Source organism: Bidens hawaiensis, unplaced genomic scaffold (assembly GCF_021521415.1).
Source record: "Bidens hawaiensis isolate Kalapana, Puna unplaced genomic scaffold, B.hawaiensis_p1.1 tig00005944_1, whole genome shotgun sequence".
Lineage (NCBI taxonomy): Eukaryota > Viridiplantae > Streptophyta > Magnoliopsida > Asterales > Asteraceae > Bidens > Bidens hawaiensis.
This window is the reverse complement of record NW_027491393.1, coordinates 676,618-748,706: the sequence shown is the minus strand read 5'-3', so window position 1 is coordinate 748,706 and position 72,089 is coordinate 676,618. Positions and strand designations below refer to the sequence as shown.

At 34.6% G+C, this 72,089-nt stretch overlaps 2 protein-coding genes and 1 pseudogene across 3 annotated transcripts; 2 read left to right on the top strand and 1 right to left on the bottom strand.

Moving 5' to 3' along the window:
- The first annotated feature begins 45,803 nt into the window (after positions 1–45,803).
- LOC143631144 (beta-amyrin 28-monooxygenase-like) lies at positions 45,804–49,132 on the top strand. The gene is made up of 4 exons (XM_077099991.1): positions 45,804–46,350; positions 48,012–48,467; positions 48,547–48,734; positions 48,823–49,132. The coding sequence occupies exons 1-4, from the start codon at positions 45,861–45,863 to the stop codon at positions 49,120–49,122; spliced, it is 1,434 nt and encodes a 477-aa protein (XP_076956106.1). The 5' UTR covers positions 45,804–45,860; the 3' UTR covers positions 49,123–49,132.
- Positions 49,133–55,249: 6,117 nt separating this feature from the next.
- LOC143631126 (beta-amyrin 28-monooxygenase-like) lies at positions 55,250–57,766 on the top strand (annotated as a pseudogene). Its single transcript, XR_013153296.1, has 5 exons — positions 55,250–55,772; positions 56,428–56,881; positions 56,954–57,141; positions 57,361–57,670; positions 57,752–57,766. The product of XR_013153296.1 is annotated as a beta-amyrin 28-monooxygenase-like (transcript).
- A 768-nt stretch (positions 57,767–58,534) lies between these two features.
- On the bottom strand, positions 58,535–62,631 carry LOC143631164 (ruBisCO large subunit-binding protein subunit beta, chloroplastic-like). The gene is made up of 12 exons (XM_077100009.1): positions 62,428–62,631; positions 62,224–62,349; positions 61,996–62,133; positions 61,799–61,894; positions 60,823–61,065; positions 60,522–60,756; positions 59,712–59,881; positions 59,450–59,599; positions 59,255–59,359; positions 58,989–59,174; positions 58,795–58,918; positions 58,535–58,714 (listed from the first exon to the last, which is right to left on the bottom strand). The coding sequence occupies exons 1-12, from the start codon at positions 62,629–62,631 to the stop codon at positions 58,701–58,703; spliced, it is 1,791 nt and encodes a 596-aa protein (XP_076956124.1). The 3' UTR covers positions 58,535–58,700.
- Positions 62,632–72,089: the final 9,458 nt, after the last annotated feature.

Here is a 72,089-nt window from a genome sequence, read left to right as displayed (position 1 = left end):
TAGGCGCGGTTTGTTAAGGTTTTTAAAAACGAATCAATAGCTGTTAATTAGTTATTGTTTTCCAATATTTAGGTGTCGGTTGACGCGTTTATGGGTCAAGGAATGATTTTGTGATGCCAATTACCTTGATTACGGCCGGATTTGACGGATTAAAGATGACAATGGTAGAGAAGGTTGATGGTGACGGTGGGGAAAGAGAGGGAAAACAAAAGTTGGATAATCATTGCAGTTTAGTCCCAGGTCATTAGTTGTGGTGCAAAAGTACGAAAATTGTTAATTAAGGATTGTTTTTGCACATGGTTCATAGTTATTATAGCAACTAAATAAAAAAATGAATAAATAAAATAAAATACTAAACAAATGCGGGATTTTATTTAATAACAACGTTGAAATAATAAATGAAACAAAAGAAAAAAAAAATAAACAGGTCGGGTTTCGAAAATTTGCGATTGTTACTTAACACACGGGATGATCCAAATTATAAAATTACAAGTAAAGCAAATAATTACATAATATATATGGAAAAATGTATTACATCTATACTTGTATCTATACTATGTGTACATAAATTGATTTTAACTTTTAAAAATACCCAGATTTCTCATTTTTGACCCGTGACAAATTTTGACCCAAATGTAGTTAACTTGTACCAAACAATCTATTTATCAACTTTTGACTCATAAAATTCAAATTTAAGTTCCACAAAAACCCGACACAGTTCTTGATAATAAAACCAAGAAATTAAATATGATAAACTTTTTTATATATGAAAGTGATATATATATATGTGTGTGTGTGTGTGTGTGTGTGTGTGCATGTATATATATATATATATATATATATATATAGGATTAGGTTCATTTGAGAAGTGATTCTTATGGCGAGAAGTATGAGAAGTGATTTCAACCATTTGATTGTTAATCAATGGTTGAAACATTATTGCATTTATTGTAATTAATAAAATTTGAAAGACGTTAAACTAAAGTACGAAAATGATTGTTGTGACGTTCGTCAATTTTTTGATTCTATTTGTATTTGTAAACCCGACCCGATGGGTCGTTTCGATGTATTATTGATCATTTAATAAAGTATTCCCAACATTTATGTTCAAACGTCGTTCATTTATTACTACGTTCCATTACTCGAGGCTTATCGATAACCCGCTTAAACGCGTAAATAATCCAAAAACCGAAAACCATATAATTTGATTTTATAGTTTAGAGTTAAAAATGTAAACTTTGAAAACTATAATAAACTTAAAAGATATTTAATTTTCCATTTAAAATATTTATGAAACTTTAGGGTCCAAAGTGTAAATAGTGTTTAAATTATATTATTATATTAAAAATATATAAACCCAACCCTAACCCCCCCCCCCCCCCGTCCACGCTTTTCCGGTGGGCCTCCGGCCGCCGGAATTCGGCGCCGAAGGTGGCCGCCGGCCTCCTTAACACCCCGTTTGATATATAAAAATTATATAAACTCGTTTAATTTTCGATATACAATCCTAACTAAAAAAGAGGGATTCGCATTTGACCTGGGTATCAAAAATTCGTTCTTTAAAAAGAGGGATTCGCATTTGATTACGTTTAGCAGTGGGGGAAGCAATACGCAGATAGACTATCTTTTGATGAGGCAAGGGGATTGATGTCGGTGGAAGGACTGCAAAGTTATACCATGGGAGATAGTAGTAACACAGCATCGATTGCTAGTGGCAGATATAGAGATGAGAAACAGGCTGCCCGAAAGGGAGAAGAAATATACGCCCAGGATTTATTGAGGAAATTTAAAGGATGACAAGGTTCCTCTTTTCAAGAGTAGAGTGCTCTTGCCGACAGTAGTTGGACTAAATGGGGATGCAAGCCGGATGTGGGAGTCTATGGCGGCAAAGATTACCCAATTAGCTAAGGAGACTCTCGGGGTCACAACAGGAATGATATGCGGGCATTAGGAGTCATGGTGGTGGAATAAGGATGTGCAACACAAGATAAAGGATAAACAAGAGAGTTTTAGAGAGCTTATGAGGTGCACATACGAAGCGAAGAGAGTGGGTTTGAGGGATGCTTATAAAAAGGCAAAGAAAGAAGCAAAAAAGGTGGTGGCGGAAGCAAAGAACACCGCCTATAAACGAATGTATGAACGACTAGAAACAAATGAGGGGGAGCATCATATGTTCAAAATTGCTAAAGCTAGGGAGCGTAAGAGGCAAGATTTAGAGGCTGTGAAGTTCATAAAGGGGGAGGATGGACGAGTGTTAGTCAAAGAGCAAGACATCAAGTTGAGATGGAAGACCTACTTCCACAGTCTTTTCAACAATGGGAGGGCCTACCATGGCGAAAACGAGAACACAACGACACAAAGACAACAAGGAAATATTTGCTACTGTTGGCGCATCACACAGGAGGAGGTGAGAACTGCAATAAGGAAGATGGGAAGGGCAAAGGTGGTTGGCCCTGACAACATACCCATAGAAGCATGGAGATGTTTGGGAGAGGAAGGAGTCTTATGGTTAACTAATTTGTTCAATATTATCTTAAAATCTGGTAAGATGCCAGATCAATGTAGGAGAAGTGTCGTAGTCCCCATTTATAAGAACAAAGGAGATGCTCAATGTTGTGGAAATTACAGAGGAATTAAGTTGCTAAGCCATACTATGAAACTACGGGAAAGAGTTATTGAGGCTAGAATTAGACGGGAAACTCAGGTTACGGTAAACCAGTTTGGATTCATGCCCGGGCGATCTACTACGGAGGCGATACATATACTAAGAAGATTGATGGAAAAGTATAGAGAGAAAAAACGATCTGCATATGGTTTTCATTGACCTAGAAAAGGTGTATGATAGTGTGTCACGTCAACTGCTTTGGGATAGCCTTGAGGGTAGAGGTGTACATAGGAAGTATGTAGACATAGTTCGGGATATGTATGCTAGGACTGAAACAATCGTCCGTTCGCCTATGGGGGATACTGCCTCCTCCCCGGTGGAGATAGGCCTTCATCAAGGTTCAGCGTTGAGCCCCTTTCTTTTTGCAGTAGTCCTAGACGAGCTGTCAAAGTCTATCCAAGAGATAATCCCGTGGTGCATGATCTTCGCAGACGATATTATGCTAGTTGCTGAGAGTAAACAAGATCTAAACAGGAGGCTAGAAGAATGGCAAGTGGCTTTAGAGAGAAAAGGCCTAAGAATTAGTCGTTCCAAGGCCGAGTATCTCCACTGCAACTTTAGTAAGGTAAATGGTAATGAGGAAATCCAAATCGCCATCAAAGGCCATGTGGTTTCGCAGACAACAAAGTTCAAGTATTTAGGGTCGTTTGTACAGAGTGACGGGGACATAGATAGTGACGTGACCCATCGCGTCCAGGTAGGGTGGTGTGGATGGAGAGCATCTACAGGAGTTTTGTGCGACAGGAGGTTCCCAACTAAACTAAAGGGGAAATTTTATAGGGTTGCCATTCGACCGGCGATGTTGTATGGAACAGATTGTTGGGCCATTAAGAAGGCACATGCACGTAAGCTAGAGGTAACAGAGATGAGAATGTTGAGGTGGATGTGTGGGAATACAATATCTGACCGAATAAGAAACGATGTCTTTCAGGAAAGATTAGGGGTAGCCAATATATCAGATAAGATAAGGGAAGGGAGATTGAGGTGGTTTGGACACGTTATGAGAAGACAATCGACGGATCCTGTTAGATCAGTAGAAAACATTGCTATAGAGGGTATGAGGGGTAGAGGTAGACCCAAATTGACTTGGGATGAGACGATTAGGCATGATTTGATAAACCTGCATCTCTCCGAGGATATGGTCGATGATAGGACTTCTTGGAGACGTAGGATTAAGGTTAAGGACTTCTAGGGAGATGATATAGTTTGTTTTTGAAAATATGTCTTAGAGTCATAACCTTACCTCCTTAGTATAATTTGTTTTTGTTACTATTATTGTTTATCTTACTACTAATACTGCTATTTATTATAATTATTCTATCTACTTTTTTTTTTCTCGTTAGTACTAATATTACACTTTCCCAATAGTCTATTTTATACGTTATTACTATTCTACTATTATTTTGTTTGTTTTTGGAGCCGAGGGTCCCTTGGAAGCAGCCTCTATATTCCCCAGGGACAGAGGTAATGTTTGCCTACATCCCACCCTCCCCAGACCTTACTAATAGTTTAGCTATGTGTGGGATTTACTGGGTATGATTGTTGTTGTTGTTTTAATCCTAACTAACTATTTAATTGCGTTTAACATCCGTAAATCACCCCGTAATTGTCGCCGGAAATCACGGAATCACCATTAGCGAATTAAACGCGTAGACGCTCCAATTGACAGTATAAATAGGACCCTAAGCTTCATTACAACTTGTTCATTCCTCTTAACCCCCCTCTAATACACGAATTTGTCTGTAATTGGGAGTCCTTCTTAGTTTTTCCGGCGAAGCTCTTGTTTTCTATTGAACAAACACGTTTTAAGGTAATTAAAAGGTGCATATTAACGAGTATGATGCGATGAACAAAACCCCTGATCTAATTTCACCAAACAATGAACAGAATCTTCAAGGGGAAGAAGATGAGCTATAAGTTTTATATATATATATATATATATATATATATATATATATATATATATATATATATATATATAATGATTCTTAAACCTTAAACAAATATCTACCTGTTTCAAATGGTTAACTTGTGATAATAATACACGACAGATCGGGGTTCGAAACCCGGGTCACGCACCTCCTTTTTCTTTTTTTTTATAAGCTGTTATATATTATTATTAATAATAATATGATAAATAAAACTATTAATATATATATATATATATATATATATTAGAAAACCAAACCATAATGGATGTCCTTCCCTAGAGCAACTGGTAACACATGGAACTTATAACACGAAGACCTGGGGTCACAACCGATTTTTGTAATTAATTTTTGAACCATTTCTTAACCATTTTTAATCATTTAAAATCAAAATAAAATTATAGAAACCTTTTTAAATTAAATAAAAATTATGTAAATTAACTATAAAATATATATTACCATTTTACATGTAAAAATCAAGTTTCTCGTGTTCGTAAGTTGTTATTAAAAATCGCTTATTAACGTAACATACACTTTAATTTTCTAAACATTGCCTCGTTAAAACAATAACTTTATTTTCGACTTATAAACAATGGTTCAAGTATTTCGGAAGTATAAACTTCGTTTTCTCACCATTAAAATGCTTAAAACCATATTAAAAACCGATTTCCGTTAAACATAAATAATAATTTAATAGTCAAGGAGCCATAAAATTTGTAATTAATTAATAATTAACTTCTAAAATTATTCATGCTATTAATCAACCCTAGACTCTCGATAGAATAGTCATTAAAAGTCGTGTTTATTCTTATTTATAGTTCGTACGGATTGACCGCTTCGGTTTCCTTTGACGCCTTCGAGTTACTCTTATTTCCTTTTACTTCAATTACTAAGGTGAGTTTTCACAACCCCTTTTTAAATGTTTAATGTTTTGGGGTGGCATATGTATCCATTATAAAATTCAAGTATTATTACTTCGATTACTTACAAATTACAATTCAATCACGGACTTGTGTGCTTATTTGTTTAATTGTTATATACGTGGAATTCAAGTGGTTACCTCATTAAGTATGATCATACGCCCCCCTTTGCACTCAGGTCCATTTATATCGATTGGAAAAGAAACCTCATTATCCAAGTACGTTGGTAGCCCCAACTGGAAAGGACCTTCGTTTGTTCTTTACATCTGGTCCATTGCATCGAATGTAAAGAACCCTTATGTGCTTTTCACAAGTTTTCATAGAATTGTATGGATTTTACGTAGTATTTAAACTGTGGAAATCTCACCAGCTATATTTATAGCTGACCGTATTTTATACATATGTTACAGGTACCGTGATTAGAGGATGAAGGACTAGAAGACGCTTAGAATACCTAGGTTATTTAATAAACGAGACATTTGTTTTGATTATTGTTTATCTTTGATTTAAACTTGTACTGTTTACTTGATTGAACTTGTATACTTGGCTATTTAAAGAATTAATGTTATTATGGTCACTTAATAGTGCCACGTGTGTTTGAGCAATCTGTATGTCACACTCGGGCGTTTCCGCTTTAGCCTGGGTGTTACAATAGTTTTGGTAGAATAAAATAATTTATTATTTAATTAATCTCATCTATCCCTAAATAAAAGCCCAACGCATAAATATATAGAATTTATGATTTGTATGTTATAATTTATTTATTTCATTATATGTTAGTTTAAGATTTAATTTTGTTCTTTTTTCACCAATAAAAAGTTTTTAATTTATAGCATTTAAGCAAAATAGTATCTTCATCATCGATTACTCTTTGAAAAAAAAATAAAAATTATTTGAAGATGCGTAAGATGGAAAAAAATGTGTACGAAGAAATTGAAAATGTGTAGAAAAAGATAAGATGCATATGAGAAAATTAAAGACATGTAGGAAAAAAAAATAAGATATATATGAGAAAATTAAAGATATACAGGAAAAAAAATCAAGATGTGTATGAGAAAATTTAAGACGTGTAGGAAAAATTTGAAGATGTGTAGAAAGGAATTAAATATGTGTAGAACCAAAAAAAAGTATACGGCGAAATTGTAGATGCGTAGGAAAAAATATGTTGTGTATAAGAAAATTAAAGATGTGTAGGAAAAATATTAAGATTTGTATGAGAACATTAAAGATGTATAGGAAGAAATTGAATATGCATAGGAAACAATTGAAAATGTGTAGGAAGAAAAATTAAGACGTGTATAAAAAAATTAAAGATATGTAGGAAAAATGTGAAGAGGCGCAGGAAAAAAATTATAGAGATAAGGTAAAAATTATAAAGATAAATTTATTGTTTTATGGATTTATTGATATTTTAAATCTTTTAGTTATTGTGATTAGATTAATTATATTAGTTAGAGATGCAACTTGTATGGTTTAATTATATATATTAGTTGGAGAGATAATACATTTATATTACTTTAATACAATTTTCATATATTTTTAGTGATGCAAGATTAAAAATTAAATGAGTGGTCCAGATTGACTTCTCGTAATTCTCGCTTTAGCTTAAATTCTTGCATTAACCATCTTGTCTCTCTCTCTCTCTCTCTCTCTCTCTATATATATATATATATATATATATATATATATATATGGGAGATTTCGAATGAGAACCACTTTGAGTTTTAAGAACTCGAAAGAACTCAGTGTAACAATTTTTTTTATTTTTTTATACATGCGTAATATATGTAGGTTACATATACGTAAAAAAATTACAGAATTTTTCACACACCGAGTCGACTTTTTACACATGTGTAGCGGACGTAAAAGTTAGTGTAATCACTTACATCTTTATTATCTCTCATACTTTGACTTTTTAGTCATATTTAATCTCAACTACATAATTCAATCCATTTAATTAAATGTGTGGCTAAGAATTGAGTTCTTAAATTTTTAAAACTCAACGTGATTCTCAAAAGATCCCTCCCCTATATATATATATATATATATATATATATATATATATATAGGGGATGGATCTTACGAGAAGTAGTATTATAATGAGAAGTGCGAGAAGTCGATCTCAACCATCGATTAAACATAATCAATGGTGCATAATGATAATGGCAAACTTGTAATTAAGAGAAAAATAATATCATATATATTTATGATAAAAGGGTAATTTGGTCTCCCTCCTATTTGTTTCAAAGCATTAATTTACTAATCACTCATAAATTACTCTCCACATTAATTATATTAGAAAGTTACAAATTTTAGAAAAAAATAAATTGACTTTTAAATAAGCACATCTTCTAAGAAAAAACTTAATGAAATATCTTCATGATCAAGTTTTTTGCATTCACAATTTCATAAGATTCATTTAAATTATTTTTTATATACATATGAACAAGAATGTATATGTAAGTAAATGGCAATGACTTCATCTACACAAATAACATAATAATATATACATAACTCATATTTACATACACATTTATAACTCGTATTTGCCAACACATAAAAAGATTAGTTAAAAAATAATTAAAATTAAAAAACATGATTTTTTTCCTACATTGAGAGTATTTAAAAATTTAATTTAATACTATCAATTGTATGTACAACTTTTGTTTGTGTAGGTTAATATTGTGATATGTGTAGTTAAATATAAACTGGTAGGTTATAACATGAACTAGTTTTATATATGTAGGCTAACATTGTGTCTTGTGTAGGTTCATATATGTACTGTGCATGCGGTATTTCAAATTGTGTATGTTTAAATTTTATTATGTGTAGGTTTATATATGTACTGTGTAGGCGGTATTGCAAATTTCGTATGTGTAAATTTTATCTTGTGTAGTTTTATATATGTACAATGTAGGTGGTATTTCGAATTGTGTACATGTAAATTTTATCTTGTGTTATGCAGTATTTCGAATTGCGTATGTGAAAATTTTATCGTGTGTAGGATTTATTGTGTACTGTGTAGGTGGTTTTACGAATTCGGTATAAAATTGAAAATCTTCCTAGATTTGCTTAAGTTAGAAAAATTATAAAGAACGAATTCATCATAAATTAAAAATACAAAAAAACAAACAATTTATAAAAGTAATTAGATTAAAAAATATATGTAACTTATCCAAAATATTTGTTACTTCCATACATGGAAAAAACTTTATACTAAAATGCCCTCTTATATTAAAATAAAATATGAATAAAAGAAAAATTATGATTGGTTGTAATGACTTCTCGCACTTTTCACTTTAAAAATACTTCTGAAATGAACCTAATCCTATATATATATATATACATCTTAACATATATATAGTATGATTGGTTGTAATGACTTCTCGCACTTTTCACTTTAAAAATACTTCTGAAATGAACCTAATCCTATATATATATATATACACACACATCTTAACATATATATAGTTTGGAAAGACTTTTAAGCATATATTTATAATTTAATGATTAAAAAAATTGTTTTGTAAAATGAAAACATATTCGAGTTTTGTTTTTCTTTAAAATCTTCAATAATATATATAGTACAATATGTTAATGATTACATTTGAAATTATGTTATTTTCAGTCTTTAACAAACATGGTTTGTTGTTGATTTTTGGATTTCACCAGATATTTTGGAATGTATAGTAAAATAATATGTTAATATTTATTTTTATAAAAATGTATAGATATAATATAAATAAAGTGTAAAGGAAAGTAAATAATTATTGATCTATTACATATATTAAGAAAGTCAATTAATATCTTAGTTTTAAAAGGAAAAAATTTACGAGGTTTAACATTAAAGCGACACGTGTTATAAATAATTTCTTTTATTAGAATATAGATAGATAATAATTGTACCCAAAAGAATTCATTCCTAGTGAACCAACTCACATGGGGTGTAAAGTCATCTTTGGTGCCACCACCACTCTTCAATGTTTCCTAATATCAAAATTAAAACATGGTTGCCCATACCCTATACATTAGACACAAAGAAAAAGTGATTAAAGAAACTGTTTTAATGTATTAAAACTTAAGATTTACTGTTTAAGTAAGAGCTTTGTGTTCGTGTATTTTACTATAGTTAGGAGTTGAAATTGAATTATATATTTATTTATTATTACTATTTTTAAATAAATGATTAATAACTTATTTCAAAACTCAATCATGACAAGTTGAACATGGCCATGATCGTTGAAATTAAATCAGTTGGAAACCAATCTCTTGATGTAAAGGAGTTGATTGTGGGTTATTGTCCAACACACCTACAACTTTTTGATGGCCAAATAATTCCATAGTGAAAAGAATGAGTAGGAACCTTTTTGATGTATGCATCAACAATGTAGGCCCCCACCCATATTTACAAAAGTATGAATTATGTCAAATTGTTAATTATATTATTGGTGACATCATTTTAAATGTTTTATTATTATATATGCAGTTATGCACAATCATAGACCAAAGCTTTATACTTCTGAATACAATACATCATATTGTATCATCCCGTAGGAGGTGTTTTAAGTTTCTTTTAGAATAAAGAGAATAATTTCAGTTTCCAAAATTCATAACCAATCATCCTTCACAAATTTCTTGACTGGGATAATATAATTATTGTGTTGACGGGCTTTCAAAGTTTTAACATCCTGCTAATGTTCTGATGATCACGTGTAAGGTAAAACAAGCAGGTCGGACAGGTTTGATAACAAAAGAAGTTATTTTAAAACAAGATGGCCTGACATTAAATAACTTTTTTTAACCCGAACGTAGGTAACATGTTATCCAACTCTATGCAACCTGTCTGTTCTATGTACCTGCTCTAGTTCAGATCACACCGATGTGAGATTAACCAAAGATGAAACTTATATCTTCCCATATATAATGCAAAAAAAAAAAAAGAAAAAAGAAAAAAAAAAGATGTATATAATCATGGTGTTTATTAAGACGCACGCTATGAGAAACACCAGTTGCGATAAAATCTTGATAACAATATACCTGCCAAGATTTCATAGAAGTAAATCAACACATGGAATCCAATATCCATAGAGTTGTAAAGCGAAGGAAGTTGAGGATCATCCTGTATTCCTGCCAATGTCCCCCATGTTGTTCTGAAGCATATGCATTAGTGGCCTTTTTGACTCTAGTAACATGCTGCTCCTGCTACTAGACACATTAGCCACTACTTGTATAATATTCAAATCGCACTTTGTAGATGCAAGAAATCATAATCTGCATCTAGTGATTAAGGTTTTTGATTCTAGATGCAAGAAATATAAGGTAATTCAAATGGCACCTTGTATATGCAAGTATACACATAGAAACAAGCTCGATGAACTAAAGCTTCAAGAGAGATTACATGTGATTAACTGGAGTATATATCATTATCAAATCCTTACTTCTATACTCTTATCTCCCTCATTCTCTAACATTGAAACCGGTCGTTGGAAAAGAGTAGGTTATATATTTGTGTGTTTGACTTTAACCAAATAAATTAATAAACAGTCACGAACACGAGCAAATTATATTTTTAAAGAAACAAACTTGTTCGTACTGGCTATATTTGTAAATCTATATGATAAATGAATATAAATGAACATAAAGACACATAATCGAACGGCAAATATGAGTTTAAAATAACAATAAACTATGCTTAAATCCAAACATCAATATCCAATGTTAAATTTGTTCAAAAATCTTACAACACTAATAAAAGAAAATACAGGTTACACTAATTTTAAAAAAGTCAAAATAGTTTTGTTAGTACAACATTGGAGTATTCAACCAAATCATTATTCAGAATCAATTACAATTAATAAATACAAAGTGCGGGCTTGGTTACAGAAATTTGATTATAACAACAAATGGAAACTAATAACTCTGAAATAACAAACTAATATTCAAAAATATATTATTCTTTGGAAGTGATAGTGTTAATATGTCCCGCAAACAATCAAGAGGTTAGTCCAATCTTGGAAAGAAGATTATGAAAATGTGGTTTTAGCAACGACTTGGTAAGGGCATCCGTGAGTTGATCATCTCCGGAAATGTGAGTGACACGTATTGTACCTTGTTGAGCCTTTAGTGGAAAGAAGAGCGAGGTGTTTCATGCGTGAGTGGAATACTGGGTTCCCCGAGTAGTGCATGGTGTGACATTTTTTTTTTGTCGTGTTTGTAACCCGACCCATTTAGATCTAATAAAACTTCGATCGTTTATTTATTTCTTGTTATTGTACGATTTGCAAGCACGAAATAAAAGTCATGGTTAGTTCGTTTGTTAAAGATTGGTTGATTCAGTTAGCCTTTAATTAAATTTGTTAGACCATGTTTTGTTTGCGCATGCATACTTTAATGACTAAAAATGCAATTTCTTTCTTCTTCTTCTTCTTCTCGCTGTACATAAACCAACTCCATAAATTCTCCATTATCATTCATTATCAATCCATTTAATTGGATTATAATTCGTTTTATGTTACAACTCAATGTCCTAATCATATCAAGTGCTTTAACGACTCTAATCAGCATATTAATTGCGTTTAATGGACAATAATTTAGTTATAAACTCAAAAACGCATAATTTGAATGTTATAGCATCAAATTGATCCGTTATATCAACGATTTCTATAAATTGAGACCTCTAAAATGTTCCTCGGCCCCTCACGAATCATTTGGTAGCATCACTTTTATTGGAAACACTCACTGCTATCGTTTTCAATATCGGCCCAAGCTTGGAACGAACCCAACCTCGAATCCTTTTAATTCTTCTTCTTTTCGGGTAATTGATTTGTGTATTTAGTATGATTTCATGTCATGACTATTAACCCTCTCTCAATTTCAACTAACAAAAGAGTTAATCACACTCAATTTGAAGAACTAATATTCTAGGGTTCATGTTGAATTTGGGGTTTAGTTTGTTTATTAGTTAAAAATAATATAAACCAATTATAAACAAGTTATCAGCTTAGTGCAAGCGATTGTGTATTGTTTGTGTGGTTTGGGGACCTGAGTTTGAAACCCCCCATGCCCATTTTATTTTTCAATTCTATTATTTAGTTATATTATGATTAAACCCATGTCCGATCGCACCGTTAGAATAAAATGTATTTGTTATTTGACGTTACACTCTTTCGGTTTATATGTAATAGATGTTCATGTTACGCAATTACGTTCTTTTAAACCATTTAATAAAGAAAATATAAAACCGTAATTTGTTAACGATATATTATTTTTAGAAGATATTATACAACATTCTTGACGCTTTTGTTTAAAACCGAACCAACGTTGAACATAGTTATTATTATTATTTTCATAATTATTATTAGTATTGTTATTATTATTTGAACACGTTCACACATTTTTAGAATATTATACTACATGTTCTTTCGTTGTTATCATTTATTAAACTATTATCGTTATTTATCAAACAATTATCGTTTATTTAATCGAATCCCCAAATTCGACACATGAAAACTAAATCCCCAAAGCTGTCTTAGTTTCCTTTAGTTAGTGATTTATTTTAGTCTTTATATATTTGTTTAGGAAGACTTGTTTGAGAATCATCTAACCGTTCATTCAAAATCGTTCATCGTTTAGCCTCGATTTCAATGTGAGTTTTTCATAACCCCTTTTTAATGCTTTTAATATTTTGGGGTGTAGCACGTCACAAATTTTCATCTCATTATTTATGCACTTGTCTACAAACTGATTTGCATTATATCATTCGTGTTAATATTATTCCTTCATTTGGTTTATGATACATATATGAATTGTGTGCAACGTGTTTACTGTTTTTATGGTGGAAGAGACGCATACGCATACTCATAGTGGCAGGGTCCGACGGGACGTACCTACACCGCCTAACGCTTCAACTTCCGTAGTTATGCATGGTGGTTCTCATTTCCCATATTACTTTGGCTTCGACTAAAGGAACGGGAGGACGACATTATTTTTTTTCATTTACTTTATCTCAGAATATATTACATAATGATTGTTGAATCATTCGTTTTCATATATATATATATATATTCACAAACTTATGAAAGCTCACCAACATATTATCTTGACAAAATATATTATTTTAAACGTGCTACAGGTTGATACGATGAAGTGCAAAGGACAAGGAAACTAGATCGGCCTTAGGGTTGTTTAAACGAATAATAATTGTTTTATTTCGTTGTAATGTTATTTGTCTTTTATCAAACTATTTGTGTATTGTGAAATTTATGGAATAAAATTTGTGAATGTGGGTGTCCAAGGCGATGGTGCCATAAGGACGATTTATTTTGCTGAACATAAAAATCTTAAGGTGGTTATTTTCCACGGAAGAGGGCCAGGAATGTGGGAATGGACATCCTTGATAACAAAATTAAGAGAAAAAAATTGGATTATTATGTTTTTGTCAAGGCATAAGCGAGATATAGAAATAATATTATGAGATATGGATGGGACACATAAAACATTATGTAAGACCAAAGAGATTGTGTCAAAATGAAGTGTTAACGAGCCAACATGAGTAATGTTAAGGTACGAACCATTACCAATAACGAGTTCTTGGGTGCCATCATATGGAACATGAAGTGACAACGCGTTGAGATCATTGATGATATGGTGAGAATCACTACTATCAAACAACCAAGGTCATATGCCATTTTTATTGGTGTGTGTAACTTGCATTAAATGAGCCTGTGGCTGTGGTTAACCACTTTGCATACCCTTTGGTAAAGATGGGCGATCAATTTGAGGGTATTGTTTATTAAAAGCAAAACATGACGTAAGAGAGTGTCCCTTGGTGAAACAAAATTGGCACTTCCCAAGAAATGGACTACTACTACTAGAGGGTTGAGGGACGGCCGGTTGTTTTTGAGGAGTTGGCAGGACACCCGGGTTTGGAGATGGGCTTCAATTAGACCAAAGTAGGTTAATTAGTGTGAGAGAGGATGAAGTGTTGATGGGCATTGTTCCAAAGGAGGAAAATAGTGTGTTTTCAGTGGCATGGTGATTTTGAAGATGATATGGGTGCCGAAATAGTTAATAAGTTAAAACAAATAAAAAAATACCAGAACAGTGGGTTGAATAGGACTGGTCGGAACTGTGTGCAAGAGGAAGATAGGGGCAGCTGTTATTGTTGGAAGTTTCGGGTATAAGTATGAATGAAAGTCTTAAATGTAAATATGGTAAATGCTTGTCCCACATCGGTGTGAGAACAAAGTGAGTAGTTGTTTATAATGTAAAGCATTTACTACTCCTTTGAAGCTTTATGATATGTTTTACCACAAGTTCTACCCGCGCAGGGGCGGGGTGCAAAACTGGGTTTCTGGACTGGAATTTCTTCGAACTCGTGCGTGCCCGTAGGTCCCGCGAACACGAATGCAGCTCCGAAAACCCGGGCACTCATGGGGCAACTTTTTGCACTCGTTTTTGAGACTACCAACAAATGCATTTCATAACTGTTAGATCAACATTGATTGATCATTATTATGATTATTAATGATCATTATTTTTTGGCTTAAACTGCACTAATGACCATTATTAAGTATTATTATGCACTAATGGTCATTATTCAGCATCATTAATTGTCACTATTCAGTTATGAGTTTTATGGCTATAAAACCAGATCAAATGCAACAGTTGAAACACACACAAACACAATATCACTTTCAACCTCTCTGCTATGACATTGCTCCGTTTTCGTTTCAAGCAAGTGATTAAGTTCGGTAGTACGTTGTTGCTGCTGCTTCGAACTGGCGCACCATGGGAACAAACCACGAATTTGTTTAAGGGAATTGTGTCAAACACAAGCCCGGTTCACTGTTACTATTTCTTGATTTATTTGTTTACTGTTTCAGATTATCATTCGGATTCCTAACAAACCTAAACAGATTTTATTAATTGTTTCTGTATTTCGTTTCAGAATGGAATCCCAGCCCACGAACATTGTTGCTTCTACGGTCATGACTTTTGTTGTTGCTGTCACAACTAGTCTGCATATTGCAGTTACATCGCATGCTAAGAAACTAGAAAAATTCACTGGTGTGAATTTCAATGGTGGTAACAAAAGATATTCTTTATATGACCACGTTGAACCTAGCAAATTTCTTGACTAAAACCGTTTCCCAAGTTGATGAATGGGAAATGGATGCTCAATCAATGAGTGTTGTTCAGGCTTGGAATCATTCATATTTCTTGTGCCGGAATTATGTTTTGAATGTTATGGTGGATGCACTCTACAATGTGTAATGCAAAGCAAAGACTGCCAAAGAATTATAGGAGTCTTTGGATCGAAAATACAAAACAAAAGATGAAGGTACTAAGAATTTCGTGGTGGCTAAGTTCTTGGACTTTAAAATGATAGACTAAAAAACTGTCATGTGTCAAAGTCCAAGAGTTGCAAGTTATTCTTCATGATATTCATGTGGAAGGAATGATGTTTAGTGAGACATTCCAAGTTGCTGCTATGACTGAAAAGCTACCACCAAGTTGGGTTGATTTCAAAAACTATCTCAAGCATAATCGGAAAGAAATGGCCATTGAAGATGATAACAAAATTGCACTAAATTGCACTAAAAAAGCTACCACCAAGTTGGGTTGATTTCAAGAACTTTCTATTCGCCTTCATATTGAAAATGATAACAAAATTGCACTAAAAAAGGATTGATGCTCCTGGAACAGCAATGGCTAATGTTGTTGAACATGGCCAATCTTCAAATGGAAATAAGAACGATGGAAAGGTGGAAATAAGAATCATGGGAAAGACTCCAACCTTGGTCCTAAGGGGGGGGGGGGGGGAGTTGGGAAGAAGAAGTTCCAAGGAACTTGTTACAATTGTGGAAAGCAAGGCCATAGGGCCAACGAGTACAAGCTTTCGAAGAAAGAAAATGCTCAACAAGTGAACATGGTTCGTGAGGTTGATAACCTTGTTGCTATGGTCACGGACCTCTCGATTTTGGTCACCAAAGTTAACTTGGTTGGGCAAAATAACAAGGATTTATGGGTCGATACTGGGGCTACTCGTCATGTGTCTTTGACAAATGTATTTCTAGCACTTTCAAGGAGGTGGCTAATGGAGAAAAGGTTTTTATATGAAACTCCACCACGACAAAAGTTAAAGGCAAAGGGGAATGTGGTTTTTGAAGATGACTTTTTGAAACGAACTCACTTTGTCCAACGTGTTGTATTTTCTAGAAATTCATAAGAACCTTGGGTCAGGATGGCAATTGAATAAGTTTGGTTTCAAATACTGATTGAGTCGGGTCGTGTTGACCAAAAATGGTTTGTATGTTGGTAAGGGCACGCCCTCAATGTTATGTTCAAGTTGAACGTAATTGTTAATGGAATGAATGAAAAAGCTACTAGTTCTGCTTACTTGCTTGAGTCTTCTAATGTTTGGCATGGTAGACTAAGTCATGTTAATTTTAATTTCATTCGATGTTTGATTAAACTTAATTGCATACAAACATTCGATATTGACTTAAATAATAAATATGAAACTTGATTTGAAGCAAAACAAGCGAGATCGTCATTCAAAATGATTGAACGAATCACCGAACCCCTCTAGATGATCCACACTGATGTGCGTAATCTAAAAGCAATTCCTACTCGTGGTGGGAACAAGTACTTCATCACATTCATTGATGATAGTACAAGGTTTTACTATGTGTACTTACTTAAGAGTAAGGATGAGACTATTGATAAGTTTATCTTGTTCAAAGCCGAAGTTGAGAATCAACTAAATTGGGAAATCAAAATCGTAAGGAGCTACTGAGGAATGTTTCACCTTTTATTGATATGTGCGCAAAAGATGGAATCATAAATGAACTTACGCTTCCTTACACCCCTCAATCAAATTGCATAGAAGAACGCAAAAACCACACTTTGAAAGAAATGATGGATGCCATGATGGTAAGTTCTGGGATAAGCCAAGACATGTCAGGGAAGCAATTTTATCGGCAAATTATGTCTTGAACATTATACCCAATAAGAAGAAAGATGTAACGCCATACAAATTATGGACGGGAAATAAACCATCATACAAATACTTGCGAGTGTGGGGGTGCCTAGCCAAGGTAGTGGTGACACCATCAAAAATCCAACTAATAGGACCCAAAATGGTAGATTGTGTATTTATAGTATACACCCGTCCTGGTGGTACACTTAGTTTTCTTTGCATTATTCTAAGTACCATGGCATGAACAATGGCACCATAATAGAATCAAAGGATGCATCATGGTTTGAACATGTGTTCCCATGCTTGGTTAAAGAAGAACCGAGTTATTCTAGACCAGTTGAGGAAATTGTTCCAGCGGACGAGGGTGCAAGAGCTGAACTTCGAGAATAATTTGAGATGGAGGAAGTTGAAATCAGAAATAGTAAACGGCAAAGGACTGAAAAATCCTTCAGCCTTGACTTTCTTACCTACACGGTAGAAGTGGAACCTCAAACATTCCAACAAGCGGTGAATTCTTTAGAAGGACCTCAGTGAATGGAGGCCATCAAAGGTAAAATAGATTCTATCTTACAAAATCATACTTGGGAACTAATGGACCTTCCTCAATGATGTAAACCACTAAGATATTCATGGATATTCAAGAAGAAGATTAAACTTCTCAAGAATATGTACTTTGATACATATTAGCCAGCTACGCGAATAACCTCCATCAGGTTGGTGCTTGCCATTTCCGATATTAGAAATTTGGAAGTTCGCCAAATGGATATGAAAACAGATTTCTTGAATGAAAATATAGAGGAAGAGATTTTCATGGAACAACATAATGACTTCACAGCCATTGGGCAAGAAAAGAAAGTGTGTAAACTTGTAAAATCCTTGTATGGATTGAAACAAGCTCCAAAAAAATGGCACCAAAAGTTTGAACATGTCATGCTTGATGCTGGGTTCAAAATCAATGAATGTGACAAGTATGTATATATGAAGGATATATCAGACAGATATGTCATTCTGTGTCTATATGTAGATGATATGCTCATTGCTGGAAGTGATGAGAAAATCATAACGTCCACTAAGAACATGCTAAAAACAAGATTTGACATGACAGACATGGGCTTTGCGGATGTGGTTCTGGGAGTTAAAATCACACAAACCCAAAGTGGACTTGTTCTAAGTCAATCCCACTACGTGGACAAAATTCTTGAGAAGTTTAATACAAATGACTCTGATTAGCTAGAACTCCCATTGACAAAGTCAACATCTAGCTAAGAATAGAGGTGAACCTGTTAACCAGTTAGAATACTTAAGAATTATAGGCAGCGTGATGTATCTTATGAGTTGTACTAGACCAGACTTAGCATGTTCTGTGAGCAAGCTAAGTAGATACACAAGCAACCTAAGTTCAATTCATTGGAACCGTGTGATTCGGTTGCTTCGATACTTAAGATACAGTCGGAAATATAGGCTGTATTATAACAAATATCCAGCAGTTATCAAAGGACACTGTGATGCAAATTAGATGTCTGACACGAATGATTCTAGAGTAACATGTGGGTATGTTTTCACACTTGGAGGTGCAACTATATCGTGAAAATCGTCAAAGCAAACGGTTATAGCTAGATCCACAATGGAATCAGAGTTCATCGCTTTAGATAAAGCGAGTGAAGAGGTAGAATGGCTACATAATTTGTTGAGGATATAGCAGGATGGCCTAAGACGACATCGACCATTTGTAAACATTTTGATAGCCAATCGACAATTTCCAATGCTCATAGCACAATGTATAATGGTAAGAACAGACATATGAGACGCAGACATAATATGCTACGACAACTAATATCTACAGAAATTAGCACTGTTGATTACGCAATGTCAAAGGATAATATTGCGGATCTGCTAACAAAAGGCCTAAGTAAAGAGTTAGTTCTGAAGTCATCCATAGGAATAGGATTGAATCTCTTGAAACATTAAAGTTCATATGATGGAAACCTAACTTAAAAGACTAGAGATCCCAAGAACTGAGTTCAACAGGAAAACCTAATTGTATGAATTAGTGAGGTCACTATGCGGGAGGATAACCCTACGTATTTAAAAGGAAGTTTATTACAAGGCTTGGTGAACTTCCTAGTCCATTCCTAAATGTGACAAGTGCGAGGCCGATCCTATAGCTTTTAATGATTCGACTAGGTAACCAACCATACATGGTGAATCACCTATGTGAGAGAGAAGTGGGGTCGCTTCGAAGGGTATTGTTGGGGCACAATACTTAATGTCTCTCGCAGAGCCAGACTCATGTTCATGACCATAACGAACAAAACTATGAGGACTTGACTTTGTCAGGGAGAGTCTTGTGTTAAGTATATTGTCATCTACACAAACGGCAGATGAGTTCAAAGACATGGCCGTCTACTTAGAGCCAGTGGGTTAAGTGCGCTTCATGAGCAAAGATTCAAAGGGTAACACCTACCTATTGTATGCAAAACTCAAATGCTGAAATATAATCGAAATAATGTTGTTTCGACCTCCATTCATGTGGGGGATTGCTGGAAGTTTTGGCTATAAGTGTGAATGAAAGTCTTAAATGATGCTTGTCCCACATCGGTGTGGGAACAAAGTGAGTAATTGTCTGTAAGTTAAAGCCTTTACTACTTCATTGAAGCTTAAGCATATGTTTTACCGCAGGTCTTACCCGCAGGGGGGGGGGGGGTTGCAAAAATGGGTTTTTGGGATGGAATTTCTTCGAACTCGTGCAAATGCAGCTCCGAAAACCCAGGCCCTCTTGAGGCAGTTTTTTGCACATGTTTTTGAAACTACTGGCTGATGCATTCATAATTGTTAGATCAGCAATGATTGATCATTATTATGATTATTAACAATCATTATTTTCCGATTTAAACTGCACTAATGACCATTATTCAGTATTATTATGTACTAATTATCATTAGTCAGCATAATTAATTATCACCATTCAGTCCATTCAGTTATGGGTTTTATGGCTATAAAACCTTGTCAAATGCAGCGGCTGAAACACACAAACATACTATCACTCTCAACCTCTCTGCCACGACATTGCCCCGTTTATGTTTTTGAGGAAAGTGATCAAGTCCAGCAGTACCCTGCTGTTGCTTCGAACCAGTATACCTGGGGAATTGTGTTTAAGGAAATTGTGCCAAACACAAGCCTGTTTCACTATTATCGTTTCTTGCTTTATTTGTTTACTGTTTCAGATTATCATTCGGATTCCTAACAGTTATGTGGGAGGATTTTGGTTCCTTGACTGATACCATATGAAAGTATTCAACCAAATCATTATTTACAATCAGATAGAAGCAATAAACATAATGTGTGGGCCTGATTACGAGGATTTGATTATAACAACAAATGGAAACTAATAACTCTTTTTTAAATACTATCTAAAAATAGTGTAACAAACTAATATTCAAAAATATATTTTTCTTTCGGAGTGATGATGTTAATAGTACGATGATTGTTTCAGAGCTTGCAGAAGTCAATTGCTGATAGCAGAGTGAAGCTTATGGCCATGAAAGTCAATTAGTGACGGCATACAATTAATACTTGGGAAGGAACCCATATGACCATGTCCGCAGAAAAAGTTGCAGAACAAAACGAAGGTAATAGAAGGCGTCTTTCAATATGCATAATGTATATGATTGTTCAAAGTTTACTTTCATAAATCTTTTTAAAAATTCAGATTATTATTTTTGACTTATAGTCGTAGTTAAAAGAGTTAGTTTTAATTGCTAGCAACATAATAAAAAGTATTGAGGCGCTAGTTTTCAAGAGACCGTTGGAGTTTTAGTAAAATGGTTTCTTATTGATTGTTTGAAAGACAAAAGAAAAACATTGTTCTCAAGGATGATATATGTCGGTTGCAGCTTCAAAATACATTTAACTGAACCTAGCAAAATTCCTAACAGCATTGCTTTGAACTAAAAAACAGAGAATCCCTATGGGGTAAATAAAAGATATTTGGATGTACTATAGAAAATTGTTTCATTCTTGCTTTTAAAGAAATTTCACTTTTAAAACTTTTACCATTTAATGATTAACTAAGAGCGTATTGAATCCTTTCTTTTACTTTCTAAAAGGATATCTTAGTTTTTACCTATATCATTCGATATTGGAATAGTAATAAATATATTGAAAAATGGCTTGGGCTATATATTTACGTCAATCTACGGTAAAAAAAACTGCATACCTCTTCAATTTTTTTACAAAAGGGGAGGTACTAGGAAATGGAAGCATGTCACGAGTTCTACGTAACATGAGATGAATTCAAGCCGATAAGTACTATATGTATCGACTAGAAGTTGTAGTGAATGACACCACAATCTATGATCCTCGATCAAAAAGTTATAACAAAGTCCGTATCATATGATATAGTAGTTAAACAGTAGACCGTGGCACTCTTTCCTTCAACTTCATATATATCATGCACAATTGTCTTCATTTGCATGGTAAGGGCCTTATCCTATTCCTAACGCATCTTTATTTATGAACCTTTATCAAAGTGGTAGGGCAATTATATTCTACAAGAATGCCATGATAGGGTAGAAAGTGAATGAACAAGCCAAGCTAAGATTTGATATTCAAAGAAGTATAATTAACAAAATTTAACTAACATCGTATCCAATCAGTTGAGGTAACACCTAAAGGTCACTCTACATGATCACAAACGATAAACTAATTACCCGTATAAACTTTGGGGAATAATGTGTACATCACAACATGGGCCCGGAATTTGTGGCTACATTGTCTTGGAATCTATCGGTAAATGGCCCTAGATTCGTCACTAAATGATACATAATCAATTCTGCCGAAAATATAGAGAAGCTCTTTTTTTTTTTATCGTTAAAGCCGTAGCTTAAAATATTCTATCAGGTAAAATGTAGTAGAAAAAATTTTTAGTGAATTAAATATTATTGATAATTTTCAAATTAAGAGTCATTAAAAAGCATCAGATTATTCATTATAGTTTGTTTGATAAATATGGTTTATTCTTTATGATCTCAGTTTGTTACATTGTCAAACAAGCTTAGAAAATGCTCGTTCAATTATGGCTCGGTTTGTAAGCCAGCCAAGCAAACCAAAGTTAAGCTTGCTCGTGTGGTTTGAATGATTTTCTTATTCACACACTTAAACAAAAATATACAACTGTACACACCGCTATAATGGAACACTATTTATTATCTATACTACAAAAATTGAATTCTTAATTTTTGAGTTTAATTTAGAACTTAATTGTGTTTTAAATTTGTATTTTATTGAACTTAGGCCCATATTGTAGAAAAAGAAAGCAATAGTCCTATTATTTTTATATATAAATATTTGTATAGATTGATGCAACTCTAAAAGTATATTTTTGGACACTAAAGGTATAAAGTTGGCATGCTTTCAGGAATTTTCTTATGGATAAAAATTCTTCCAACACCACCTTTACACTTATTTTGGAACATTTGTTATTTAAAAATTCTTCCAACCAAACTTTGATGGGCCAGATATGTGCTAAAGTTAAAGCACTTGTTAATTAGTTGGGTTGAATATGAGGAAAAAACTGATGGGCTGAAAGCTAAAACGTCCAAAATCACATGTAGGTAGCCCACACACCCAAAACTATTGATGGAAATACAAGTTAATAGTTAATATAAATAGGTTTCTGGGCCATCGGTTATTCGGTTATTAATTACCAAACTAGATTTTCAGATTTTGATCAATAGTCAAAACCAGTAATTGCAAATAACTATTTATGGTTTTAATCCGGTTGTAGAGTTAATAAGCTCTAACCTATGCAACCGGTTAGGTCAATAACTATACAGGGCAGTGAGAGGAGCTGCGTATTCTATTTATACTTGCCCATCGGGACCCTTGCCCAATGTTAGCCAGTTTCAACTCTGTACCATACCGTAGCAGCGGTTGCCGCTCGATCGAAATGGGTCAAATCCTGATATGGGTATTAGCGCCTTTGATTAAAGAATGTTCTGTGCCTTTTTCTCTTACCATTTTCTAGTAGTTCTCGCGAACGCGTGAGCGGCTATTCTTTCTATCGCTTACCGTTTCTTTTCACTCTCAAGACAAGGCTCTCACTCTCTTTTATAAAGCGAAGACAAAGAGGGTCAATAATAACTCACAGCCGGGGTAAAAATGTCCTACTTCCATACTCACTCAAGTCATTACTTTGATTGGCCCAAACATTTTTTTAGACACTTGTTACAGGCCTGGCCAAGAGCGCAAATGCCTAATCTGCCCTTTAGGCGTGCAGGCATCCTCCCAAGCCACCAATCTGAAAGCTAAGTCATATATGAGAATTGAAATGCCTTGTTCTCGCTAAAGATATAAAATAAACTCAATAATTATTTTTTTATATTTGGAATTTTAGAATAAGAAAACATATAAACTCGTTATTACTTCACAACTATGGAGTGAGCCTCGTTTGACATATAGATAAAACCCTGCCACTAAATGACAAAGCAAATTTCGAAGCTACCAAAGAAGCTTGGACGGTTAGTAATGTTGGAACTAGTGAAGATTCGAGGCTCTTGTACATCGTGGCCCAGGTGTACATGCGTACAACTCTGCGCAATTAAGAGCATTCACATGCCATCCCTTATTTTCATCTCTATTTATAAATTTAGGTGAAAATGATAAAATGTAAAAAAAAAAGAAAAAAACATAGAAAATACCTCTCATCCCATCTACCATATTTTTATGAGAAAACATCCAAAACTCAAAATTTGCTTATCACCATCCATCTCCCAAATTTATTTTCAATACTTTTTATAAATAGATGTCAGTGAAAAAGATAAAAGAATGATAAAAAGAAACATAAAGAAATATTATTTAATTAAATAGAGATATTGCGAAATGGAATGTAGGAGTTTTCTAAAAAGTGATAAACAAACTTAGAAAAATGTGATTTTAGTTAAGTTTTAGGGTTTGGGATGGGGTGGGGGTGTGGAGTATGAATGCTCTATCATGTCGCCAATAAAGCAACTGACATTGGTGGGGAAGTGAAGATTTGGGCTGGAGGTTGCAAGTAGAGGTGTTAATCGGGTCAACTCGATTGAGTTTCGAGTTATTCGGGTTTTAAAAAAGAAAATGCTAGCCCGCAGCCCGACCCTATTAAGGTTCAGGTTCATCGGGTTTGTGGTTAGTCGGGTTACTCTATAGTTTTAAGTTTAATTTCATAGCTATCATATTAGATTTATAAATCTTAGCCATGATTTAGTATTTTATTCGAATGCCCATAGTTTATGCTACGGTACTAGAGCTTAGGGGTGTTCATGGTCCGGTACTAGAACAAGAACTAATGGTACCGTCTCTCTAAATGCTTTTGATATCCTTAATGATCTATACAAAAAAGTAGAGGCTTTTGTGTGTATGTTTACGGACATGTTCGTGTGTGTGTGTGTGTGTGTAGAGAGAGAGAGAGAGATAAAGGAACGATACATTAACTCCTTATCGTACATTACGTACGCAAGCACATAGAACGTTGATTTCAGAAACCCTAAATCACAAATACAATCATCTGTCCCGTAGCTCTCCCTCAAGCCATCTCCACCACCACTGATCCACCACTCGCCGGCATCAACACACCTCATTCACCATTACCTGATTCGACAAAGAGGGTACGAAAACTCACCAGAAAAATGCAAACATCGCGACCATCATCTACCGTCATGTGCAACGCCCTCTCCCATCACGATCATCAATCATTTTTCACAGGTCAGTTGATCTAATTAACCAATTGAAATTGAAACTGATGAACCGGATCAATTAACCTTGATATTGATCCAGTTAATCATCAATTTTAAGCTTCAATCGATCAATTTTTAGTTTTGAGTGGTTTTAACCTTGAATATACTAGGATTTAAGCTTGAACGTTTTAGGTTCTAAGCCTGAACGTTTTAGTTTAACTTTGAATGTATCAGGATTTAAGCCTGAACTTCTTAGACTTTTGTTCTGAACTTCTTAGCCTTTTCTTCTGAACTTTTTTTTGTTCTGAACTTCCTAGTTTTTGTTCTCAACGTCTTAGCTTTTCTTCTAAACTATTCTTGTTCCAAACTTCTTAGATTTTTGTACCGAAATTCTTAGCTTTTTGTTCTAAAAGTTAAGTTTTGAACTGAACATTTCAGTTCTGTTCAGAACATTTAAACACAATATTTTGAACCCTAATCAGATCTCAACTGAGTGTATTATTCTGCAATTTCATAATCGATTGATGATTCTAAAGCCACCTATACATCAATTCGATTGATTAAATCATCAATTTAAAGATTCTTGATGTTCAACGATGTTCTATTTTGATTTTGATTTTTGACTTTTGAGATTTCATATTTAAGCTCTGATTAGGGTTTAGAAATTGGATGAGATAGAGAGAGGAGTTCAAAATTTGGGTCAGAATCGATGTGTAATCGATGAATTTAATCACAAACTAGTTTTGGGTTATTTACGAAGTTGCCACCACGTCTTTTGTAATCTAACGCTCTGGAAGGTCGCGTACGTAATACACGATAAGTTATTGTACAATAACACACCCCTATATGTTTGTCTACATGTATGTATGAATACAATTTATGGAATAATTTTAGCTAATTGATTATTATTATTTAGCATACCAAACGTTCAGTACAACATCACTTCAAAGAATAATTATTAACTGAAAAGGCATTCAAATTTAAAAACCAATTTTTGTATCATATATTATTGGTTAATGAGAATTGATATTGGTATTTGGAAATAATTAATGCAATCCTACTCTTAACTATATTGCAGATCATTGTAAATGAATGGGAATTAGCTCTCTTGGCCAGAAAGATTGATACTAACTAAAACTTCATTTTATTGCAGATCATATTAAAAGAATAGAAATTCGCTTTGTTGGCAAGAAAGATTGAATTAAACTAATTACGCCCAATTATTATATATTATAAATGAAAAGTGTAACTATTAATCAGGTTATTTGGTTAACCCGAAATTCGATTTTTTCCCCTACAACGGACCCGAAATCGACCTAATAAATATTCGGGTTAACCCGAATAACCCGATTAATACTTTTTGACCCGATTAACACAACCCTAATTAGCTTATTCGGTTTCGGGTCTGGTCGGGCTAGTCGGGTCGGCTATTTTGGACACCCATACAAGGTCTCAGAATGGGTTTCAGTCGGCGGGTTTTCACCGGAACAAGAGATGGTGGGCTTGTGCTATCTAGCGCTACTTGGAATCACATACGTAGAGTGTCACCTTTTGGCTTTTGCCTTTGAGTCACCCTGAATTACCGAGTTTTATTCTTTGGTCATTAAAAAGAAAAAGAACGCTCTAGCATGTCTATCCGATATAATTTATTTTGATTAAATAAGTCTGAACAAACATAATCTTAAATTGATTTTGCGTTGGGACAACCTCCAAAGGAAGTTTATCTCTAAAATGTTTTATTATATGGTGCAGGCTCACTTGTTGTCTTTTATGTTATTTTTTTTTTATTTGTACAGTTTTTCCTTAGTTAATTGCTAGTTTTTTTCTCCTATATATTCAGTGTCAGAAAAAGAGAGAGAATAGAAAGCCGGAAAGTCTCATATTTCATTACATAAAATTTCTTAGGTGTAGTGTTATACCTGCGGTGAATGATAAATGATGTTTAGGCGGTAGTTTGAATGGTGAGCTGGAACATCAAGCCCCACCATTCTTCCCTCAACTTTGCGTTGTAAGAATGGTTCCCATCCCTTTTATCATTCAATAAGTTTTAGTTAGATGACACATTTTCATTAGTTTAGGGTATATTTTTTATTTATTTATATTAAAAATATATTAAAAGATTTGAAATATTTCAAATTTTTTTGAAATGTAAACTTTTATAAACAAACGGCACAAAAGGCCAACAAAAAACTGAACCACTCCGTAACTTGGAGCAGAACCACCAAACACAACCGACTACACCATTACATCATTAAACCTACACCAGTTTAACCACTCTATCGATTTCCTTTTGGCGGTATGTTTAAACCAAAGGAAACCTAGGACTTAATATCACCAGTAATCTTCACCTCCTTGCCATCGAATAATTTGTCATTTATCTCTTTCTATATTCTCCAAAACGCTATGATAACAATCCCTTGAAACGCCTTTTTCTCTTAGACTCCAGCCCCCACCGCGCAATAGTAATCCAAGAAGTCTCTAACCGAGAAACAAAAGATCGAGGTAACTTGAACCAACAGCTAATATGACCAGTCCCACACTCTTGTCACACTAAGCAACCTGTAAAAATATGCTCGGTCGACTCTAACTACGAATCATACCAAAATAATCTCGGTCGACTCTAACTCCGAATCATACAAATTAAGCACAACTTCGGTTTTGAACATGTATATTTCTTCTTACTAAATCTTCCCTTGTTGGGATACAATTCATTTTGGCCCTCCAAACGTGTACATTACATTTATCCGACACCCACTTGCTCCACTTCAAAACATAACTATTGTTTCCTCTTAACCGAGTTTTCCAAAAAAAACCCCGGACGAATCTCCCACCATCCGAACCCCCAATCCATACAGCCGCGTTAATCAAGCAAATTTTATATATTTTAAATATATAAAATTTATTGTGATATGAATCCAAGGCAAGTTAATCATAAAAAATATAAACAAGGTTTTATACCCGCTTGCCGCATGCGGCTTGGCAAGAATGTTGATTAGTGGCTTTTTCTTCAGGCCTAGCGTAGTAAAGTTTCTAAAATCCCAACTGTCTTGTCAAACACCAACTTTACGCCATTCGTTCCGGAACAAATATTAACTTTACTACTAATTTCATAGTATGTTGACTAATATTTGTTTTGGGATGCACAAAATGTTCATGTAAGGTTCTTGAAATCAATTATTTCTGCCAGTATACCTGCATTGTTTTTGCAGGATGTGTTAATCAAATGCATCTTATAATTACAGAATGGTGTCAAAGAACCTGAAAACCAAGCATTGCCACCGTTTTACCATAGCGAAGGGCTAAACATTCCATTAATAGGGATACCAATTTGGCCATGCAGTTAATCTCTTGTAGCTTGACATGGCTGGGTCGTGTTGTCGAGCTGAACCTTGTGCCAACCCAAAAATTTACTCAACACATGTATTCACGAACATAAAAAGTTTGGCCCTGGAAAAATTTTGTTTAATTTCTTTTTGTATATCAATACTTTAAATTTCTAAATCTACTTAGTAAGTTTATTTTTGATGCAAGTACATAACTTTTCCAACTTAATTTACCTTGACGTTTCTCATGCCAAGTGCACTGTCCCCATCTTTTGTAGTCAACATTGGTGTTTTGCAAGTATGCTGCTTTGTAAATATTCAGTGTCAACTACAACGTTTTGAAATGTCGATTACTGCTAGGTATGGCACATAACTTAAAAAACTGTGTGCAGCCCGGTCATCATTAATCAGTCGACAGCTACTAAGTTCCAACTGTTATAAACAGTGTTAGTATTTGATATCCACCATTGAATTGAACCGTCATGAAGGATCAAACAACACAGTTTCTTTGCCATTCTTGAGTAGTGAAAGTATTGATTTATTAAAGGAGGATTACAAATAAATATTTAGAAAGTAATTAATCAATTATTGGGAAATTGTTTTTTAAATTATTCTCAACAAAGTTAAACTAACCTAAGGTAAAACCAACAACCCTCATTTTCCACATTCTAAGTATATTAAACTCTGGATATAATTTGAATATAAATAATTATCAATTAAACTCTAGATTTTATGACAGAATTTCTCCACAAAAAACAACCGAAGCCCCTAGTTGAATAATTAATACCCTCTAAATTGGAAATTTGGGATTAGACACAACACTACCAGATGTCGAAATCCTCAATATTCAAAGATATCATCAACCTATTGACTTAATATTTTTTTAGGCCACACGGAGTGGAGCCGGGACAAGACCGGGGAAATAAAACAGTAACACCCCGAGGATTGATCACCTGCCAGTTTCTCACGGATCATTTTTTTGAAGAGAGCTAGGACTGTTTTATAAGTCCAAACCAGCCCCTCAATCCAGTTCACAAATATTCAATATTACATTTACCCAAATTAAAACCCTTCAAATCGATCATGGCGGAGGATTGAAGAATTTTGTTGTTAATTTACAAGAGGAAAACATGGGCGGAGGAGGATTTGAGGGTTCTTTTTTTTCCCTTCTATTTTTTATATACAGCATGTGTTTTATTAAGAAGAACTAGGATATAGCCCGTGTGATACACGGGTGGTTAAAAACAACAAAAAAGTTAAATTTTGTAATATACATGATAACATACTTTATAGATTCATATGATTAATAATGATAAACAAAATTTTACAATTCATAAATCTCTAAAAGTCTCTTTGAATACAAAATTGGATGTTAACTTAATTGTTTAATGATTTTCTGTTATTAATTATAAGTCAAGAAAACCAACACAATAACTACTTAAGTGGAGTTGGTAAGCCTCTTTAGTTTGAAACATGGGGTCTTGGATTCGAGACTTGTATCACACAATAATTTATTTTTTAAAATTTGACAAAGTGTTATCTTCATATGAAGATGGCTGTATTTGAAGAGAAACCGGGTCGTGGGTTATAACTAAACAGGTTCATGCTTCATATTGTGTTTTGAAGAAGAGATGATAAAAAAGGAATTGCTCATATGGAATCTATGTGACATCCTATGTGGAAGCCCTAGAATGGTGCCATGTGAAAAAATCATGTTGTTTTAATATATAGTTAGATTAGATTCTATTCTATGGGAGGAGGTTAGGATTTTTTTTAGAATTTATTTTTAGTGTTGCTTGATACTAATTTAATTTGAAAAAAAATATTATATCATTGTATCTATACTATATAACTAGGTTAGTAACCTGTGTAATACACGAGCTGAATAAAGAATATAACATTAATAAAAAAAATGTTTAAATACGTGGGATAATTTAAGAATGTATAACAGGAAGAAGTTAACTGGGATAAAATGGGATGACATTGTACTTTATAGGGAAAGAGTAGATAAAATTAGGGAAAAGTGAAAAAAACTGACGTGACATGCAAATTAAAATTAAAATGGGAAAATAGACAATTCGATCGGGAGGACCCTCCCTATACTCTTTAACATTAAGTCATTAACATTGTAAGCCCACTATTCGACATTACACTGATTGAATTCTACAATATTATTTGACTAAATAAGTAAAAGATCATCCATTCAAATAATGGAATTCATGATAATACTTTTAATAAGTCTGTCGACATACAATACCCTATTTATCATGGTTTAACAAAAACACCAAACGTTATGTTGTGAGTTATAAAACTTGCACAAATTAAGTCAAGAAAAAGTAAGCTAGATAGTGTAATAACATACAAAATAAACGGGTTTGGGCTTTCCCCATGCAAATACATCGAAGTATGTTTTTAATAAAATTGTACATCTTACGATTTTTGGTAGGCTTGTAAACTTACCGAATGGAACAGAAGGGGCATGCTAATTCATTTTCATTTGTTTTACTTTAACCAAACAAACGATTGAACACAAACAATTAAACAAACATGGTTTTTCTTATTCATGTTTATTCGTTAAGAAAACGAACCTGTCCGTGTATGTATACGTCGTCCGCTAACAATATAAATGAATGGTTCACACATGTAGTCGAATGAACATAACTGGGCGAAAACCAATTAGAAGTAAACATTGACATCAACCCTTTTTCTTGGAAAGACAGATTTGTAATATAAGCCACGCCTGCTGAGAAAAACCTACCCATGGACAAAACAAAAATTACATGCTAAGTAACGTGTTTTTAAACCATGCTACCCAATTTCAAATGGAAATTACAATTACGAGATGGCAATCACAAAAAAGAAATCGAATCAAATAGAGTTTCTTTGATGCCATTGTGCTGACCAAAAACAACCTCAAATCCGAGCTCTCCTAACAATCCATAATGTAGTAAAAATAGTCTCCCTGGTTATCTTTAAGGCCTATGCGTGAAAACTAAGTGAATGAATGAATAAGAAATATCTGAAGCCTCGTTTATATACTTAGAAGTTACATTCAGCTTCCTTGACTTTTCAATCCAAACAATCTTCAACTCTTCAATGTTTTCATAACCAGAACTATACATATGTAGGATTCTGATTATGATTAGGGTTTTTTATCAATCAAGATGCCTCAACTGGATAAATTCACTTATTTCACACAATTCTTCTGGTCATGTCTTTTCCTCTTTACTTTCTATATTGCCATATGCAATGACGGAGATGGACTACTTGGGATCAGCAGAATTCTAAAACTACGTAACCAACTGCTTTCACACCATACGAACAACATCCGGAGCAAGGACCCCAACAGTTTGGAAGATATCTTGAGAATACGTTTTAGCACCGGTCTCTCCTATATGTGTAACACCCTGGCTTAAACGGAAACGCCCGAGTGTGACGTACAGATTGTTCAAACACACGTGACACTATTTTGTGACCATAATAACATTAATTCATTAATAAGCCAAGTAACACAAGTTCAAATAAGAATACAAATTGAAATCATATCATAATAAAAACAAATATCTCGTTTATTAAATAACCTAGGTATTCTAAGCATCTTCTAGTCTTTCATCCTCTAATCACGGTATCTGTAACATATGTATAAAATACGGTCAGCTATAAATAGCCGGTGAGTTTCCACAGTTTTAAATACATACATAAAAGCCGTACAACTCATGGACAAGTGATAAACGAGTAAGTCCTTTCCAGTTGGTAACAACCAACGTTCTTGGATAATCTCGTAAGTAAGGTCCTTTCCAATTAGTAACAACCAACGTACTTGGATAATGAGGCCCTTTTCTACTCGATACAAATGGACCGGAGTGCAAAGGGGGGCGTATGATCATACTTAATGAGGCTTCCCAATGTGCAAGTAATACAAGTAACACACAAGTCCATATACGAATTGTAGTTTTGTAATAGAAGAAATCAATACTTGAATTTTTACATGGATACATATGCTACCCCAAAACAATAAAACATTAAAAATGGGTGGTGAAAAACTCACCTTAGTAATTGAAGTAAGAGAAATAAGAATAACTCGAAAGCGTCAAAGGGAATCGAAGCAGTCAATCCGTACGAACTATAAATAAGAATAAACACGACTTTTAACGACTATTCTAACGGGAGTTTAAGGTTGATTAATTACATGAATAATTTTAGAAGTTAGTTATTATTTTATTATAATTCATTACATGTTTTATGGCTCTTTGATTATTAAATTATTATTTATGTATTAACGGAAATCGGTTATTAATATAATTTTAAGTATTTTAACGGCGAGGATATGAAGTTTAAACATTCGAAATACTTGAACTATTGCTTGTAAGTTATAATTATAATTATAGCGTTGACTAAACGATTTCTAGGTATTTAAAGTTTACTTTACGTTTATTAAGCGATTTTTAATAACGACTTACGGAAACGAGAAACTTGATTTTTAAATGTAAAAAGGTGAGATATAGTTTATAGTTATTTTGTAAAATTTTTATTTAATTTAAAAAATATTTTTTATAAATTTATTTTGATTTTTAATTGATTAAAAAGGTTAATTATTTGTTAATAAACTGGAATTAAATAATATATAAAAAAATGTGTCTGCCCGAGTTTCGAACCCGGGTCTTGGTGTTGTATGTTTAGTGTGTTACCAGCTGCTCTAAACTGCATATTCGTTAAGGTGATGGTTTTAATTATATATCCATATATATAGTATTATATATATAGTACTTGTTTCTATTTAAAAAAGGAACATAACGCGTGACCCGGGTTTCGAACCCGGGTCTGTTGTTTGGAACATAACAAGCTTAACCAGTTGAACCCAGAGACTATTCAGTTTAGAAATGAAATTAGTTATATTTAAACAGGGACTCAACTTTATCTTCTTCATCATGTAACCCTAACATTACCAGGATTGATTTGCTCTATGATTGATCAAATTGACAAAAGGGTTTTGTTAACTGATTGTTAACTATCAATTTGCATATAATACTTACTTGGAATGGTGGCTATTTGACGGAGAACGGCCCGTCGGAATCCGGTTGCCTCGGACTTAATTTGATTAGTTTAGAGATGTTTGAGGGTGATTAGAAGGTGTGAGCGAGTTTGGTTTGATGAAGCCGTCCTATTTATACTACCCATAGGAGCGTATCGCTGTTAATCACTTTAATTTGATTTTCGGATTTTCCGGCGTTCATTACGGGGTGATTTAAGGACGTTAAACGCAATTAAATAGTTTGTTAGGATATAATATCGATCATATAACGCGGTAAACAAATTTTACGGGTCGAAGGTTGCTGTTTGGAGGCTGTTTTGGGAACTCCGGCGCCGCCGCCAGCGATGTGCCGTAAAAACGGGGATGGGGGCGGGGGTAGGGTTAGGTTTATTAAAATAATATAATTTAAATTATATTTACAGTTTTAGCCCCTCAAGTTTCAATAACCTTTTAAGTTTAGGATTATATTTAAAATTTTCATTATTAACCTTGGACTTTAAAATTGAATTATATGATTTTCGGTTTTGGATAATTTACGCGTTTAATCGAATTATCGATAAGCCTTGAGATTCCATAAATCAATTGAACATAGAAATAAATGAAAGAACATTGGACATGAATGTCGGGAATGCTTAATTAACAATCATGACAAAATAACCAAACGACCCAACGGGTCGGGTTTACAAATACAAATATCAATCGAAAATCAACGAATGTCACAGCATTCCCTACTTTTGCAAATTTCGTCCCGAAATTAGGCCAAAGAATCCGTATCAAACAGATGAGGATACTTAGTTCGCATTTGATCTTCCCGTTCCCAAGTGAATTCAGTGCCACGTTTAGATTCCCAACGAACCTTTACCAAAGGTATACGGCTACGTTTGGTCTCTTTATCCATACGGTCTATAATTTCCACCGGTTTCTCAACAAAGTGCATAGATTCATCGATGTGCACTTCATCAAGTGGTATGTGGAGATTTTCCTCGGCTAATCATTTCTTAAGATTCGACGCATGAAACGTCGGATGAACATTCGCGTGTTCTTGCGGAAGTTTAAGAGTATAGGCCACGCTACCAACACGATCGAAAATTTTGAAAGGTCCAACATATCGAGGAGATAGTTTTCCCTTCTTATTGAAACGAACAACACCCTTCCAAGGAGATACCTTGAGAAGGACACGATCACCAAGATTAAACTCGAGAGGTCGTCGAAGATTATCCGTGTAGCTCTTTTGGCGACTACAAGCGGCTAAGAAGTTTTGTCGAATTTGTGCGATTCGATCAGTGGTCTCTTGGACAAGTTCGGGACCGGTGATTTGGGTTTCATCAATCTCGTTCCAACAAATCGGAGAACGACACTTACGACTATAGAGTGCTTCGAATGGAGCCATACCGATGCTCGTATGAAAACTATTATTGTAGGAGAACTCAATCAAATGCAGATGAGAATCCCAGTTTCCACCAAAATAAAAAAACACAAGACCTAAGCATATCCTCAAGCATTTGAATCGTTCGCTCGGATTGCCCATCGGTTTGAGGGTGATAGGCGGTGCTAAGGTCCAAACGATTTCAAAACGCAGCTTGGAAAGATGACCAAAAGCGAGAAGTAAAACGACTATCACGGTCGGAAATAATACGCAAGGGTACACCATGACGACACACGATACGTTGAACATAGATTTGAGCGAGTTGATCAACCAAGAACTTTTCGTTAATCGGAATGAAGTGGGCGGACTTAGTCAAACGGTCAACAATAACCCAAATTCCATCGTGGCGGTTTCGAGTGGTTGGGAGTTTAAACACGAAATCCATGGTCACATCTTCCCATTTCCAAATCAGGATGTGCGGTTGCACGAGTAAACTAGATGGTCGCTGATGCTCGGCCTTAACTTTAGCGCAAGTAAGGCACTTTGCGACGTACAATGCAATGTCTTTCTTTATACCGGGCCACCAAAATGTGGATCGTAAGTCGAAATACATTTTATCCGCACCGGGATGAATGGAATATCGCGACTTATGAGCTTCGTCCATGATGAAAGTACTAAGATCGTCACGATTGGGAACCCACAAACGGTTAAGGTAATACAACAAGCCATCACGCTTAGTTTCGAGTTGAAGCTCAGCGCCACAGGACATTTATATTACCCTCGGTGACCGAGACATGTTGGGCTTCAAAGATTCAAAGTTGGAGGTCGGTTTGAACGGTCACACTATGAAGCAAGATAGATTTCACATGAGTCTTTCGGCTAAGGGCATCGGCTACAACATTCGCTTTACAGGGGTGGTAGCGAATTTCGCAGTCGTAATCACTAAGTAATTCGGCCCATCGGCGTTGCCGCATGTTCAAATCCTTTTGGTCAAAAATGTGTTGAAGAATCTTGTGGTCGGTGAATACCACACATTTTGTGCCATAATGTAATGTCTCCAAAATTTCAACGGAAAAACAACAGCACCGAGCTCGATATCAAGCGTCGTGTAATTCCTTTCATGAACTTTTGAGTTGCAATGAAGCGTAGGCGATAACTTTACCTCATTTCATAAGGACACAACCGAGGCCTTGGTTAGAAGCATCGCAATAGACAACAAAGTCCTTGTTGCCCTCAGGGAGAGCAAGGATCGGCGCATCGCAAAGCATACGTTTGAGAGTTTGGAATGCTTCATCTTGCTTTGGTCCCCACACGTAAGGCTTATCCTTGTGAGTCAAGGCGGTTAGGGGCAAAGCGATCTTGGAAAAATCGAGGATGAAGCGACGATAATAACCCACAAAACCAAGAAACGAACGAACTTCGGTGGGAGAGGTTGGAGTCTTCCAATTCTTGATGGCTTCGACTTTGATGGGGTCAACGTGAATACCCTTTTTGTTTACTATGTGCCCTAAGAATGGAATCTCGTTCAACCAGAATTCACACTTCGAGAACTTTGCGTAAAGTTGTTCCTTCCTCAAGAGATCAAGGATGGAATGAAGGTTCTTTGTATGCTCGGTTTTGGACTTAGAATATATGAGAATATCATCAATAAATACAATCACGAATTTATCTAAGTATGGCTTGCATACGCAGTTTATGAGGTCCATGAATACCGTCGTTGCATTGGTTAACCCAAAGGGCATAACCCTAAACTCGTAATGTCCATATCGAGTTCGAAAGGCGGTCTTGGGTATGTCATCTTCATGCACGCGTAGTTGATGATAACCCGAACAAAGATCAATCTTGGAGAAGCAAGAAGCTCCTTGAAGTTGATCGAAGAGATCGTCGATGCGAGGCAAGGGGTAACGATTCTTGACCGTAAGCTTGTTGAGCTCGCGGAAGTCGATACACATATGGATGGAACCATCTTTCTTCTTGACAAACAAAACAGGTGTGCCCCATGGAGACGAACTAGGGCAGATGAACCCTTTTTTTGAAAGTTCTTGGAGTTGGGTAGACAATTCTTGCATCTCGGAGGGTGCAAGACGAAAAGGAGCCTTTTCAATCGGAGTTGCATCAGGCACAAGGACAATGCGAATTCAACTTCTCGAACGGGAGGAAGACCAGAAATGTTATCGGGAAACACTTCGGGATACTCGTGAACAACCAGAATGTCTTCAATCTTTTTCTCCTTCTTTTCAAATGTGTAAGCCACGAATGCTACATACTTCTTGCATAAGTACGTATGGGCTTGAGAACAAGTTATGAGGTTAAGGCTCGAAGGAGAAGGCTTTTCACCAATAACACGAAGAGTTTGACCATCGGCAATCGGAATACGAATAATCTTCTCGAAGTAAACGATTTCAGCACGATGAGAGGACAACCAATCCATGCCTACTATGATGTCGAAACTTCCTAATTGCATCGAGATGAGGTCGATTGAGAACGTGTGGCCGTTAAGATTCATCTTGCAACTTCGAATAACGGAATCGATTGTCATGGATTTACCATTCGCTACTTCAACAATGTACGAGCTTTAAGTTTAGACCGAGGTTTAGCAAGCAACAATTCAAATTCTAAGGATACGAAACTCATATCGGCACCGGTATCAAATAAAATGGTTGCAAAGTGGTCGTTAACAAGAAATGTACCGTTCACCACATCGCTGTTTTGTTGCGCTTGGTGGGCATTCATCATGAAAGCACGCCCACGATTATCTTGAGGAGCTTCAACGGCTTGAGAGGCTTGTCCATCTTGAGGAGCAGGTGCTTGAATAGCTAGCGGTGGTGGAGCTTGATTAACCAACAATTGAGGAACTTGTGGCTGAATCACTTGGTAGGCTTGATAAGCTTGGAGCTGGAATTGCGGAGCAGGAGCCAGCCGAAGTGTGTTCACGTTTGCGAGTCGTGGACACGCGTTGCGGAAGTGGCCAAGGTCACCACAATTATAGCAAGCTCTCGTTTGGTTGATGGGTTGGACATATGGTACGGGTCGGGGATTCGGTGGAGCCGCTATGGTGGTTTCATGACAAGTGGGGCTAAGATGCCCGTAACGGTTACAACGAGTGCACTGTCGGCAAGAGACATAGGCGGGATGGTGACGTTGGCAAGTGCTACAAAACGGGTGAGGCCCGCTATAGGGGTTTTTGAGAGGTGGTACAGGATTGGCTTGGGTTTGAGGTGCAGGTTGCTGGGTTAGCGCATAGTTATTGCGCTTCTTGTTGTGGTTTTGGGAGGAGTATGCGGGTTTGGATGATTCGGGTTTGGGTTCTTTAGGTTCAGTAGCAGGTTTATCGATCGGTTTCTTGGATGATTTTAATGTCAAAGTCCCGGCTTTGACATGATTGTCGGTTAGGGTTGCGGCTAGATTAATCGCATCACCAAGTTCCTTTGGAAAACTACTAAAGACACTATCTTGAATTTGTCTCGGTAGTCCCCGGATGTACTTATCGATGGCACGCGAATCGGGAGTGACGAGATGCGGTACCAACACACTTAGCGCGTTGAAACGAGTGGTGTAAGCGGAGTGCTTACCACCCTCTTGCTTGAGGTTCCAAAACTCAACCTCCAAATTCATAAGCTTATTTGGAGGACAAAACTGTCGGATCCTTTAATTCGTTTCAAGGCAAGGCCATGGCAGCTTCAACACCACGGATCGACTTTTCCTTGACCCACCATGTAAGAGCGCCTTTCTCGAACATACCTGTAGCAAATCAGGTTCGCTTATCATCAGGACACTCAATTTGGAAAAACACGCTCTCCACCTTTTCGTACCACTGAAGTAGGGCAGTGGCACCTTGAGTTCCGTCGAAATAGGTAGGTTTGGCATCGGTAAAGTTTTTAAAGGTCACAACAGGAGCTGAAGGCAGGGGAGGAGGAGGGTTAACGTTAGCCATGATGTTCTGGTGCATCGGGGTCATGATATTAGGGAGGACCACTGTCAGGTGCTTTGTGATCTGGGAAGTTATCTTACGGCTAGAGGTTCCAGATGATCAACACTTGAGGTTACGGGAAGCCATTCTGCGAACAAGGGTAACGAAAATCGTGAGACTCGGAATAGTGCATGATATATATAAAGAAAATAAATCTTTTGTAAAGTTTGTTAAAATATGAAAACCATAAATATAATATAAGTGTTGTGAGGGACTTAGAGTTTTCTAGAACCACCATGGACTCTTATGTCCCAACACAAAATCGAAATTTCGAAAATAAATTGAACCAAAAGCTGGGTATTCATGTATCAGCACGACTTGACAGACTTTTGGTTAAAACATATTGTAAAACATAGAGGGTCGGTGTCACACGTTGCATGAACCACCATGACTTGTGTGACATCCTAAGGGATGCAACTATATCCTTATCACAAAGAGGACATGATCACGGTTGAAAACATAAAGTGGTGACTCATATGGCGTTTGGGTGGTACATTTTGGCCTAATAAGTTTCATGCCCTTCTCGAACTCTCCAGGTAAGCAACCGGGTCCAGCGTCTGATTGGATATATGCGCATTGCTTATCCTTAGGTTTCATGAACCTTGGTGTCAAGAGTTCGAGAAATAAGCACGTCCCCATTCCAGTTACTGCATACCCGCCATGACAAATCATCTTTATGCAGAAGAATTATCTGAACACCCAAACGAAACTTGTTTTAAATCCTTTGAAAATTTAGAATTTTAGGCCTAAACCTTGTACTTGTGTGTGCTTTTGCATACATGAGACGTAAACAAATTAAGCAATATAACAATTATAGTAAGTGCGTTCAAACAATCAAATAAAGGCCCACATAATTTTCTAATCATGCAACCTAAACAATTTAAACAATCAAGCTATAGCTAAACTAGAACACTACGTCTAATGCCCTATCTTAAGCGGAAACGCCCGAATGTGACGTACAGATTGTTCAAACACACGTGACACTATTTTGTGACCATAATAACATTAATTCATTAATAAGCCAAGTAACACAAGTTTATATAAGAATACAAATTGAAATCATATCATAATAAAAACAAATGTCTCGTTTATTAAATAACCTAGGTATTCTAAGCATCTTCTAGTCTTTCATCCTCTTATCACGGTACCTCTAACATATGTATAAAATACAGTCAGCTATAAATAGCCGGTGAGTTTCCACAGTTTCAAATAAATACATAAAAGCTGTACAACTCATGGCAAGTGATAAACGAGCAAGTAAGTCCTTTCCAGTTGGTAACAACCAACGTACTTGGATAATTGCGCAAGTAAGGTCCTTTCCAATTGGTAACAACCAACGTACTTGGATAATGAGGCCCTTTTCCACTCGATACAAATGGAATGGAGTGCAAAGGGGGGCGTATGATCATACTTAATGAGGCTTCCCAACGTGCAAGTAATATTCGTGGTAATACAACTAACACACAAGTCCATACACTAATTATAGTTTTGTAATAGAAGAAATCAATACTTGAATTTTTATATGGATACATATGCTACCCCAAAACAATAAAACATTAAAAAGGGGTGGTTAAAAACTCACCTTAGTAATTGAGCTAAGAGAAATAAGAATAACTCGAAAGTGTCAAAGGAAACCGAAGCAGTCAATCCGTACGAACTATAAATAAGAATAAACACGACTTTTAATGACTATTATAACGGGAGTTTAAGGTTGATTAATTGCATGAATAATTTTAGAAGTTAGTTATTATTTTATTATAATTCATTACAAATTTTATGGCTCTTTGATTATTAAATTATTATTTATGTTTTAACGGAAATCGATTATTAATTTGATTTTAACTATTTTAACGGCGAGGATATGAAGTTTAAACATTCGAAATACTTGAACTATTGCTTATAAGTTATAATTATAATTATAGCGTTGACTAAACGATTTATAGGTATTTAAAGTTTACTTTACGTTTATTAAGCGATTTTTAATAACGGCTTACGAAAACGAGAAATTTGATTTTTAAATGTAAAAAGGTGAGATATATTTTATAGTTATTTTATAAAATTTTTATTTGATTTAAAAAAGATTTTTTATAAATTTATTTTGATTTTTAATTGATTAAAAAGGTTAATTATTTGTTAATAAACTGGAATTAAATAATATAAAAAAAATGTGTCTGACCTGGGTTTCGAACCCGGGTCTTGGTGTTGTATGTTTAGTGTGTTACCAGTAGCTCTAGACTGCTTTATTCGTTAGGGTCATGGTTTTAATTATATATATAAATAGTATTTGTTTCTATTTATAATAATAATAATAGTGACAGGTTATAAAAAAAAGGAACATAACGCTTGATCCGGGTTTTTAACCCGGGTCTGTTGTTTGGAACGTAACAAGCTTAACCAGTTGAACCTAGAGTTTGAAATGAAATTAGTTATATTTAAACAGGGACTCAACTTCATCTTCTTCATCATGTAACCCTAATATTACCAGGATTGATTGCTCTATGATTGATCTAATTGACAAAGGGGTTTTGTTAACTGATTGTTAACTATCAATTTGCATATAATACTTACTTGGAATGGTGGCTATAAACATCGAAGGTTGATGTTTGGTGGCTGTTTTGGAAACTCCGGCGCCGCCGCCGGCGACGTGGCCGGAAAAACGGGGATCGGGGCGGGGTAGGGTTAGGTTTATTAAAATAATATAATTTAAATTATATTTAAAGTTTTAGCCCCTCAAGTTTCAATAACCTTTTAAGTTTAGGTTTATATTTAAATTTTTCATTATTAACCTTGGACTTTTAAAATTGAATTATATGATTTTCGGCTTTGGATTATTTACTCGTTTAATCGAATTATAGATAAACCTCGAGATTCCATAAATCAATTGAACATAGAAATAAATGAACGAACGCTGAACATAAATGTCAGGAGTGCTTAATTAATAATCATGACAAAATAACCAAATTGGGTCGGGTTTGCAAATACAAATATGAATCGAAAATCGACGAATGTCACAATATGTACTCCAGTTTATTCGAAGTCTCCCAATGGTGTAAGGCCGTCGACTTATTAGGAAAAAGGAGGAAGATCACTTTGATCTCTTGTTTCGAAGAAATCAGTGGCTCACGAGGAATGGAAAGGAACATATTCTATTTGATCTCGAAGTCCTCATATAGCGAATCTTCCAATCCTGGATGGGGGATCACTAATCCATGTTCCACACGGCCAAGGAAGCATCGGTTTTTAATCTCATTATGACTTGGTCATTCAGAAGAGATTCTTTCTCGATCAGAATAGTGGAATGGAAGGCGCTACAAGAAAGATATACTCTTTTTCAAATCGCCCCGCGAAGACAAACGTTCACAAAGGTTCTCGATATTCTCAATCGCTCTTTTTTTAGTTGGGAGGAAGAGTGCGTGAATGACGATTCTTATACGAGGAAAATCGTTCCTCTCTAAATAAAAAGAAGCTAGTTCTCTTGATAGAGCTTTCATGTCTGCGCATAGAATTTTTTCCTTTCCATCCCGTTCTTACCATATCATGGGCAGTTGGGTTGGAATCCGCGTGATGGTTTGAAAGTGCTTTCAAAGATTATTCGCATCCCCAGAGAGATACATTGTTTCCATTGTGACTTGGTCATCAAAAGGGGCACTACTAGTGTTGTGTAATTTTTATTGGAGCACACCTTTCGCTAGGAAGGGATCAGTTACGAGTACGAAATGCTTTTCACATACAAGTTGGATAGCGCGATAAGGCAGTTACACTCCTACGCCTGGCATTCCAGTTCAAATACTAGTGAGGTAGACAACCTCATGTCATGCGTGAAAATAGTAAGGACCTTGCCTATGGGCTCACTGGGACACTTAAGTACGAAGGAATTCTCCACTTCATTAAGGAAGGTTTCAGAGATAGAGGATCAAAGCAATGGAACGAGGCGACCGGAAGGGAGGGTTTGGTATGGTAGTGAGACCAATAGGGAAACATAATAAATAGGGAGTATGTGAAAGATCCATCGACACACGAAGGTAGAAGTCAGGTGTGTATTAAATAGCATAGCTAATGAATTCGCAAAGACTCCTTCCTCTTTTAAGTTAAGTGAGGAACTCCCCTGAGGGAAAGGGGCTGCGACCTTCAACTCCCAAGATATATCATATAATATAGCATGTTGCCCTAAAGAATGATTCGAGTGATTTTCCTTCGGTCCATAAACGCAAGAATCGCGAGACGGCAGACATCGGCCGATGAGGCTAGTAGGGCCTTAGTCCTATAACCATTTAGAAGGGGCAATGATTATTCCTAACTGAGAAGTCACCACGAGCATAGCAATCTTATTGGAACTTGAAAGAGAAGTGAATTTGTGAATGCCTAACTGAACGTTCAAGATTGGATTAAGAAACTGAGGCGACAGGAAGGGAGGCGAGCGAAGTGAGGCCACTTTATAGTCCAAAATTTCATAGAGATAAACGGTCCAGCACCCTTCTAAGCCTTTAGAGGATTAGAGGAATCATCGATGAAAGTGTTACTTACTTACTTACGAAGATCGATTGGATAACCTTCTACTGACAGAGTGGTGGGTGCTACTGTCTTATCTTATCCCTTCTTCTTTAACCCCGGCCCGGGGCTGGTCATTCAGTTCAGTCAAGTTCATATGCTTTCCAACGTGGGAGTAAGGCAATGAAACCTGAACCCGATGAGAAAATCCGAAACCCGACATAAATGAGACGGGTAATACTCGACCCATTAGGGTTTGGGATTAGTTTTGAAAGTTTTGGCGGGTTTGGGATGGGTCTGGGATTTTTAATATACCCGATTACCCGATAACATAGACCCATTTACCCGATGTACCCGATATGACTTATTATATTATATATATACTATATTCCAAATATATTATTTGTCGAAACTTGTTTATGTCAATTATTTGAGATATTTTATCTTTATGGTAACCATCTTTGTAATCGAAGTTATATTTTATCAAAACCTGATAGAAACACGACGGGTTTTGAGCCGGATATACCCGACATATATTTTATGAAAGCCCGATAGGAAACCTGAAACCCGATGGGAAAACCTGGAACCGATGGGTAATTACCCGATTAAAACCCGACGTGTTTGGGACGGACTTTAATAACCGGGTATGGGTTTGGGAATACCTAAACCCGACCCATCTCCATCCCTAATTGTGATACATCAAACGTTTCTCTAGTTAGCAACAAAATATGCATGCTTTCGTCAAAGTGTCCAATCAGCATCGACTTCTACTCCTGATAATGTATCCTCCAATATGTTGGACTCCAACTTCCGCTCCCGACGACCTCTACTCGATCCAACATATTGTTCCAACCATAGTTAACTATCATGTTTTAACTTGACCTAACCAGACTGCGGTTTCTAGGGTCCTGACCTGACCGTCACAACTAGCCGATCCAGTTAGGTTTTATAAACATTGCCTTCAGTTTTTAATATATACTCTCATGATCTCATGCTAGGCTCTAGCTACCTCAAAGTTTCATAACAATTTGACCCTATAAAACCCACAAGACCATTTAATCGGTGACACATATTTGCGGCCAAAATTGACTATATTTTCTAGAGTTGCAATTTGATATAGGTAAATAAATCAAGGGTTTGAGTTATTCTACAAAGGGCAACAAAAATGAGAAGTGTGAGAAGCCATAGTTGATTGATATATGTCAAGTGGGGAACAAAGGTAAAAGAGTATAAAAGTAATACTACATATTCTCTCTCTTCACATACAAGTCACATGTTAATTCCCCCATCATTTTAAAACATCCATAACTTTTTCATGCAACATTATTTTTTTTTAAAAATTTCACCATAATAACAAGCGTTTTTTTATCTTTAATATGAGTATGACTTTGTTATATAAAAATTTTTAAAAAAAAATTACATCATTGTGTCATTGTGTTTTTTCGTCATTGTGTCTTTCTGTTTGTTATTTGTCTTTTCGTCATTGTGTCTTTCTGTTTGTTATTGTGTTTTTTTTTGGCATTGTGTCTTTCAAATCATCATTGTGTTTTTTTTAAGTGCTAATAATATGGTTGTGTAATATAATACGTAAATATAATGATAAAATAACAACAAATTATCTAATACATAAAACACAATGATGAATACATATTACACAATTACATGAAACATAATACACAATGATGAATACATATAACACAGTGACCTGAAACGTAAAACACAATGGTGAATACATATAACACAATGACCTGAAATGTAAAACACAATGGAAACTACATACTACACAATGACATGAACGTAATACACAATGATAAGTAGAAAGACAAATGATGAGCACAAAGATACAATGACAAACAAAAAGACACGATGACGTAATCTTTGTTTTAATTGCTATCTTTAATTTGAGTATCAATTGATAACACAATGACCAAAATCTATAATACAATGCATAGAATAACCAAATTAAAAATCATAATAAACAACCAATAACACAATATAAAAAACCATTAATTTTTTTTTTATTTTTATATAACAATATGGTACTCATTAAAGATAAAAAAACGTTTGTTATTATGGTGAATTTTTTTTAAAAAAATAATATTGCATGAAAAAGTTATGGACGTTTTAAAATTGTGGGAGAATTGACATGTGTCTTGCATGTGGAAAGAGAAAGTTAACAAAAATGAGTTATTACCTTTATGCCATTTTTATCAATTTATTTTCTTAAATTAATCTCCACTATTTAAATATAAAATCAATGGATTAGATTCCTTCTAACCCTTCTTATTTTTATTGTCCTTTGTATTTTAACTTTACCCAATAAATCAAATATTTTATAACAAGTACTATTAAATGTTTTTATTCAACTACAATGCGTTTAGGACTTGGCTTCTGTTGTGTAACGCGTGTAATCGTGTGTATAATAAGTATAGACGAGCACTTTCACTTGTCCACATCTTTACCGACACAAATAATGATACAAATTCTATTACCGGTTCTCCTAATCATCGTGTTATACCTTTTCTTGAATATTTACCAAAAATATCGCAAAACCAACATTAATCTTCCGCCGGGAAGCTTCGGACGGCCGCTTCTCGGAGAAACTCTCGCGCTGCTACGTGCATATTGGGAGGGAGTTCCGGAGAGATTTATTCAAGAACGAGTTGAGAAACACGGCAACCCTCTAGTGTTTAAGACGTCGTTGCTTGGCGAACGTATGGCCGTGTTGTGTGGTCCTGCGGGTAACAAGTTCCTGTTTGGGAATGAGAACAAACTGGTGGCGGTGTGGTGGCCGTTGCCCGTGAGCAAGCTTTTCGGCAGGTCCTTGATTACAACTCGTGGCGATGAAGCTAAGTGGATGAGGAAGATGTTGTTATCGTATCTTGGTCCCAACGCTTTCGCCACACACTATGCGTCCACCATGGACGTCGTCACCCGTCGCCATATTGAAGCTCATTGGCAAGGTATTAATCCAACTATATAGTTTAACGGCAAACTAGCATACTCTTAACTACAACAAAATAACTTGTAGGATTTAAACCCAACCTTGAACTTATATATAGATCGATATTTCAATCTAAACTAAACAAATTTTGATTAATTCTTTTCCTTTTCCGATATATCTTGTTGATTTTTTTTTTCAAACAATACTTTGTATTTTAAAATTAATATATATATATATATATATAATTAATTTTTAAATCAATATTTATCATTTTGAGTTCGTTACATCTAGAAATAAATTTAAACACTTCTGATTTTACTATACCAACTACAACTAAAAAGAATTATTATTCAATAGAAATATAACTTTGGCGATCCAGTATCCACGTTCGCATCCACTCTTTGCGGATAAGTCAATACAGATCTATGCTTGATAATTTATTTTCTTTTGCATTTTGTTTGAGCAACACTACCCCATTTGATTTATACTTCATATAAGTAGAGGTGTTTTTCGGGTTCGTTTTTTGAGTTTTGGGTTTTTCGAGTCGAGTTCTTTGGGTTTTAAAATTTTAAATCTTGACCAGAAACCCAACACAAATCTCTCACGGGTTTTCGGGTTCGGGTTAGGTTAATCGGGTTTCGAGTATCCTTGATTTTTTTTTAAACTACAATGCTAAAATTAAAACAAAATATTTATTCTACTTGTAACAAAATAATCGAATAATAAACCAGCATAACTTGATAAAGCAATTCAAAAGAAGCGTAAATCTAACTCGAACCATATTCGTCTTCAATCGGGCATGATCAATTGTTCAATTACGGTTGTTATTAGTAATAAATGGAAAATATAAGTTAACAATAAATAAGCGATCCATAATTGTTGGAATGACACAGCCAATTAAAGCCAAATTCTAATAACTTTAGTGTCTATAACTTAGCATATTATATCTAAAAATATATTTAATTTCAAAACAAATAAAAGTTTATTCAGATTTTCGGGTTGACCCAAAACTTATAAATCAAACCAAGAACCAACCCGAATTACTTCGATTCGTGTTCGGGATAGTCTTTTTTCGGGTTCGGGTTTTTCAGGTCGGGTTAGTTCGGGTTCGGGTTTGGGTTCGTGTTTTCTCAGGTTGGGTTTCAGGTAAAAGTGACAGCCCTACATATAACGGCCTTCCACAAAGCACTCGGCCGACCTTTTTGACAAAAAAAAAAGTCGAACTTGAAAATCTTTGGTTAAAACAACCATTTGAACAACATATGGACAACTGTGCTGATTATTATTGGTTAGAACAGCCGTTCAGCCAAAATCTGGACGAATGTTCTAACCATTGACGTTCAAGCTTTAAAACTTTTTAGTCAAAACAGCCGTTTGATCTATATCATGGCTGCTTGAAACCCCAAAACTTTTACTTACACCTAGTGTTCTAAGAGACTTTTACCTCGGATTGCTTTTGAGTGGTATTCATTGAGGGAAACTAATGATTTCTTTAAGCATAACCATGGAGGAGATGGTAAGTGGTAACACAGAGAAAAGTCATGTCAGAAAATTTGTGTATATTTGAAATTAGTCTCTGTTTTATGGCAATTTGCTTCATTTCAGAATTTCCACAATGAAATCACACAAATTGTCCCTATAAGTTAATAGTAGTGTTGTTTTTCAATGTTATGTATGAAGGCAAGAAAGAGGTGAAGGTATTCCAAACCGTTAAGTTATACACCTTCGATCTTGCTTGCCGTTTATTCATGAGCCTGGAGGAACCAAGCCACATTGCAAAACTTGGATCCTTATTTAACGTTTTCATGAAAGGCATCCTCGAGCTACCAATAAACCTCCCAGGGACACGGTTTTATAGCGCAAATAAAGCAGCCGCAGCCATTAGGAAGGAACTCATGATTATCATCAAAGAAAGAAGAGTGGAACTGGAAGAAGGAAAGACATCATCTTCACAAGACCTCTTGTCACATTTGCTTACGTCTTCAGATGAAAATGGCAGATATCTAACCGAAAAAGATATCGCAAACAACATATTGTTACTACTCTTTGCTGGTCATGACACCTCCACTGTTACTATCACTTTGCTCATCAAGAGTCTCGGTGAACGCCCTGATGTTTATGACAAAGTGCTGAAAGGTTAGTTATGTCCTCTAATCCACGATACTAGGGCATGTTTTTAGATCGGTTTTTAATGACGAATGCCACAATTTTTCAGAGCAATTAGAGATTTCCAAGGCAAAAGAAGCCGGAGAATTGCTAAAATGGGATGACATACAAAAGATGAGATATTCTTGGAATGTTGTATCAGAAGTCATGAGACTAAATCCACCTACCACCGGAGCCTTTAGAGAGGCTCTAGTGGATATCGAGTATGCGGGTTATACCATCCCCAAAGGATGGAAGGTAACAAATTTTATACAAGTTATTTTAGTAAACAATGCATGCTTCAAATGAAAATATAATACATGCATTCATATTGGAACAATATTAGATCTACTGGAGTGCTGCATCAACACATAAGGATGAGGCAAACTTTGAGGATGTGACACGATTTGATCCATCAAGATTTGAAGGCGCAGGACCAACTCCATTCACATATGTGCCGTTCGGAGGGGGTCCTAGGATGTGTTTAGGTAAAGAGTTTTCCCGGTTGGAAATACTTGCGTTTCTTCACAACATCGTCACCAATTTCAAATGGGACTTGTTGATACCTGATGAGAAAATCGAATATGATCCCATGGCTACACCCGTAAAAGGGCTTCCGATTCGTCTCCATCCTCATCACGTTTGATTAATCTTTGCATAAAATCGAGGAGGTACATTGTAATGGTTCGCCAGGACGATTGCAAATTAGGTAATTGATTATATTAATGTACTATGGTACGGTAAATCTTAAAAAGAAAAAAAAACTACTTTATCTGTTTTAACTTACATTATAATGTTAATCATTTTCAGTAAAAAATTATTGTTGTTTACAATATCTTTAGTGCATCAAATCATGCTACATATCATAAAAAGAAGGCATAATTAGAAGAAAATGCTAATATCATGTAAATAATTATTCAATTTCATACTTTTTATAAAACAGATATGGATTATGGCTTCTATTTTTATTCAAACAAAGTTCTATTTAATAACAATTGGACCAAGAGTGATGAGATGTGGTGGGATGTCACTTCATGCCATATCATCACTAAATTAAGGTTAAATCATTACACCTATCCAAGTAGAGGGCGTCAAACAAGGAAATGCCCCCCCTTGGGCGCTAGTGCAGTAACGAGCAAGGGGTTCCATGTGATCATTTATAAACATAACCAATCATAATACTTCATTGTCATTTTTATAAAAGAAATATATAAAATTAAATAATTATTGTTTTTTAAGTTAAAACATTACGTGTTTTTAAGTAAAAGTTAGTGAATGCCCTTTACTACACTTAGTCATATCATTTGCAGTCAACAGTAGTAGCCTATATGCTGTAGAGTTGAAATGTAAAGCTCGAGTGTTAAATTGTAAAGGATGTAATTGACGCTTCCGTATCTTGAATTACCGGTTGGAGCAAACATGAATCTCAAAAGGAATTGCCAGCCCATTCTAGACAGGTTTGATTCCATTATGTCCAAATGGAAAGTGAAATATCTTTCGAAGAGACTTACACTAAATAAATATATAGGTGTCAGGTAGTTGGGCACATGCTACTTTTTACTTTTCAAGGCGTCAATTAAAACTTTAAAATTGCTGGAAAGTAAACGATAAAGATTTTTATGGGGAGGTGACAACGAAACACAGCAGTAAATAAGTTGGGTTGCTTGCCAGAAAATTATTCGAGACAAGGATCGGGGCAGTCTTGGTGTAGGTAGCCTTCATGGCGCTAACACGGCCCTACTAGCTAAATAGTAAACCTCTTTCAAAGGCAACCGATCTCCCGTTTGAGTCAAAACAATCTCGGCTTTACATAATGGGCCTTGGAAATGTCCTAGGTGGTACATGGAAAAGCAAACATGGTCTAGAAAAATCCATCCAAACCTAAACTTGAATTTCAAAGATCGCTGCTTAACAGTTTGTTTGGGTTGGAAACAACTCATTGCAAGAACTTATCCAAACTTGTTTGCTCTAGAATCCAAAAAATATGTTCTGCTAATCAAGGAAAGCTTTCGACGGCGTGATGGATCGGACGTGCAACTGAAAAAGGCAGCCAAATACAACAACAGAGTGTTGGCAAATTGTTGTTTGGCCCAAGTGTAAAGCCCAACCTAAGAATTATTAGGGTTTTATATATTTGGTAATGTCTTAGCTAGCAAGTTTGGTTAGTTTATATAAGCCGAGTTATGGTTAGACATTAGAAAAATATAAGTTGATGTAACCAAGTTAGGGTTCATTAAGAGTCAAACCGAGTTAGGGTTTGAGAGTTTGTAATCAGTTTTTTGAGTTATATTTTTTGATTAATATAAACGAGAGTTAGTCATTTAGTTCGTATTTGATTATCGGTCTGGGACTTGAATTAGTATCAGAGCCAAGTTCAAGAAATCGATAATCGGTTGGCGGCGAGCGGTGGCTTGAGGAGGAGCCATCAATCTCGCATATCGGAACCAAGTTGTTTTTTCCGAATCGGAGTCTATTTGTTAAAGCTGGTCAGTCGGACCTGAGTCGGCGGTACGGATACGTCGGAGCAGCGGCGCGGTACTGTTAAAGAGGTGCATCTAGTAGATTCGTGCGGCAAGTCAGAAACAATAGGTTTGAGTGTTCGGCACGAAACAGTTTTGATTGAAAATTGTTTGTGATATTTAATTGTCTTTACGATTAAATAAATAAGAAAAAAAAAAAGAAGAAGTGGTTTCCTCGCAATCCAAGGTGCATGTCAGGCTTGTTTGTATTTAATTGACTTTTGTGGTTTTTCTTGCAATTCAAGATGAAGAAAAGTAGCAGTTGAGCTTTCTTTAACAAGGGATTCAAGAAAACAATAAAAGGAAAGAAAGTAAAGAATCAACTAGGAAATCAAGATACAAGTGCTTTGGTGACAACGAATTCAAGAAAAGAATTACACAAGCTGGTTTATCTTTTTGTTTTCTTGGTTAAAACAACTTGGGTTTTTATTTGGTTAAACAAGTCGGTTTAATCATTCTTGCTGGGTATTTTATTTGGGTTGAGCGAGAAGGTTTGATTCAAAGTTTGTTTTATTACACCGGTTAAACGAGTTAGGTTTTAACCAAGGTTAGATTTATTTTGTGGGCAAGCAGATTCGGTTCTGAAAAGTTGTTCGGAATTGATTGGCTTGTATTTGTTTCAAAGAAGTGGAGCAAAGGGGTTCGACGTCAATGGCAGGTGACGAAGAAAGACCGGTAATCCAACCCAAAGCGAGTGGGGGGATATCGCTACAGGTTCCAAAGTTGAATGGAACTAACTACATCACATGGCGATTGTAGTGGAAGCAATATTGGATGATCCCTATGGGAAGTTGTTCAACCAGAAGAAGGTGCGGTTATTGATGCGAAGAAGAATAAACCAGCAAGATCGTTTTTGTTTCAAGTGGTGGATGGTGATATTCTTCTTCAGATTTCTCATTACAAGAATGCCCGAGATATATGGACGGCTTTGAAAGCACGGTATGTTGGGGCCGAGTGAGTTCAAAAGGCTCGAATACTAACGTTGAAAAGTGAATTTGAGAAACTCAAGATGGCGGAAAAAGAGACTGTTGACGAGTTTGCAAGAAAAATAACAAGTATGGTTTCAAAGGCAACAAGTCTAGGTCACATGTTCGAGCAAGATGTCTTGGTGAAGAAGTTACTGGATGCGGTTCTAGATAAATATTTCCAACTCGTAGCCTCAATCGAGCAAAGTGTAGATCTCAATAGTTTGATGTTTGAAGATGCTATTGGAAGACTTAAGGCATTTGAAGAACGTCTAAGAGGGAGAGAACGAGCTTCAAATTCACAAGGTCAGTTACTTTTCAATCGATTGGAAGGTAGTTACAAAGGCAATTCGTATGATCAATCCGGTAGCCGAGGTAAGGGTTGGTCGAGTTCACAAGGGCGTGGAAGAGGCCGTGAAACCGGAGGTCAAGACCGAGACGATGAGGACCAAGATGGTTGCGAAAACCGAGGTAGTCAAGATCGTGGGTCAAGTCATAAGGGACAAAGAACCAATGATCGTCAAAGGGGAAGAAATGATAGATCACAAGTTCAGTGTTACCGTTGTGATGAGTTTGCTCACTTTGCGACTATGTGCCCATAACGTATGAAGAAAAAGGAAAAATCTAATTTGAACAAAGTTGATGATTTTGATCCATCTTTATTTATGATTAAAGGTAATCAAAAGACGGTTTTACTAAATTAAGACGGTGTGATTCCAAAGCGTTTCGAAACCGAGCCGATGGAGAAAGATGTTTGGTATCTCGACAACGGAGCATCGAATCACATGACGGGTAATAAAGCGTACTTTTATGAATTGAATGAACAAGAAACGGGAACGGTGAAGTTCGGAGATGAATCTTGTATTGATATTCGGGGAAAAGGGTCAGTGTTAATTGAAGAAAAAACGGGGGAGCAGCGCCTGTTGACCGATGTTTACTGCATCCCGAGCTTACAGTGCAATATCATAAGTCTTGGTCAAGCAACAGAAGGTGGATGCGAGATTCACATGAAACATGATTTGCTAACCGTTAAAGATGATACAGGTAAGCTTTTGATGAAGGTGACAAGGACCAAGGACCGATTGTACAAGATTAGCCTCAAGATAACAAGTCCTGGTAAACGAACCATCATTGGAATGAAGAATTTTGCAGGTCGGGATCTTCAAAGTGTTGGACTGAAAGAATACAAGCTGGTTACGAGTCAGATTCCAATCAAAGATCCAAGTTCCAAAATTCAAAGTACAAAGAAGAGTGTTCAAGAAACTAAACGCGTGGTCAAGGAAGAGATTCAAGCCCAAAGGAAGGTGTCTAATGATCAAACGAAGCAAGTGTTACTTCAAGCTAAGTGGAGCCCAAAGAACATTGCAAGAGATCAAGAAAAGCCTCGGGAGAATCAAGAGAATGATGACAAGCGTGAAGTTAAAGATCCGCCAATTTCGAGTAGGAAATTAGGGGGTGAGTTGGGTGAGTCGGATACAACAATTGGGGGGGGGGGGGTGATTGTTGGCACAATTGTTGTTTGCCCCAAGTGTAAAGCCCAACCCAAGAATTATTAAGGTTTTATATATTTGGTAATGTCTTGGCTAGCAAGTTTTGTTAGTCTATATAAGCCGAGTTATGGTTAGTTATTAGAAAAAGAGAAGTTGATGTAACCAAGTTAGGGTTTATCAAGAGTCAAACTGAGTTAGGGTTTGAGAGTATGTAATCAGTTTTTTGAGTTATATTTTATGATTAATATAAATGAGAGTTAGTCGTTTAGTTCGTGTTTGATTATCGATCTGGGACTTGACAGCAAAATATACAGGAGCTAGAAAGAATTTGTGTTTTAATATCGAACTTCCTCCTCGTAACAGAGGATAGGGATATTTGGTTTCGGAAAGATTGTGAAAAATAATTAAGGTAGTTTCTTGGTCAAAAGCTTTAGTTGGCAAATTGATAATTATGCGTGGGATATTATAAATTTATTTCAAAAGTTAGGCATAAATTAATTAATTGTTTTATTTGAAGAGTTCTTTTAGTCTTAGATCGCATCCCTACAAGGATAGCTCTGGTTAAATGTGGCACTAGGATGACTGATGTGAATTGCGGCTTATGCAGCTCCTACCCGGAAACTTCTGAACACTTCATGGTGAATTGCTGCTATACTAATAGTGCGCGCATTAACAACTATACTATCCTGGCTGGGTGAAGTTTTCTTTTGCAGGTTCGGTCCAATAAATTCTACAACTCCCTAGCTAATCCGTAGCTAATCGTAGCAAAAATCGTGACCGATTTTTCCGTAGCAAAAATCCACATCAAATGGCTATTTATGTACATTAGTTTTTTCTATTATTGAATTACTGGTTTTTGTTCGTTATGGAGTTAAGGTAGAAATGATATATATTTTTTTTAAAGCGGCCTGAACTATTTTTCTTATCACCTTATCACTATGCATGTCAACTTGTATTAAGGTTTTCAAACGCAAGTTTACAATAATAGTTGTTGACAAAAGTGTTTGTTATTTTGCTAGTTACAAATTACGGAAAATTAGTTTTAAATTTGTTTTCTTTTCCTACCATTTTGTAATGAATTTTATATTAATATTTTTTAAATATTTTTATTTTCTCAAATTTGCTACGAATTTTACTAAACTTTATGTTATTAAGTTTTAAATATTAATTTTCTTTTTTTGCTACGGATTTTTGCTACCAGTTTTTTTGAAATCATTTTTATGATACTTATTTTCTCAAGTTTGCTATTGATTTTGCTACCCATTTTAGAATTTCATTTATAATACTTATTTTCTCAAGTTTGCTACGGATTTTGCTACCGATTTTATAAAATAATTTTTGTAATACTTACTTTCTCAAGTTGTTATGGATTTTGCTACCGATTTCATTAAGTTATTTCTACAATACTTATTTTCTCAAGTTTGCTACGGATTTTTTTCTTGCAGCGGAATATTCATGGCAAAGTCGTAGCAAAATGCGTCCCTGGCTAATCCGTAGGAAAATTGCTACCAATTTTTTTCGTAACAAAAATCGGTGACAAATATCTGTTTATGTAGTTGTGTCTCCCGTCATTTTAAAACGTCCATAACCTTTTCATTCGACATTTTTTAGAAAATTGAATTTTTATACGTAACGCTTTGTTTGAATATTTTTTAAATGGTTTCTAACATGGCGGCTACAACGAGTATCATCGAGTTTTGCCACTAAGAAGACTATAATATATCAATATTTTGTTGGTTAATTATTACTGTAATTTTTTCATCACCTAACCCGTCACCTATGAAGACTTTAACTTGTCCATGGATCATCTTCTGATATTAATTCAGTCTCACACACAAATCGTGATTCAACTTCTAGCAATCATCATCCTTCTTTGGATTGTTTACACGAACCTCAAGCACTCTGGAAGAAACAAAGTCAACCTTCCACCTGGAAGCTTCGGATGGCCGATCCTAGGAGAATCTTTGTCACTGCTTCGTGCGGGATTAGATGGAGTTCCAGAGAGATTCGATCAAGAACGGGTTGAGAAACACGGGAGTCCGCTAGTGTTCAAGACGTCGTTGTTTGGCAACCGTGTGGCAGTGCTGTGTGGTCCTGCTGGTAACAAGTTCTTGTTTGGGAACGAGACTAAGCTGATGGCGGTGTGGTGGCCGTATCAGTTAAGGAAGCTTTTTGGCAAGTCTTTGATTACAACTCATGGTGATGAAGCTAAGTGGTTGAGGAAGATGATGTTATCGTATCTTGGTCCTGATGTATTTGCTAATCACTATGCGGCCACTGTGGACGTCGTTACCCGTCGCCATATCGAAATTTACTGGCGAGGTAGTGAAGTTTTGAGATTAATTTGCTAATAAAAAACCTTATAGCTAACAGTAAGAAAAAAAAAAAAAAGGTTTGCAAGTAAGATGTTTAGGAAAGGACCGAAAATAAAAAACTAGACATACCTGCAGTGTCGTTTCTAAACCACTTGGAGTATGTTTTAAAGATGTGGGGAGTACTTAATCCCGACATTTAAAAAAAAGGGTTGTACGAATAGTCACTTTGGTACACCCATCAGCGTACTCTAGCTAGGAAACTCTGAGTACGTGTTTTTTTAAGTTAGCTTGCTAGCTTAATAAGCAAACTTAGATAAAAACAAAATGTGAAGTTTGCTCGTTTGACCAGCAAACTCAAAGCCAAATTCGCTTGTCACGCCAACAAACTCAAAAGAATATTCTTAGATCACTGTTGTAGCGAATTGCCTATTTATAAATTTTGAACAAAATGTCTACAAATGCAAGAAAAAGTCTATCGTTCATGAGATTTTTTGATCAATGAAGCCATATTTAACAATCATTTAAGAGGATGTATTAATAGTCCTTTACTCCTTTCAAATGAAATATATATGAGATCTTGTGAAACCCTTATTGACATTTACAAACTAAAATCACACAAACATTAATTCATCATAAGTTATGTTGTTTATCCGTATCCTAAGGAAAGGAAGAGGTCAAAGTACACCAAACCGTTAAGTTATACGCCTTTGAGGTTGCTTGCCGTTTATTCATGAGCCTCGAGGAGCCAAACCACATTGTAAAACTTGGTTCCTTGTTCAACATTTTCTTAAAAGGCACCGTCGGCATACCTATAGACTTCCCCGGTACACGATTTTACAGCGCCAAGAAGGCAGCAACCGCGGTTAGGACCGAACTCATGACGATTATCAAAGCAAGAAGAGTGGAACTAGCACAAGGAAAGGCATCATCTACACAAGATCTCTTGTCACATTTGCTTACATCTTCGGACGAAAATGGCAGGTATTTAACCGAGACAGATCACAAATAATATCTTGATACTACTAGTTGCTGGTTATGACACATCCACTATTACTATAACATTGATTGTGAAGAGACTCGGTGAACACCCTGATGTTTATGACAAGGTGTTGAAAGGTCAGTTATGTTCATTTATTATTGTGATTCTTATATACGTTGTCGGGTGACAAATGACAGAATTGTTTGCAGAGCAATTGGAGATTTTGAAGGCGAAAGAAACGGGTGAGTTGCTTAAATGGGAGGATATGCAGAAAATGAAATACTCCTGGAATGTTGTATCTGAAGTCATGAGACTAAATCCGCCCACCATCGGAGCATTTAGAGAGGCACTGGCGGATATCGAATATGTGGGTTATACCATACCCAAAGGATGGAAGGTAAATTTTGGGTGTCTGGTTTCTAATTTTTTTTTTCAAAGGAATTAACATATAAAAACATGAAATTAAGATTCTAACTCACAAAATTTTGTGAACCGAGCACATTAAGACTTGGTATTCGAAATTTTCAATTCCATTAACAAGCGCCCTCTTAGTCGTAATCATACTTGTGTCAGTATTGTTGTCAAACTAGCAACTTTTAGACCCTAAACTTTGCAGCTATATTGGAGTGCTGCATGGACACATAAGGACAAGACTAACTTTAAAGATCCGACACGGTTTGATCCATCAAGATTTGAAGGTTCAGGGCCACCGCCATTCACATTTGTGCCATTCGGAGGGGGGCCTAGGATGTGTTTGGGGAAAGAATTGTCCCCGATTGGAAGTACTTATGTTCCTTCATAACATCGTCACCAATTTCAGATGGGAGTTGTTGGTACCCGATGAAAAAATCAAATACGCGCCCATGCTTATTCCCGAACAAGGGCTTCCGGTTCGCCTCCATCTGAAGTTTGATGAATCTCAGCATGTATATATATTTGTAGTAAATCTCCATGATGGGAACTTTCACAGAATATGACAATAGTGATGGTTACATATATATCATCAGGGTCTGGATTTTTAATGTAGGAAGAACTACAACTTGTATCAAATTTAATACTATTGTGTAAAATTATGACTTTAATTTGGTTAAGCTTTATCTTTTACATTGGCATTATCCGAATCATGACATAAACCAAAACAGTTTTGCTCATGTACAGCACATCTAATAAAACAGTCTGCGTTAGAGTTGTTTAACGATGTTAGTTAAACGAATTTGCTCTCCGCCAACCCACTTTTTATAACTTTTGTATCAAATTCAATACTAATGTGTAAAATTATGACTTTAATTTGTTTAAGCTTTCCTGTAATTCATTTTGGGACCTCAACATGGCATGGCTTTATTTTGGTTCAGGTAGAGATCTTTTACATTGACATTATTCGAATCACGACATACATAAGCCCAACATGAAAACTGTTTTTCTCATGTACAACACATCTAATAAAATAGTCTGCGTACAACACATCTAATAAAACAGTTTGCGTTAGAGTTGTTTTAACGATTTTAGTTAAACGAATTTGCTCTCTGCCAACCCATTATTTTCTCTCAATTACAACTCATTTACAACCTATCAACCCGTTACCCCATTTGACTTGTTTTAATAATAGATAAGTTACACAAATCATATACTTACACGACTTTAAAACGAGTCATTCACTTAGGATTTTAAAACGTCGATTAGACGTCATAAGTCAATGACGCTTCAATAAAAACACATATCAGACAGACAAAGGTTGTATTCCAGCACAATTTCCACCACAAAAATACAAAACAGATTTACAAAACACAATAACAGAGATAAATATTTTTTTTTCATTTATACTCGAAATAAATCATGAATCATCATCATAATTCATACATGTTTAGCCGCACCCTGAAGATCTAATCTAAACCACAGGATTACCTACATGTAATTTCCAAAAATCCAATCTTATTATTAATTCCACATTTGACTCTCTTAGTATCCATAACCTGAAAACACAATATCAACATAAAATTAGCAAACTAAATCTACCAAAACACAACAAAAACATTTCACAACAATTACATACCAGAATTATCCATTGGGTTTCCAACAGGGACCGGCTCAGGCTCCTTAATCTCTACGACAACGCAATCCGACATCAAGAATGTTTTCGCCACTGATGAAGCATGCTCCAAGCAACATCTCACCACCTGAAATTTCATCCCAACATATGAATCCAAACGTTGATGATAACAACACACAACTTGATCGTTAACACACCTTAGTTGGATCGATGATTCCAGCTGTCATTAAATCTTCATATTTATCAGTTGCAGCATTGTATCCGAATCTAGGGTTATCATTGGCCAAAACCTTTTCACTAACAACACTTCCATTAACACCTGCGTTCTTTGCAATCAATTTAAGAGGGTAACTCAAAGCCCTCTTAACAATATCGGCCCCAACCTACAATTTGACAATTTCATCAAAAAATTAAGTACCAAAACAACAAAAGATAAAAAAAATAATAATAAATAAATAAATACTTTTTCTTCTTCATTATCAAGCGTCTCCTTAATAGCATCAACTTTAGAAGCAAGCCTCAACAGAGTGCATCCACCGCCAACAACAATACCTTCATCAACAGCCGCCTGCAAACCAATAGCATTGTACACTTGTCATATATTCAGAACAATTAAAACAAATAAGTATAAGTATAATTATATACGATGAGAACTCACCTTTGTAGCATTAAGAGCATCTTCGACTCTAAGTTTCTTCTCCTTCAGCTCGGTTTCAGTTTGTGCTCCGACTTGAATGACAGCAACACCACCTGAGAGCTTTGCAATTCTCTCATTAAGTTTTTCCTTCTCGTAATCTTGCTCGGCTATCTGTTTAAAGTAATATAAATAAATGTTTAAAGTAATATAAATAATAATGGAAATTCAATAACCAATTAAACATGTGCAAGTTGAAAAATATGTTGTGGTCATGGATTTTGACCTCGATAAGGTTTCGAATTTGCGCCACGCGTTTTTCAACCGCTTCTTGAGTGCTCCCGTCACCAACCATTGTAGTATAATCCTTGGAGAGAACGACCTTGGCAGCATGCCCCAAGACAGAACTGTCAGCTTTGTCTAAGGTAATCCCCACCTCATCTCTAATAACAGTTCCTATATTTGTAAAAAATCTATTAATACTATAGCCTTATAGGTGGTAAATATAGCTCGCATTTGGACAAAGATAAAATTGTATATGGGTTCATCCAGGTCAACTAATATTAGTCAATGGGTCAAACAAGCAACTATTATCAAACTTGTTAACAAGGGTCCAAATGGGTTAAGCATTATGTTTACGTAGTTTTGTTTCCGTTTTGCATGTAATTAATAAAAACGAACCGAATCAAATGTATAGATGTTAAGTTTTAATTTTGAATGTTAAGCAATTTACAAGAACTAAACAAATAATAATCAAATAATTATTAGTTAACAAATATATTTAGACCCAATTGCATTAGTTTGGGCCAATTTTCTTTTATGGACCAAAATTTTCAAGCCCAAATAGCAAAACCGAACCCAAACAGAAAAACCAAAACCAAATGGTTTTCAAAAACTCAAAGGACCGACATTTTGTTTTTGGTTTGGTTTTAGCCCAAAACCAACCCAAACAAACCCATGCACACCCCTACCCTTTTAACCAGTAACCATATTGACCAGTCACCTGAACCTGACCCATCACAAAGTGATCAAAGTCACAAGAAACATAGAAATCACTATATATTTGTGAAAATTTGAAAGCAAAAAATCAAATTACCTCCAGTTAAGATAGCAATGTCATCAAGATACTGGCTTTTTCTCTCCCCAAAACCGGGAGCTTTAAGTGCAGCAATCTTTAATGAACCTCGAAGCTTGTTCACAACAAGTGTTGCTAAAGCTTCTTGTTCAATATCCTCCGCTATTATGAGTATCGGGTATCCATTCTTAATAGCATCTTCCAACACACTAATAAGATCTCTTGCATTTGTTACTTTCTTGTCCACCAATAATAACTGCAAATAGATTTTTAAGTTACACGATATTCCTCAAATTTTACATTATAAAAATCGTTTATTTACCTTGCAGTTTTCATATTCGGCAACCATTTTCTCACTATCAGTTACAAAGTAAGGTGAGATGTAACCGCGCTCAAATTGCATGCCTTCAACAACATAAAGACTGTTTTCAGCACTTTTTCCTTCTTCAAGGGTTACTACACCCTTTCGTCCTACTTTACTTATGGCTTCGGCTATCATATTTCCAACTTCATAGTTGTTACCGGCACTAACTGCCGCCACATCAACGAGTTCACTATCTTCCACCTACAAAACAATTTTAAATAACCATGATTAAAGAAATTGTATTGTCCATATAAAGTCTTGTGGTTTTCTTCCTTGATGTTATATTGTTTATAACAACTTGCAAGTTCCTTAACAAATTTCTGAAACCATTGTTCATTTTTAAATGTTACGCATTATGTACTTTCTGCTGGTGTTAAAGTTCTGTTAATATTTTACAAGATGACTATTCTGACCTTACAACTGAGGGACAAAATGTGTAATTTTCACAATTCTTTTATTTTCTAGTTTTTTCCTTCTTTGTTTTACTTTTTTATTCCTTTCCTTACTTTCAATAACCGGTTTTAAAAATTATGTTAGTTTTTTCCTAAATGACTATTTTGCCCTTATAACAAAAGGGAGGACAAAATGCGTAAATTTCCCAACTCTATTATTTTCTATTCTTACTTTCTTTTCTTTCTTTTTAGCACTTTAATTACCATAAAAACATCCTTTATTTTTATTTAAAAAATTGTAACACATTGCGTCCTTTCAACTAACCGGTGTTAAAAATTCTTAACTTTTACAAAATTACAATTTTGCCCTTACACCTAAAGCACAAAATGTGTAATTTTCACAATTCTTAACCATTTGTCTTTTCTTTCTTCAACTTTCTTTTCTTTTCCTTGTGTACTCTTCTCATCTTTTTTACTTTACAAGTCTTATTATATTATGTCCGTTTCCACTCTTTTTTATTAAATGAAAAAACAAGTATTACCTCTTTTGAGATCAACTTAAGCTCAGCCACCAAAGCTTTAGTCGTCTTCTCAATACCTCTGGTAATAAGAACAGGATTTGCACCCGCAGCCACAACCTAATAACAACAACTTCATTATTCACAAAGACACAAACATAAAAACAAACCAACAAAAAGTCACAATCTTAACTCGAGTAAGTAAGAATTCACAAACCAACCTTGACACCTTCTGTAATGAGACCCTGTGCAAGAACCACCGACGTTGTGGTCCCGTCTCCCGCCAAGTCATTGGTCTTAGCAGCCGCTTGTCTAACCAGTTTTGCCCCAATATTCTCCACCGGATCTTCCAAGTCAACCTGCAAGTCAACCATAAGAATACCAAATAATAATCTTTCTAAATTCTAAATCTTTTCACTAAAGAATTCATTTTTAGCCATCAAGATCACCTCTTTAGCAACGGTAACACCGTCATTCACAATCTTGGGGGCACCATATTTGCTTTCTAAAACGACATTTCTACCCTTGGGACCGAGAGTAACCCCAACTAGATCTGCAAGTTTGTTTACACCAATCTGAAACAGAAAAATACGATTGAATGGTTAGAACATATAATAAGAATTTAACTATGTTACAAACTATAGTTGACTCACTTGCAGCTTCTTTATGGCTGACCCGTCTTTGTTAAAGTACAATTCTTTTGCAGCTGATTTGATTTGGGAGGCTTTTGGGGCCCGTCTGAGAGCAGGATTCGGTCTCCGGCCCAATGGACTAGAAGTTATTGAAGCAGAAGATGATAACTTGTTTGAAGAAGCCAATGATCCAACTGCAGTAACACCAGCAAAAGTCGAAGCCATCTGTGCAACGGAAAACCAACGTCAGAATAATTCTTTATTATATGATGATTATGTAGATTGCAGATGCGTTTATTAAATGCAGTTCAAGAAACAATGTTAAATATTCTTGTACATAATATATACTGAATACATAAGAAGTTATGTTCCTGCTAAAGTAAGCTCAAAACCAAGATATGGCAGTTAAATACTTGCAATAATAATGGTCTGCATTTGGTAAAAACCAGAAAAAGCAAGAAACCATATTCGATTCGTAGTTAGAACATGAATTTAGACAAGGGCTGCTAAATGGGTCATGTTCGGGGGCTGGAGGGTCGAGCAGCGAACAAAAACAGGTCACACAAATAATCCTTTAATCCGAAAAAAGGAAGTTTAATAATTTTCTTATATAAATATCTTAAAATTCAAAATTTACATATTTTTTTGTCTATTTAAGCACAGATGAATAAACAAAGCTGATTTATTTTTAAACTTTCAAAATTTTGTTATAATATTACCTTCAACACATCTTAAACAATAAGTAAATTAGCTAAATAAACGGGCCATTTCACGGGTCCATGGACCATGGTTCGAACCAAAACTGACCAACCGATTTAGAGTAAAGAAATGCATTCTTAATTATAGTGAATATGAACAGTGTTACGTATTAAACCGTAATAACAGTTGATAACTCTATTCTTTCTGAAAGCAAAGATTGAAACCCATGAGGCCAAATTATTATCTAATAAGCAGGTAAGAATTTGATAACCAGAAGATAGATTAATGTAAATAGCTTACCAGATAGATAAGAGATAGATTGCAGAAACAAAAATGAAGGTTTATGGAGTTAGGTGAGGTAGGCCAGTGTCAGTGTGCTTGCTAAAATAAATAAGAGTGAAGGCCGCGGCGGCATTATTCTCATCTTGAAGGTTCCAATTGATTGGGAGCGTTGGATTGGTTCTGTCAGATTACCATTTGTCTTTGTACCCGGATCCTCTAGAACACCGTCGAATTACTTTTTAGTTTTAAGATGGAGTAAAGGGTCCTTTCTATTTATCGGGCACGAACAAGGACTTTTCGCGGAGCACTTCACCAAATGTTCGTTTCATTTGTAGCTCTAGTTACACAAGTTTAATCCAAAGACTTTTCTTTTTCGAAAGGCTCTTTAAAGTGTTACGAATGTTGTCACTTTCAGTGGGTGCATTATCAGGGGCAGCCTTCGCTACCCCTCAACTTCTCGTCGGTAGTGTAAAAAAAAATTTAGGTTGGTATTCATGTTTCGTTACCCTTGAAAAAAAATAATGTTACCCCTATATGTTTTAAGCCCAATAAATTCAAAAATTCAACCCAACTAAATCCCAAATAAATGTGTAAAACCCAAACCAATAAAACCCATTAACTTTTAAATAATATATGTTATGTTGTGAAAGAAGCCTAATAGCTAAATATATGAGAAAGAGATGTAGGAAAAAGGGAGAGAGTTTATTCATTAGGTGTCCGTTATAATAATATACAATGGAATATATATATATATATATAGGGATGGGGAAACTTGGAGAATAAGTCAGTCAATTTTAGGTGTTGATAACCATATCAATATTATTCATAATACTCCCCCTTGGTTATCGACTTCATACGCTTGGAGATGCTGCCTCATTAAAAACCTTGCTAGGAAAACCCAGTGGGACAAAACCATAGCTAAGGGAAAAAGAGTGCAGCGCGTATTGTCTCCCCCTGATTTATATATCCTTTAGAATGGTAAACATCGATCTTCTGTGAAAGCTTCAAAACTTTTGTACTCGATCATTTGTGTCTTCGTCCCTTGACATGCGAATTGTTAAGTTGAACAATGTTGCATGATCTTCACGTGAAAACTTCTATTGTGTCATCTCGTAACCATATACTATAGTATTGATACCCTGTTGTGTTTCTCTGCATAATAAGACTAACAAAACTTGTTTAATGGGTTAGTAAAATATAAACACATATCTTTCATACCTGAAATATATGTTTTAACCCATTCCGATGTATCCTAGTTAGACACAACGATAAATATAAATAAAGAAAATAATAATCATATATAGCTAACAATACGATATAATACACTTATGCATTTAATTGTGGTATTTCCGAACTAATAATAGTTCATATTCATGTAGGAAATAATATTAGAGTGCATTGTTGGACATCCTTTAACATACTCAAAGAATGAATCTTGTCTTTGGTAAAATGTCTCAACATCTTTTAAATGCACTTTGATGGATTGATAAACATATAATTACACATATACTCGAACTACAAGTCGAGTAATAATCACATCATGTCAAGGTATTTCAAAAATTCTCCTTTCTAAAAGTTCTGCAGTTTCTCTCGATGATGTGTACATCATCACTGTAAACTATGATTATATGAACTTTTAAGAGTAAATTTATTATAGAAGTATGGCTAATTACATCCAATTTATCTCCCTCTTTATCAATATATTTCCTGATTGTACGTGCCACGCTGAATCCGACTATTTAGTCCATATGCAATATCTTAACCTTGTAGAACATTTATTGATGCTTTCATGCCGATGCTTAGGCGTTTTCAATCCATCACAAAATTCTTTCCATCTTAACCAATTATTGATGTGCATTCACTCCTCATGAGTTTTGCTACATGAACTTGCTCATTTGACACATCAATTTAGATATCATATATCAAAACCCATATTGTACCATTCTTTGTTAATAAAGATACGATAATCATTAGGTACACTTTCTTCTATGTATGCTTATTGGTGCACAAGAATTACATTCTTAATATGTGTAAATTAACCTTTAAGCATTCACATGCTGGGAACTCTTCAGGAGTTTCAGCTATATTTAACATATAAAATAATCATAACATATTCAAATATGAATCTGTATACAACATGAGTCATAGTGTTCCCGAGAACATAATTTACATGATTTGATAATTCAAATCCTTAATAGACTTTCATATAAACTTTCAGTATCAACTGAATCACAATATTAGACACATATAAATTCTCTCTTTGTATTACTCGACTATTGAGTTATCGGAAAGTCATTACTTTCGCCATTGGAGAATGTGTCTCCTCATAATTAATCATGGGTCTTTGCAAAATTCTTGTACCATCAATTTTGCCTTATATCACTTAATTTGATTTTCACAAGATTAGCCATAAAAAGACCCGCTTGTGTCCAACATTATTTTACAACTTCAGTTGTATGGACTGCTAGTCCGAAAACTTTCCATCTCTCTTGAGAATTTTAACTCTGCCTTATTTGCGTCTTTCAATTTTGGCCAATCATTAATATGTTTTCTTCATAGGCAGATCTTAAATCTTGATCCTCGTCATTATCATCATCATTTCAAGTGCTAATTATATATATATAAGTATAATGACATCGACTTTATTTCGATTCCATATATCTTTGTAGACATGATATAATACAATTTACTGAGAGCTCTTTGTTTTCAGGTACCTAAGGTTCTTCAAGAACCATCATGTCTAATGTCTTTCAGTAGACCATTTTGATGTACCTTGATATGACCATCTTCATTGCTTGCTCCAATTTTTGATGAATCATTATTTTTTGGAATCGACATGTCCACGCTTCAAGTGTGCCCTAGACTCACTAGTCATTACTAATGTATGGTTGTCCTCCCAGGACGCTTATATTAACTGGAGCATAAGCAGTTGATTTATGTGACGTAGTCACTCTTACGTAGGTCAGTGAACGCGTCTAGTAATTGATTTACTAATTTTTCAATGAATTATCATTTGAAATTTTTTCACGTAATTTACTTTGAGGATTAATGATAATTCGTTCATACTCATTTCTTTTCAACTGCTTTTATATCTCCCCCTAATGTTAGGAATGTTGATTCACAAAAGTGAAAACTAACGAGCCATAAACTAAACAAATATCTCACTAATAGCTCTAAGTCTTAAATCATAGATAATATATAATACCGACATAAATTCCCAACTTCCTTTGTGATCTCATCTTTGCGTCTTGTGGTGGATTAATTTCAATATATAACACACACGAAATATTAGATGAGAGATACTTGGTTACTGACAAAAAACAAATTGCAATGGGGAGGAAGTATCATAACTTGTTGGCTCGATGTGAATGCATGTAAAATGACAAATACCTAAATAAAACATGAACTTTTGCTCTCATTGCAACCAATTGTAGACGTTTGATGATCGTCTTAACAAAATCAATTCATCTATTAATAGTGATTTACCAAAATAAATATGAAAATCTATAATATTATGCTTGCTATCTCATTAGCTAAGCCACAAATCACACAAACTTCATGTTGTGAAATTGATAACCATTTAGACGATGCATTGATTTAAAACACTAAATGGAATCATGTTAGGATATGTGTATCCTTTTCTCATTCAATAACATTTAGGGATTCACACCCTCCTTTAGTTGGTAAATAAATAATTCCCTTTGAGAGTAATATTACATGTATAATTATTAGAAAGAATCATTTGGTTCTTCAATAAATTTCACATCATTGATTCGGTGTGGTCTAACCGGTCATGCCATTAGATAATCATGATCCATAAACTTCAGGTTTATGATCGTATATGTATTATGTTTCTTTAATGCAAATAGTTAAATATGAGAGAACCTTATATTATCGTTTCAAGTGATGTGATTTCACTTTTGTTTTTCCACATTTTGTTCTCATATATAATCAATCCCTTTGCCACCTGTAGTGGTCGATCTCATTATTAGCATGAGTATTATTAATTCTGATAGTTGATCTTACTATGATTATGATCAATACATAGTCACATTCACTTCAAAGAATGGATAAGAACCAAACAAGTTTTATGGTTTATTCATAATTTTCACGAATACAAAGTCACTTCAAACCTTTCACATGTTTAACGATATGCAACTTCAGGAGCATATTTGAGGTTTGACAAATGATAATTTGTCTTATCCAATTTTTCTCGTAAATAATCTTCTCATAACATCGATGGAGAAGCAATTATATGTTGAGTCATGTGAGGTTATCGAACGAATATTTTATAATCTTCAGTAATGAGATTAAGGGAGTATGACACTTCATGTATTTTATTAAATGCATTGATACTTCATTAAAGTAGTGATATGACAAAATTTTGCTCTTATATAAATAATTTATTAATATATCATGGTATAACCCAGCACATATACACCTTGTATATGATAACATTCAAAAAATCACATTAAAAGTATTTTATAGCAAGATTAAGATAGCAAAGTATTTTATAAATTACTTTGTAGCAAAGTATCTTATTAAAATCATTTAATCTTAACTACTTTATAGGTAATCAAAGTATTTTATGAATTATAAGCATGAAACTTGAAAAACATCATACTGAATATGCAATCATTGATCACTATATTCCATATACTAAATATTATAGCAAAAGTAATTTGCTTAAGAAACAAATATAAGTTCTTTCTCTAACCATATAAAAAAATATCTCAAATATAGATATAAGTAATAGATTTTATGCATGAAAACTATATAAAATTTAATGAGAAATATAAAACGAAACCAATTTCTTTCTATTATTCTATCTTCACAATTTTGCAATATAATATATAAACTTTATTCAAAAACCATAGAACTATAAAAAAAGGAACTAAATCAATCAATTGTCTAGATGTCTCATTGAGATCATATGATATTAATAACATTCACTAGATTTTACCTTATTATCTACTAAGGGGTAGGTTAACGTACAATAATTGGTTATCGTACATTAGGTACGCGAGCTTTTTGAACGTCGATTTTAATTCACGCGGTGGCATAATTGTAAATAACTTCAAAACGGACAAAGCTACAGCGTGTGCCCTAAGTGTGAAATTGAAGAACATATTAAAGTGTCATCGTTTGGCACATGGAATTAGGTATATATGTGTTCGCCCCCTTTTCTAACCTCTTCTCTTCCGCCAGAGCTCCGTCGCTGCCACTTCCGTTGCAACCTCTGTAAGCCCCTCCTCCCTCTCTGCAGATTGATTACGTATGAATGGAATTGAGATCTATTTAAGTTTAGTTTGTTGAATTATATTATATGTTTTAACAAACAAATAATTTTGTTGACTTCTGATGCCCCCGCCCCCTATGCCAACAAAACGTATTAAAAGGTGATTGAAGCTAGAACGTATTAAAACTTCAAAACGTATTAAAAAAATCATTTTTATTTCAACCAGAACGTATTAAAAAGAACGTTTTATCAAAACGTATAAGAAGAAATCAATTTTATTTCAAACTAGAATGTATTAATAGAACGGTTTATCAAAACTTATTTCAAACGTATAATACGTTTTAATACGTTCAGCTAATACATTCCAGCTAATATGCTTTAAACCTTTAAACGTTCAACTAAAACGTTTTTACCTTTAAACGTTCAATACTTCAATGTCAAAAACCCATCATCCAGAACTCAAAATTGATCGATTGAAGCTTCAAATTGATGATTAATTGAATCGATTTCAAGATTAACCGATCAATTGGCCTCAATTTCAATTCAACTAAACAAACCTGTAACGGGTTTTTTCGATGAGTTCGTTGTCGACGACGATGATGGTAACGAAGAGTGTTGATGGCGCCGGCGATCGAAGGTGAAGGAGGTGTGTTGTTGTCGGCGACTGGTGGTGTAGACGGATTGAGAGAGAGGGACGAGCAGATGAGTGTAATTGTGATTTTGGGTTTTAAAAATCTAACGGTTGGAAGTGTCGCGTACGTAATGTACGATAAAGGATTATTGTATTCTATCATTTATCTATCTACTGAAACTAAATAAAAATAAGGTTAAAACAAATTAACATATTAAATCCTGTTAATTATGCACATAGGTTAACCGTGAAAGTCAAAAAATATGATCAACAAAGTACTGCTAAGTAACGTAAATATGTAGCTTTCATAATATAATGTTTCAAGCCGTACATGACAATTTAGAATACAAGATATTAATCGACTATTCCAATTTCTGACCGTTATAAGTAATTAAAGCTCGATTTGTCTGTCTTTTAACAGAAAACATTTATAATATAATTCTTATATGTGAAAACTATATCAAATCAACATATTAAATTAAGCAGCACATATTTATGTGTAGTATGTATCATATTTAAATTTAAATAATTAAATAAATTTTGATCACACAATTTAAAATAAAAGATTGGATATAGCTCGAAAACAAATCTCTAATAATCAAGAAAATTTGTGACTTAATATATTATATATTCTTAATCTTAACTTTGATTTGTTTCTATTTCAAAGATTTATCTTCAGACTTATTTTCTATTTTCTCATGAGTATTCCTCCTTACTACAACATATAATTATCTTTATATGTATAATTTTAAATATTGTAAACACATATCAAGAGAAAGAACGTGCTGAAAGAAAATGTTCCTATGCATGAACACCATAAAAAATCTTGATTTAATTATATTACGACGGTTACATCTTAGTTTGTAGCGTATTAAAAACTTATACATAATAAAAACCACTATTTAATTTAAAACTGTATTGATTATACAATATGTTTTGTTTTTAGGAGATTTTAAGAAAACAACTTAATTAGATAACGTGGACATACCTCATGATGATCTCTCTAAAAGCAACTCGTGCTGATAGCGTGCTGTGAAAGAAGCCTAATAGCTAAATATGTGAGAAAGAGATGTAGGAGAAAGGGAGAGAGTTTATTCATTAGGTGTTCGTTACAATAATATACAATGGAATATATATATACACACACACACACACCTATTCTAATAAAATAAAATAAATGTAGACACTTGTCATCTTTTGATTAATTCTCATAATTTTTTCCCTCAAAAACTAATGTATATGTAATAGATCAATTATTATTCACTTTCCTTTTACACTATATTTATATATCCATATATTTTTATAAATATGAATGTTAACATATTATTTTACTTTATATTTCAAAATATTTGATGAATTCCAAAAATCAAAAACAAATCATGTTTCTCGAATGAAAATTGTTTCGGGTTTGTTGTGAAACATAAATTTGATTTTATGGGTCAAAAGTTGGTAAATAGATTGTTTGGTACAAGTTAACTGCATTTAGGTCAAAATTTGTTATGGGTCAAAAATAAAAATTTTGAGTATTTTTAAAAGTTTGAGAATGCAAACTAGATTTATTGTCAAATTTGTTATGGATTCAAAGTGTTGACTTGAAAATGTTAAAAGTATTAAAGTTAAAATTTTATATATGATTCGGGTTTAAAATTATTTTTAAGGGCATTTTTTGAAATACTCAAAAGGTTCTGTATTTGACAAATTGACTATTTTTCCTTCAACTATTAAAATTTAAGAAAAGATTACCTATCAATGCTTTTAACTTTTATCAAATTTGAAATATTTATGTCAACACTGATTTTTCTTTCATTGGTGATCAGAACGTTGTATGGAAAGCATGTCATGCAAAACTATGCTCAAATGAAACAAAATATTCACAAAATTGAATGGGTTAGCATGTTATTTTTTATGTTGCCATTATGAAAAAGTCGATAAGCTCTCTGAAACTTATCAAAATCTTTTTCATGGTGTAGCTCAAAAAAACATAGTTCTTGAAGAACATTTATCGTTACAATTTAATGTTCTACTTTCCTTTGATTGGTGGTAAATTGAGAAATATATCAATAAAGGTAACGCTCCTTTTGTATTTAGGCTGAGTGGTTAGAACTACTATCGTATAAGAGGTCTTATTTCCGAAATTGGTTCATAACCAAAATTCTTTCAATTATACATATATGACACCGAGAATGAATTTTTCAATAGAAAGATGCATTCTCGGGTACATTTTTGCACGGGCATTTTTTTATTAAGTTCATTTAAAAAATCATTTTGTAATATAAATAAAATCAATTTATGTACACATAGTATAGATACAAGCATAGATATAATACATTTTTTTAATATACGCTATGTAATTATTTGTTTTACTTGTAATTTTATAATTTGAATTATCACGTGTATAACATGGGCTCTAAAATTAGTATTCTAATAAAGTAAAATAAATGTTGACACTTGTCATGTTTTGGTTAATTCTCATAATTTTTTCCCTCCAAAACTAATATACCCTAATATATGTAACAAATCAATAATTATTCACTTTCCTTTTACACTATATATATATATATATATAATATCTATATATTTTTATAAATATAAATATTAACATATTATTTTACTATATATTTCAAAATACTTGGTGAATTATAAAAATCAACAACAAATTATGTTTCTCAAATGAAAATTGTTTCGGGTTTTTGGTGGAACTTAAATTTGATTTTATGGGTCAAAAGTTGGTAAATAGATTGTTTGGTATAAGTTAACTATATTAAGGTCAAAATTTGTTAGTTAGAATTTTAAACATGATTCGGTTTTCAAATTTTTTTTAAAGGCATTTTT

Excerpts from the sequence above, each read along its gene's own strand:
- LOC143631164 (XM_077100009.1), bottom strand. The coding sequence starts at position 62,631 with ATGGCTTCGACTTTTGCTGGTGTTACTGCAGTTGGATCATTGGCTTCT. Across the intron at positions 62,134-62,223 it reads GTGTTACCGTTGCTAAAGAG|GTTGACTTGGAAGATCCGGT; the intron begins GTGATCTTGATG and ends GTTGACTTGCAG. Across the intron at positions 59,175-59,254 it reads TTGATAATGAAGAAGAAAAA|GTTGGGGCCGATATTGTTAA; the intron begins GTATTTATTTAT and ends GTCAAATTGTAG.
- LOC143631144 (XM_077099991.1), top strand. The coding sequence starts at position 45,861 with ATGATACAAATTCTATTACCGGTTCTCCTAATCATCGTGTTATACCTT. Across the intron at positions 46,351-48,011 it reads TATTGAAGCTCATTGGCAAG|GCAAGAAAGAGGTGAAGGTA; the intron begins GTATTAATCCAA and ends TTATGTATGAAG. Across the intron at positions 48,735-48,822 it reads CCATCCCCAAAGGATGGAAG|ATCTACTGGAGTGCTGCATC; the intron begins GTAACAAATTTT and ends GAACAATATTAG.